Source organism: Oryza glaberrima, chromosome 3, assembly GCF_000147395.1.
Source record: "Oryza glaberrima chromosome 3, OglaRS2, whole genome shotgun sequence".
NCBI lineage: Eukaryota > Viridiplantae > Streptophyta > Magnoliopsida > Poales > Poaceae > Oryza > Oryza glaberrima.
The window spans coordinates 16,978,621-17,044,697 of record NC_068328.1 but is presented as its reverse complement, the minus strand read 5'-3'; the positions used below and the strand labels follow the sequence as shown (position 1 = coordinate 17,044,697).

At 44.0% G+C, this 66,077-nt stretch overlaps 1 protein-coding gene, 1 non-coding gene and 2 pseudogenes across 12 annotated transcripts; 1 reads left to right on the top strand and 3 right to left on the bottom strand.

Annotated features, from left to right (window-relative positions):
• The first annotated feature begins 9,459 nt into the window (after window positions 1–9,459).
• Window positions 9,460–9,566, top strand: LOC127769157 (small nucleolar RNA R71). The gene has a single exon (XR_008016723.1). It is a non-coding gene; the product is annotated as a small nucleolar RNA R71 (small nucleolar RNA).
• Window positions 9,567–14,840: 5,274 nt separating this feature from the next.
• Window positions 14,841–19,816, bottom strand: LOC127766288 (uncharacterized; annotated as a pseudogene).
• Window positions 19,817–28,677: 8,861 nt separating this feature from the next.
• On the bottom strand, window positions 28,678–37,487 carry LOC127766012 (mediator of RNA polymerase II transcription subunit 8). Of its 11 annotated transcripts, XM_052291006.1 has the most exons (17): window positions 37,060–37,487; window positions 36,812–36,936; window positions 35,910–36,034; window positions 35,621–35,804; window positions 35,378–35,485; window positions 35,097–35,164; window positions 34,516–34,776; window positions 34,254–34,307; window positions 33,948–34,154; window positions 33,670–33,796; window positions 31,268–32,892; window positions 30,880–31,005; window positions 30,687–30,734; window positions 30,364–30,588; window positions 29,621–30,183; window positions 29,309–29,425; window positions 28,678–29,176 (listed from the first exon to the last, which is right to left on the bottom strand). In XM_052291006.1, exons 1-11 carry the CDS (start codon window positions 37,281–37,283, stop codon window positions 32,726–32,728), a joined length of 1,650 nt encoding a protein of 549 aa, XP_052146966.1. In that variant the 5' UTR covers window positions 37,284–37,487; the 3' UTR covers window positions 28,678–29,176; window positions 29,309–29,425; window positions 29,621–30,183; window positions 30,364–30,588; window positions 30,687–30,734; window positions 30,880–31,005; window positions 31,268–32,725. The 11 variants fall into 11 exon arrangements, with proteins under 11 accessions (XP_052146966.1, XP_052146964.1, XP_052146963.1 ...); XM_052291004.1 differs by having other exon boundaries at window positions 30,687–31,005; XM_052291003.1 differs by having other exon boundaries at window positions 30,364–30,734.
• Window positions 37,488–38,850: 1,363 nt separating this feature from the next.
• Window positions 38,851–47,445, bottom strand: LOC127768925 (U-box domain-containing protein 57-like; annotated as a pseudogene).
• Between the last annotated feature and the right edge of the window lie 18,632 nt (window positions 47,446–66,077).

The following is a 66,077-nucleotide window of genomic DNA, read 5'->3' as shown; positions in this document are numbered from 1 at the left end:
AGCTGCTGGTCTAAAATCGCCAGCTTGGATTCTTGACAACAGAAGAGAGGGAGGCACGGGTGGAAGACACAACATTCACTACGAGGGACATTTTTCCACTGTTATTAAGGCCCGTTACATTCCAAACTAAGACTGATATACTGATATACTACAATATTGTGTGACATACTGATATACAATATTGGAACATCATACTGTGTTGATATTCATGTAAAGCAGAGGGAATATCTTTTTCCAAACACTGCAAATCGGTTTTCGCTGACGACCTCCGTCAAAATCCCAACCGGGCCGAGAGAGTCCCCGAAGGGTACATAGCCCACCTACGAACATATATCCGACAGAATACTTGATCATATTATGTGACATGCCAAACTTTTATGTAGATACCTGTGGAGTTGTTGACGAAAAAATCAAACCACTGGCCTGGGAGATCTGCTTAACTCATGTGCAGGTCCAAAGATTGATGAGATGCGGGCGTGCCAGTCAGTTTGATCTTGCAACTGACAAGATATGTAAACAACAGATAAAACAGCCGATCGGCTGACAAGCCGATGTAGTGATTCCAGCCGATGCTGATACCAGCCAATAGCAATAGGGTTTAAGCAATCGGCTATATGTCCAATGTAGATAATGATATAAAGGCAATCGGCTGTTGATGATGTAATAAAATAATAATATATTCGAGTAGAAACCAATCGGCTAGAAACAAGATGTAATAAGCACTGATCCGAAGGTTAAAGCATACATCGGCTAGAGGTCCGATGTCATTAAATCCATAGGATTAGATAAACAGTAAAATCTATGTTGCGATCGGCTAAATCCAATATGTATGCAATCCTTGTAAGCCGATGCAACGCTTAGATAACTCATCGGCTGAAACCCCGATGAAACCCTTATTGGCAGTCAAAAAGCATGCTAGAGATTATGGTTCTAAGCATGACTTAGTAGATCAAACTTAACTGATGCAGTACTAAGTATGAAAAGAAACACAATATCTAGATAATCAAGCTGTTGATTGATTTTCAAGGTGGTAGATGCCTAGGCTAATCTAATCTAGCAAGGCGATTTAGCCGATACCGGCAGAAACCCTAAAGCGAGAGACAGCCGATAGAGCTAAATTGAGATGCTAGGACTAGATTAACATAGACATATGATAAATAGCCATGCAAATATATTATCCAAACCAGAGTAATCCAAGAGGTCGAATGTACTAATGCGGCCTTGAACGACGCCGACGTAGACGATACAATTGCCTGGACCAGCGGAACATTGGACTTATCCCTTCGCCGGAGATCGAATATGATGCAGCCCTGCGTCGGGTGCCAAGTTCCGTCGGAATGTAAAAACAAAAGTAGAAGTAAAAAGGGTGGCGATGCGCCGAATTGTATTGATTGTAGCGATAGATTACAATGACCCCGGGTGTACATATTTATACCCATGGGTAGATACTAGTCCTTGTAGGACAAGAAAGAATCTTTCCTAAAGATAAAAGGAAAACATAAAGTCATAATCGAACACTAAACACACTTTCCTAAGGATAAAAAGGAAACTAACAAGCTATTCCTAATTAATAGATACAACTGCCTTCTTCGGACTCGATCTGTACGTGGCAATCATCATGAAGCACGTCAACTCAATCCGACAATGATTCCATTATCACCTTGCTGGAATTGGCTACATCGGCTTGCCTTGTCCGATTCGGTAACTGCTAATGCACACTATAGCCGATGCGGTTCCGAAGCCGATTCATACCCTGTTTCCATTATCGATTTCCTCCTAAATCCGCTTCGGCCTTAACTCCAAATCCAATGCATGATTTACCAAATTTCGTCATTAACATGAGTTCCTTACAATTTTGAATTCGTAAGTAAATTTGTCCACGCTACCTTCTTACTATAAAGAATTTGTAAGTAAAACATGTCAATTACTTTGTTCGAGCAGTGCACACAGAATGTACTTGTCTAAAGGATGGGCAATAAAGGATAAAAACCAAAGCTGCAAGTTAAAACAAGCTGGCCTGTAATGACATAACACATAAACACCTTAAATTCATGCATATATACACCAAATTTGATTCTAATTAGTGTTGTTATTTTTCTTTTGAAGTGTTTCGAGCAACCCCTAGGCTCCATAGTACGCGAATATTATGTGTGCGAGATGCTTATAGGTAATGGAAGGTACACAACAAACCCCAACAATGTAAGTTTAGAGATTGTTATTTATAGGAAAAAGCCCAAGTACCAACCCTAAACTTTAGATGGAAATCCATCAAGCACCCTGAACTTGAGAAGCAGACATTCAACCCCCCCCCCCCCCCATAAACTTTTTGATGAGGACACAACTAGCTCGGATATAACCATGACTACATTATGTATTAATCAACGAAACGTGCATATGTTCTACATTAGATTTACTTGTTATATATTTGAACAAACATTGCTACACAATAAGTTTTGTGTGTTTTCGTTTGCATATGTACTTGCTTGGGCGAAGGAAAAGGGACCAAGCGTAACAAATGCATGGATGATTAAAGAAGTTGATTGGGGACCAAACCAAGACCTTCTCTAAGTCTACTTCAACTTCACCACGTCACTTTTGATCCATAGAAGACAAGAAATAAAGTTCTACACGTTTAGGATTCAGATTCGGCCCTCCTGATAGCATCAACTTCAAACGGAATTGGCCGCTGATCTAGAAGGAATTTTGGGGCCCATGAGTATTTGTTGGAAAGCTTATGGAGTCTACTTTTAGATGGATTTGGTCCCACATCAAAATTCTTACCGAGCTGCCAGGAATTTGCAAAACAAGCCACGTATCTTATCCAGTCCGAATCTGATTTCGGTTTTGGGCCTTGTAATTGTGAAGTGGGCTTAGCCCAAGAGGGTGTGCACCCTAGGACAACCCTAGTACATCCCTAATCATTTTTATTCAGAGCCGTCATCGTTTAGAGTCGGGTTTTTCTTAGATTATTCTGTCAAGAACAGTTTCGCCGCTAGATCGGTTTGTGGAACGCCAAACTCGAGTGCTTAATCATTCATATGCAATTTTGTTGCAATCTATCTTGTTCTTGCTTGTGTTCTTCGATTCGCATGCAGGGATTAGCCTTCTCGGCGAGGTCAACTGGGTTTCGGCATGGATGATAACCAAAGGTGACGTGGTGCTGCAATTGCGGGGCTCAGTAGCATGTTCGTTCAGAAGCCAGATCGAGTTGTGTCACGACTCCGCCCAAATCGACTGTTTATCAATACCCTTCGGAAGATCGGGACCTAACACCCTCATTAGTTAGTATTAGAGTGCGGTTGCTCGTTAGGTAATTTACCTTCCCATAACTAGAAATTGCCACACAAAAATATTTATACGTTACCTAGACAATTTGAGCCGTTGCATTGTTCTATAAGATTTTGCGTTGTTGAATTCTAGGTTGCATCGTCATGTCGAGTGCTGGTTTAGTTTTAGATTTAATTTTTAGTTTTAAGTTTTGCATCTGTTCATCACTTTGGGTCTATGTTTTATCACGGTATGAGTTGTACATCAGTTTTGGGTTCAGTTTTTCATCTCGTCGGTTGTTGCCGGGACCTTGAAAAATTGAATCGTCTCGTCGTCGGGTTTCCGTTTGTGTAGTTTGGAGAACTTGCTGGTGTTAGTGCGCATGTGAGGGGAGAGGAGGATCGGATCTCTAACCGAGCCCCCCTTCCTTGTGTAGTTTCTCTCCACCAAGTATTGAAAGTGTTAAGTTCCAGTTTTGAGATATTTTTTATAAAAACGGAACCTACATGATATGAGCAATCCATTTTTGAGGTGATCCAATTTTAGTTTTTCACTTTGCGTTTGAGTCCATGTAATATTCATATTTACATTTGAGTCTCTGTTCGAGGTCAGTGGTAAGTTCTTGTTGAAAAAAATAGTAAAAAAACAAAGAAAGAATGAAAAGGCAGAAAGGTGCAAAGAAAAAAGAAAGATAAAGGCACACCTAAAAAAAGAAAATAAGGCAGAGACGTGCTTGAAAAAAAGCTGCACCAAGAAAGAAAAAAAATCATTCATCATTTGAGTATGTTATCAGAGTGCAGAGTTGTGCATTGATTCATATCTAGTCCTTAGTGTTGTCGGGTGCTTGCTTGAGTTAGAGTTGAGTTTAGGCTAGGCCAGAACATTGAATAATACTTTGAACTATTATTCAACTTTACATTTTCTGATTAGTACAAATGTGTTCCTTTGCTACTATATATTGTGCCTCCCAAGCTTCACATTTATACCTCTAGTCAGCACCACTTTGATCCTTGCACTCGCCACATCACGTCCTTCAAGGTGTCACGAACCAGCCACCGGTTATACCGTCCTTAGCATTGCGGGTAGGACACTTGTAAGAGCTTGGTAAGGTGCTCCATTTTGCTGAGTTGTTGAGAGGCACCACTACACCGTGTAGCAGATTATTAGGGATAACCTTCACTGTTTGTTGCTGTTTTTGTGTTTGCAATGATAGGTATGGGTGGCGCTCAAAATCAGCGATACTAACAAGGTAACAATAATCGTGTGCCCGATGATCCTTATGCTAAGGTTAAGTTTAAAATACCATCTTTTTCGGGTTATTATGATGTTGCGAAATATTTTGATTGGGAGATGATAGTAGAGCAAAAATTTAGTACCCACCTTGTGCCTGAGCAACATCGAGTTCAACAAGTTACTAGTGAGTTTAAAGATTTTGCTTATGTTTGGTTGGTTGGGTTAGTTGCAGAGGGAGCTTTACCTACTACTTGGGAAGAACTTAAGGTAGCTATGCGCGATAGATTTGTTCCACCATCTTATCTTAGAGAATTAAGCAAGAAACTGATTCGTTTAGAACAAGGGAATAAATCTGTACAGGATTACTATGGTGAGTTACAAAAGGGATTGATGCGATGTAGCATAGTGGAGGAACCGATGATTCTATTTGTTGTTTTTACTCGGGATTGAGGCGTGAAATTCAGGACATAGTTGATAATAAGGAATTTAACAATGTCAACCAGTCGTTTCAGTTTGCTATGCTTGCAGAGAAGGAATTGCAGGGGTGTGATCAACAGGTTAAGAACAAGGCGAGCACGTACAAGCCACGGGCAAAGCCATCTTCGAGGCTACCCAAGCCTATCTCTTTCTGGGCGCCTCCACCAGCGAGCAAGCGACCAGTTGCGTCCGGAGTTTCTACAGCGCCAAAACCACCTCCTCCACGACCTGCAGTTTCAGGTAAAGGTTCTTTGTAGGTATCCAACAAGAGTGCCTCATCCGTCGCTTCGATGGGACGAACGCCCAGGATTCAGGGCCACCACTGCCATAGATTTGGCCATGTGCAGAAAGTTTGCCCTAGTTAACGGGCATATGTTGCTACAGAAGATGGCTACATCAGATGTTGAAGATGATGAGGAGGAAGAGAAGAAAGACGGAGAGCAAAAAGACCTATCCATAGATCCGTGCATGCTTGAGGAATGTTTAATTGACCAAGCGCCTATAATTTCTGAAGATGAGAAAAAAGGTAATAATAATGGTGCTACAACTACTCAAGGTATGCATAGTTATTATATGCCAACTACGTCCACTACTTGTGCTACATTAGAGTAACCCATTGTGGAAACAATTATTGAAATACCTTTGTCACAAAACGACTTGCTTGATGTTTCTTGTGATAAAGAAGAGTTGTGCGATGCTTCACTTATATCGATGCCACAACTAGTGAATGAACATGTTAGTTCTATAGTAGAGCCACCATGTGTTCAGTTTAATCATGTTATTCACATTGCTAGCGAGAATGAGGAGTTTAAATTGCTGTCTTCTTCAAATACTTGGGGTTACATTCAATTTGATGATTTTTGTCCACTCAACTGTTTAGAGAAGAAATTATTTGCTAAATTTGAATTGCCATGCCATTCTGATGTGATTTTTCATGTTATTGGCAATTATGATAGTAAAGGAGAATATAATGTGCATCGAGTATATATTTGTTCGAATTTGACTATACCTCCTTTTCATGATGAGATGTATTGTCTAGAGGACTGCATGCGTATAATTAATTCTCTATCTAGTTCCTCTAGTTGTTTAAATGAGTTACATGTTGGTTTGCAAGAATGGGAGTGCTGTGGTTTTCGACTATAAAGATTGTAGGATCCAACCATATGGCCATCAAGAAATGTTCCTCACCAGATATTGCGATAGATAAAGATAAGTACAATACGCTCCATGACAAGGTGAAACCGAGGACGGTTTCCAATCAAGAAGGGGAGGATGATGAGGACACAACTAGCTCGGATATAACTATGACTACCTTATGTATTAATCAACCAAAGGTGCATATGTTCTACATTGAATTTACTTGTTATATATTTGAACAAACGTTGCTATACAATGAGTTTTATGTGTTTTCGTTTGTAGAGGTACTTGCTTGGGCGAAGGAAAAGAGACCGAGCGTAACAAATGCATGGATGATTAAAGAAGTTGATTGGTGACCAAACCAAGACCTTCTCTAAGTCTACTTATACTTCACCACGTCACTTTTGGTCCATAGAAGACAAGAGATAAAGTTCTACACGTTTAGGATTCAGATTCGGCCCTCCTGACAGCATCAACTTCAAACAGACCTAGCCGCTGATCTAGAAGGAATTTCGGGGCCCATGAGTACTTGTTGGAAAGCTTATGGAGTCTACTTTCAGATGGTTTTAGTCCCACATCAAAAGTTCTACCAAGCTGCCAGGAATCTGCAAAACAAGCAACGTATCTCATCCAGTCCGAATCTGATTTCGGTTTTGGGCCTTGTAATTGTGAAGTGGGCTTAGCCCAAGGGGGTGTGCGCCCTAGGGAAACTCTAGGATGTCCCTAATCATTTTTATTTAGCAGTCGTCATTGCTAGAGTCGGGTTTTGCTTAGATTATTCTGTCAAGAACAGTTTCGCCGCTAGATCGGTTTGTGGAACCCCAAACTCGAGTGCTTAATCATTCATATGCAATTTGGTTGCAATCTATCTTGTTTTTGCTTGTGTTCTTCGATTCGCATGCAGGGATTAGCCTTCTCGGCGAGGTCAACCGGGTTTCGGCATGGTTGATAATCAGAGGAGACGTGGTACTGCGATTGCGGGGCTCAGTAGCGTGTTCGTTCAGAAGCTGGATCGAGTTGTGTCACGGCTCCGCCCAAATTGACTGTTTATCAATACCTATCGAAAGATCGGGACCTAACACCCTAATCAGTTTTCAATACCATTTATATACCCCTCTAAGGTGGTTTTGCCTTAAAAGTGGAAAAGTCCATTTTACCCCCCCCGAACTCTTATGATTGTCCAAAATACACACCCTAACTACAAAACCGGTTATACTACACCTCTTAACTATAATACTGGATATTTCACCCCCTAAGGAGGTATTAAACTGGTTTTGGTACTGTTGAACGCCACGTTAACATGGGGTCCCACCAGTAAGACCATCTATCTCTTCTTCTTCCTTGCTCTTAGACTGATTTTATTTTGGTTTGCTCTGAAAAAATTATTTGAAAGAATTTCCTCAAAATTCAAAAATCCTAAATGTGAATTTTGAAAATCAAACATGTGTTGATGCAAAAATTCAAATTGTTGAAAATAAATATGTGGATACATACCAATTTACCTGTTGGTGAAGGTCGTGTCATTTTGGGTCCGACGTGCAAGACCGTACCTCCTTCTGTTTAGTTCGCGGATTTTCCACCCGTCTCCGGAGTTGATGGAGCGGACATCCTTGGCTTTTCCTTCCACACCTTCTTCAGTTTTGGTGCGGGAGATGGCTTCCTCTGAGTCGGCTGCTCTAGCTTCTTGGCTGTTATACTGGATTTTACCGGCGTCTTCCAATAACGGTTCCCGGGAAACGTTGTTTCCTTTTCCAGGAAATTCTGCATGAACTTCACCAGGCTGTCCGTCTTGGGTGGCTCCATTTCGACCACTTGGATGTTTTGCGGGTTTGGCCGGTACTTGATTCTGACCATGGAGCACTATTCAGTCCTTGGCTGAAACTCAAACTTCTCTTCCTTCCCGTTGATATGGAAACAGATACTTCCCGTTCCCACGTCAATGTTGTCTCCTTCTCTGTGTCCATATCTAGCACCACAAAGTTGACGTGATGAAGAAATCCTGAATCTTAACCGGCACATCCTCCGCTATCCCAGCTGGGTAACGGACTGATGAATCGGCCAGCTGCAAGCGCATCGGTGTTGGTGCCAACACTGTGAAGTTAAGCTTGTCAAAGACGTCCTTTGGCATGACGCTGACACTTGCTCCAAGATCACAAAGGGCTTGGTCGAACTGCTGTGTCCTGATCGAGCAGGTGATCGTTGGACACCACGGATCCTTCTTCTTTTCTGGGAGCTTGTGGAGTATGACGTTGCTGCATTGCTCCGTCAGCTTGACCACATCCATTGTTGGAAGCGGTCTCTTGTTGTTGAGGATATCCTTGAGATAACGTGCGTATATTGGTACTTGCATAGCATCCAACAATGGCACATTGATGTGGATCTTCTGGATTACTTCAACGAAACGAGCGAACTGCTCGTCCACTGACTGTTTCCTGTTCCTTTGAGGAAACGGCGGCAAACGTGTGTCGCAGTACTCCTACGGCACAGTCTTCTCTGGCTGAACCTCTTCATCAGCCGAATTACCCAATGGCGCTTCCTTAGTGATAACTGCTAGTCCCTGCAGAGTTAGGATATGACGGATCACGAGTGAACTTACCTCCCCTTGTTGTAATCGCCTTGACATTTTCAAGGGAGGATTTGGGCTGCCCCGGAATCCTCCCGGATTCAGTTGCAGGTACTAATGTAGCCAATTGAGCTAGCTGGGTTTCTATCATCTTATTAAAGCTCAGCTGGTTTTGAAATGCAGAAGCGAAGCCATCTAGCTTGACATTTATGTTCTCTAAGACCTTATCATTAGTAGCTAGCTTTTTGCTTAAAGCATCAGTAGTTTTAGCTTGCGTAAAGACGATATCTTTAAAGGAGGGCTGGTTAGAGAAATTACCATTGTTGTTACCTCCTTGATAGTATGGGTGTGGCTGGTTCGACCTCTGACCTCCTTGTGGATGATATCCGTTGTTGTTGTTATTGCCCATGTACATTGCCTCTTCATGGGTTTCTGGGCAGTCATTCCCGGAATGACCCGTACTATCGCAGACCTCACACGTGACGTGTGAGTCCAAGGCTTTGACGGTGCCTTGTGGCCTTTTGTCGTGGTCATCCAACCGCTTCATGAGGAGGTCCAGCTTGGCAGCAAGCATTTCTGTTTCCTTGACAGTGTGCATGCCTCGCTGACGGGTTTGGAGTCGTTCCTCTCTCCAACCCATATTAGAGACCATCTTCTCTATTAAATCAACGGCTCCTCGAACTGTCTTTGAGAAGAAGGCCCTTCCAGCTGCCGTGTCTAGGTGGTCACGAGACATGGGAGTGAGTCCAGTGTAGTAGTTTTGCAAGATAAGCCAGTCGTCCATCCCATGATGAGGATAGGCGGCTACATATTCCTGAAGCCGTTCCCACGCCTCAGGAATGGACTCATCCCTTGTATGCTGGAAACTCGAAATCCTCCCGCGAAGGGCATTGGTCTTGCCCATCGGGAAGAATTTTGATAGGAATGCCGTAGAGCATTTATCCCAGGTGTTGATCGTAGCACGTTTAGCATAGAACCACTGCTTCGCTTTCCCAAGGAGAGAAAATGGAAACAGCTGTAGCCTGACGACGTCTGGACTGACACCCTTCATGGTGTACGTGCTGCAGATCTCCAGGAACTATTGCAAGTGAGCGTTGGCATCCTCATTAGGCTTGCCGCAGAACGGGCTAGCCTGCGCCATCATGATGAGGCTGGACTTTAGATCGAAATCCACGTCTCCTATGTTGATTTGCGGCCCAATGGCCACGTTGTCAGCAGAGGAAGTAGCGAATTCACGGAGTGCCTTGTCAGCCATAGTCTTGAAGCTCGGTGGCACTGGTTTTCAAGAGCTGGTTGACAAAGCAATTCGACTGGAAGACAAGAAGAATAGGATGGACAACCATAAGAGAAGAATGATTGTTTTCCAGGTGGCACAGGGTAGTAGCCAGATGCAACGTATCAAGCCACCCCAGGTTGATGGATCAAGTCTAACATCTCAAGAACAGTCGCAACAGTTGAACATCGGTGGTGAGATCAATTCGGATACTAATGCAAGCAATGAACTTAACATCAAGCAAGCTACTCAATCTGTGCCAGTTGCGTCTTCAAGTGATACAGCTCAGCCAACAGTTTCAAAGCAGTAGTAGTTTTCTTTAAAGCCTTAGAATAATTATCGGAGTTATGGAATAATAAGATAGACTGCAGTTTACCTATGCCCTTTTTTCTTTCTAGCCGTTCCATATCTCGGGATGAGATTCTTTGTAAGGGGGGTAGATTTGTCACAGCCTGAATTTCCGTTTCAGGATTTATAAATTATTTAATAAATTATTAAGAGAATTTATATTAAATGTTCATTAATTTACAAGTGAAGTTAAATGTGGGAAATAAAATTTCCTAAATGTAAAGCATGGCTGGATTTAATTTGTATTAAATTCTCTATGATTAACTATACTCTCTGGAATTTTCTCGGATTTTTCAGAGCTCAATTATTAATTTTAATCATACAAAGAATATTTCAGTAATTATTCACATATTAAATTAATCGTTAAATGAGCTGGGTTCAATTGTGTTAAATACTTGTCCAATTATTTTCAGGATTTTTCTTGAAATTATTTGAGCACTGGAAGTATTTTTAACAATTCAAAGATCATTTCATTGATTAATTTAATTGGAAAAGTAATTAAAATTATTTCCTTACCTTTGGGCTTAATCTGGCCCATCTCTCTTCTTCAGCCCAGCCGATCCAGCAGCTCCTCTTCCTATCTCTGTCAAGTATGGTTGTTCAGGTTTGGTTGGTCCTGTGCAGCATGGGTGTGCTGTTCAGTGTTAATTAATATTGATGATTAATTATTATATTGTTTTACAATTCTCAAAATGTTTGCTAAATGCTGCTTTTGCAAATGAGCCCTATATTATGCCATTCTTTGGTATCCTTGTGCACTTGCATATTTGCTGTGTGGCTTGCGGAGTATTCCATGTACTCACCTTGCAATAATCAATCAAACCTCAGTCAAAGAAAAGTTGCGAAGGAGAAGATGTTTGGCTTATACCCCAGTTGAGCTGCCTGTGGGAGTGGAACTGGAGCTTCGCTAGATCGTTTTTCCGCTGCAGTTTTCTTTTCTTTCGTAAGTATGTAATGTTGTATTATTGATGATTCTGTATATTAAATTGTTAGTTTGTGTACCTCGGCTGATTCCTGGACGAGGGTTTTATGCACAAATTAGTTCGGAAATTACTAGTGAATTTCTGGGCGTGACATATACATAGTATACATACATTCTAGTTATATGATTAACTAGCTAATACCCTCTTTCCGATGCCCTCCTAGTACTTCGAGAAACCACCCCTGACTGTCGAGTTCCTTACGACAGCCCGTCATGACCATAGAACCGGGGCTAAATACGAAGGAGTACCCTCCCTAGGAAATTAACTTAGGACTATATACACACGCGGAGGAATACCCGTACTGAGCTGTCAACATCAGCGGCCCACCTCTCATCCGCAGCATATTACCCCAAACAATGATATCCTGTAATCTAGACACCACGCCTAAACTACCAGATACTATTCTAATTGCATAGAGTAATTGCATAAGCAAACATTATACCCGTACCTATGCATCTCCCAGATAAGCTAGCAGTATAATCAGCATAACATGAACATAATTTAAAGTTGGCATTCATATACTTGGAAAGTATTCCAATACCATAAATTTATAAAGAAGAGTATTCTAATAAAAGTACAAAACTTACAAAAGAGGAAAGGAAAGCTACTAGAGCCATACCTGAACTCTTCCGGACTCCGATTTCTATTCTATTCCTACTCCACTAGCTTAAGTACAATAAACTAAACTTGAGAGAATATGAGAGAACTTTGCTTGAGGTGTGTAAGTGAAGTGAGGATGAGTTCCTTTTATAGCTTGAGAATGACGGTTGGAAAGGTCGGTAATACCCACCAACCGTCATTGGGGAGTCATCTCAGCCGTCCAGGAGAACCCTGGATCGAATGGTGTCGTGGTGGGTTTGGCCGAACCATGGGCTGGGCCGGCCTAGCCCAAAATCGGCAGGTGGCCTCCTCCATTGCTCTCATACTGTTTAGGACAGAAAAATAAAATAATGTCCCTCTATGTTTAGAAAGAAAATAAATGCGGGCATGCCAGTGTACCTAGTACACAATGTAAAATAAACACAAAAGAAACACAGAAACACGTGATCTTTATTAATTGAATTAACAAGATACAGTGTCCATGTATAATATAAAATGTGTGCACCATTGCCTGTAGTTGGACAGATCTTGACATCGGTGATGTGGTCTTCTGGTTCCTGGGGCCTCGAGAAGCTCCCGGTTAATTACCTCCACAAGTCTAGGCCTGCAGAGCACCTCCGATTAAGCTGCTTGTGGTCGTCTCGTCATCTTCGCTTCACGTTCTCCATGCATGATGAATGTTGGTGAAAATGGTGGATATATATGTGGGCGCCGGCAACGCATCCTAGCCTCGTTGGTCCGTCCGCCGGTGTTGGTGACATAGCCTTCATATAGGCTTTGCCCGCCCTCGTCGCTCCGCCTCATCAGTCTTGAGCGACATGATGGTGTAGATAGATTGATCTTCAACATGCATGGATCTCGTGTAGCTTGGACGGTAGAGATGTCACAGCAGCAGTGTCGGGATGGTGTTAAAGGGAAGAGTTGGTGAAGTCAGTTGTACACAACAGCCGAATATACGTGGCTGGGCACCTCCTGGATAGATGAGATCAAAGTAGACAGTTGGTGTAGACGGCAGCCGGATTAAACATGGCTGGGCACCTCCTGACCCGTCATGTCCCTTATACAACAGGGACTTGTAACGAAGATGTTGCTGAAGAAGTTGGTGTAGACATCAGCAGGATAAACGTGGCTTAGCACCTCCTTTAGATGATGAATCTACTACTGATCCAGTTGATATGACAACGAGTCCATAAGGGGGCTCTATGAGGGCGCCGGTAGCAACGACGACCTTGGAAGAAGTAAATGCCTCGTAGGCAGAATGATCGAGGGCATTTATTGGTGTAGATTCAGCACGAACAGTTCCCTAGCATCACAGACAGCACCATTCTTCACAGACAGCACCATTCTTGCTTTATATTGATGTAGACGAGCGACGCTCCAATACACGAACAAGCGGCGACATCTCGATCCCAACGAAGAGGGAGAGAATCACGGATGGACAACATCGATCTTGATTAAGAGAGGAGAGCACCACAGATGGATGGCATCTCATCTTGGTGTGATGAAGTGAAAGCATTGTAGACAGATAGCGTCTCATCATGTGGTGTAGAGAGAAAGAGATGTCACTGACGGATGGCACGACAACTCCGGCTTGGCGAAGTGCAGACATCATGGAAGAACTTAATGACGATTCCGCCTAGACGAGGTGAAGTCTTCCCTAACGGACTTGATGATGGTGTGCGGGCACCAAGCAATGGCGCTCCAGCTTTCAACTCAAACAGCTTGGCGATGAGTGTGAGGAAAGTGGCAGGACCGTCGAAGATGATTGAGTAAACGTCGACGGTGACTGAAGAGACCGCGACGAGTGTGAAGACACCGGTGGAGTCTCAGTGAGACGTCCTCACACAATAGCGATCACAACGGCGGCATCTTTAGGGCTCGGCATTGGTGCGATGATGCCGGCACAACGGCAGGCTTTGACGGGGTGGCACTCGGTGGACAGTGCTACCGGTGGCTTGATGGGAACAGCGAGCGTCTGGGCGTCGCCGATACGGTGGACGAGATGACCTCCTGGTTGACGATGGCTCTGATCCATCAGGATGGCATGGGCGGCTCAGCGACTTGACGACGTCCGCGGATGCGAGCAGTTCGGCGACGTTCCGGCAGTTCGAATGAGACTTCTGTCGGGCACGGCTCAGTAGTCTTGCTCCGATGACACTCGGCGCGCTCCGGCGGGGCGGCATGATGTCGACCTCCTCCAAATTAGCATGCCCGACGAGGTGGTTGATGTAGACGGCAGCCGGCCATTTAATCACAGCTCAGCATCGAATTGAAAAAGCTTGAAATCAACAGGATTTGTTTAGCCATCGCATTGACAACTTCTTATGCATGGCACTGAAGCATGGTGATGATGTGTCACCCTCCGGTTGGTCGGCCACGTTGCCACACCATGTATTTGCTGAATGGAGTTGGCTCGGCATGCTGCTGCTTTGCTTCGGCTTGTGCTGCTGCCATGCGATGTGTGTACATGAGGCCGCCGATCGCCGATCTGATCTGTAGCCCGACGATATTTGTTGATGTAGATCGATAACCACCATCATCTGCACGCGGCGCCGCTGCCATCGTGAGGAAGATAGTATCGCCGTCGTGAGAACAGTAGCAGCGCCGAACATCGGCCGCGTCGGGGGTAAGGGGCTGCGGCCATGATTTGATACGCTGTGCGTGGTGGAAGCAGGAGTCTTGGCAGTCGATGGTGGCTCCGGCGATCCTGGCGTGCCCCAGCAGAGCAGCGTCACGACGACTCCGACATGGTCAGTCACTCAGTCCGCCGCGGTGAAACTTGCAGCCGACAAAGCGAGGACGCCCGACATCTCGGCATCTCGGCGACGTCGCAGTTTCAGGTAGATGCATCACCGGCGACTTGATTGGCGGTGTCGACTCCAGGGATAACCAGCATCTCGTCGACTCGGATGAGCAGTGGCGCCGATACGATTACTTCCCGGGGAGCACGTACAGAGGATGCAACTACTCCGGCAGCAACAGCACCCGCATATATACATCTCCTAAGCATGCATGCATGTTCTGCAACAAGAAAAGAAGGAACCAATCTAATTAGTTCTTTTTTGCCTTGAGCAGCCATTGATCTCAGCTTCTCCTTGTCGAACTCCTTCCCGTGCTTGCCGATGATCAGAGCGCCGCGTCTCCTGCCGGACGCCGGTGCTCCGGCCGAAGTCGCTCGCCGCCGCCGTGGATGGGTTGATCGTCAATGGATAGATGTGTGTTGAGTGTTCTCGGGATGGATGTGTGTTGATCTATCGATCTTGTTGATGCCAGGAGTTGATGGATGGATCCCCTCTCTTGCCGTGGTTCTACATCTGTGCCCCCTCGACTCCATGATCAATCTGCAAAAAAGAAAGAGAAACAAAGAGAAGGACGGAGCTATACTCGCCGCCTGGCGTGCTGGTGTAGATGACCGTGCACTGCCTCTCTCCTCGTCATTCTGTCCAGCCGCCGGCCGGCGTGCTGTACCTTCTCATCAGGAAGAGGGATGGCTGGACGAACGTCGATCGCCTGCCGCCGTCTCTTGGGTGACCGCCTGTACCCTCGCCGAGCGTAGGATGCGCCGGCCGGCAGCCACCGGCTTCTCTCGTGCCGTCGTGTTCTTCCTCCCTCCGTGTTCTGCCTTCTGCGCAGCCGCCGCCGATGGATGGATTGATGGGAGTTGAATGACTGTCCATGGCCTCCGCAGCAGGAGACGGTGGCTTTATATAGGCGTAATGGGAGCCCTAACAAGCAGCGCACATCTCTCGGCGCCGCCACGGCCGCGCGTCAGATCGATCCGAGGCCTCCGGGTTTAATTAGTTGCCGTAGATAAGACTGAGTTATCCAACGTTATCCCCGCATCAGTAGCGTGCTGCTGTTGGCGTGAGATATCCGGCCGCATGTACACGAGAAGCGCAACTACGGGTCGCCGACCCATATGCAGCCCAGGTGCTAGTTCTAGCTTGTCGCTGTTTTAAGCCCATGGAAAATCATCCTGTATACGCATACATATACGGTAGGTGTACGTGTACGAGCGCTCTGTATGAGCTGCTCACAGTCACTGATCGAGTCTTTGTTTGCCAGCTGGTTCATGCATGCGTGTATATTAAGCACACACATACATGGCCGGATATGCATATTGAGCCATATATATGGTTAGCCAGCTGATGGATACAAATACACTAGTACGTGCACATTTTTGCATGGTCCATGCATCTCGTGCAAATCAACATGCTAGCTTCTTAGCGAAATAGTAATCTTATTTGCTTGGTGTAAAATGACAAAATATCGTCAAACACATACGTAGACTTGTGAATTTTGGCCTAGTTCATCGTGTCAATTCTAAGTTCTTGGCCCATTCATACATAAGTCTGATTCTTGACATCGTCCGATTGATTTATCGTCTGGTTTGATGTTGATTCTCCTCCACTTTATAGTTATTCTCTGCAAAAGGTTAGTAAACCTAATACTAGTAGAATATTATTATTCTAACATAAATACACATTACAAGCATAACTAGTTTTCCTCTATTTTGGTAATATTGATGGTCGAAACTGATTGCTAACGACCATCAACAGCCGTGCCTGGACCGGGCCAAAATCTCGTGCCTTGGGCCAAGCTGTCGGGCCTCGGGCCTTATGGCCAACTATACTCCTCCCTTCCTCGCTCTACCCTTGTTGAGCTCTCTCCCACCGCAGATCGGCCCTCCTCCACGGCATCTGGCATAACTACTGCAGGTGTTGGGTCGATGGGGTCGACGAACTAGCGACGTTGGCATTGAGGGCTCTCACGTCGGGAAATACAATGTAAAATATATATTTTTTTCCCGAAAGGGGATATGGTATGAAACTTGGGTGAAATGAGGTTCACCTGTCGAACCGACGGGCTAGGCGATTGAACCGTGATTCACATGGCACATTTATGTTCTATATTTTCTTCCAATAACAAGCTAGGTGATAGTCTGATGGCTAAGAGTTGGTGTCTTCAACACGCAGCCATCAGGAACAAGTGGCCCATTGCCAAAACTGTCTGATCCGACCGGTGGCGGTTTAATGAATGATTCGTTTCAAAACCGTTTAGTTTAGCCGATGTAAAGGTGGATTGAATTCGTATCTGATCTTCGGAAGAAACCAAATGGTGCCATCAGAAACAATTGGGCCTTAGTGAAGTGAGCATATGAAGCATCTAAGCCCTCTAGTTGATTTTGGTAATTAATGACAAGCTAATTGTGGACTAACTATTATGTTGAGCTATACATTTTGAGATAGGACCACATGATGTGTATGCCATGGATGATCACCGACGATTAAAATCGATGGCGCAAAGCAAAAGGAACGAAGACGGTAAAACTAACGGTTTTATTTTAGTTGATCGAGGCATTGGGCGATCCAAATTTTGCTAGATTTATTTATAGCTTTGCTGTACCATCAATAGGGGTAATTACCTAAGCAAAGAGATGATCAAAATGCCACATTAGGTCATATGCATTGAAACTTGGTTCGATTTCTTATACTCTTGCAGCTTGTCTGCCTTGGCCGATTTGACTGTAGGGAGTGCACCGGTCTGACCAGTGTCGGTCTGACCGGGCCAGGTTCGGTCTGATCGGTGGGTTGTGAGCCAGTTGGACGGCCCCTCAGCTGGCGATACAGAGCCGCCAGAGCTACGGCTGGTTTGATTGGCCGGTCTACTCTGGTCAGACCAGACTACTCGTTACCAGTGCATTTAATGCACTGTAACAGCTAGTTACACTATTGGCCGGTCTAACCGGCCATCCTATGACGGTCTGACCGGTAGGCAACAGAGGTTGGGCTTTTCGACCCCAACGGCTAGTTTTTGTAGTTTGGGGGTATAAATACACCCCCACCAGCAGTAAGGGGGCTCTCTTGGTACTTGCTTCATTTGCATATACTCTTTGCAACTACTTTCACACTCTCTTGTGTTCATTCATTTGGTATGTTTGAGAGTTAATTGAGCCAAGATTCAAGTGCATTGCTTCAATGTAGAGTTGGCGTGACACTGATCATCTCCGAGCTGGGTCATTGCTTGTACTCCTGGAGATTGCCGCCTCCTAGATGGCTTGTGGATGTGTTGCCCGGTGACCTCTCCAAGGAGATTGTGCAGAAGGCCTGGTGCCATTTTGTGTGTGGTTTGGAGTTTATCACCTTTGGAGGGAAGGAAGAACTATCCTAGTGATCGAGGCTTGGGTAGTCCACTTCGTGGCCCGGCTCCCACCTTGCCTATCCCTTGACGGAGGGGGCTTTTGGAGGTTTCGTAGTTTTGAGCGGTGAAGTGGGTTTGCCTCAATGAGGATTAAGCAAACCAGTGAGTTTCTGAGCCTCGAGTGAAAAACTCCTTGTCTCTTGTCTCATTTACTTTTGTGCAATTTACTTTTATAGAGACATATTTGAGCCCTTATCACCCTACGATTGCACAACTTAACTTAGTTGCTTAGTTAGACTTATCCTTCACCAAGGCTAGCAATTTAGGTTAGTTTTGATTAGGTGTAATTTATTTTTATATTTCCTATTCACCCCACCTCTAGTCGACATCTCGATCCTACAGCGTAGCTAAACTAGTTAGGTTTATTGTAGTGGAACCAACCCACTCGGGTCCAAGTCTTAGATTTGGCACGGGTGCTCACATTTACAGCTAATTATTCTTTCAGTGGTAAACAATGTACCCGTCAACAGCGAGGCGCTCGAGTCTTCTGGATGTGCTCATAGGGGTAGGGTGTGCATGTGTGCTTTCATAAGGGTGAGTGTATACACGTTGTGAGAGCCTGCGTTTGTACTGTATTTCTCAAAAAAAAAGGAAGAAAAATTTGGGCCTTATAGTGGTCCAATCATGTTCCATTAGTATCAAAGTTGTCTGTCTCAGCGCAAAATTGTCCGGTTCAACCAGTCTAAGGTGGGTTGAATGCAAGTATGTTTTTTTTCTTAACCATGACTTCGAGGTGAAATTTAGTGGAAAATTATCTGGTTCAACCGGTCTCAAGGTGATTTGAATGCAGGTATGTTTTTTTCTTAACCATGACTCGGAGGTGAAATTTAGTGGGGAAAGAGGATTTATCGATTTGGGGAGGGTGGAAGAGAATGTTTCAACTTCAATTTCTTAAGGTGGTGTTGGTGGATTTTGGATTTGGTCTGTCATTAAGAGAAAAATCTGTCAAACTAGTCTGGTCCCCATGCGTTGCAATGGGGAAAATATAACTCTTTGAGAAATTTTATGACTCATCACGGACAAACACTTCTATAATTTGACGTTGGCATAAATGAGTTTTCGGAGGGGAAAATATTTCCCACAAGATGGCATAAACTAATTTGTTATCTCAAGAAATAAATTCAACATATGAATTCACCCTGTAGCTATTTCTAAACTCAGATACATATTTATGAAAATGAATAGGGCCAGGCATTGCAGATTTGAATGGGATAAAGATGGAGATGGAAGAGTACGGAATTTTCACCAGAGTTAGATGATACCTTCAGGGCTCTGGATTTATCATCTTAGAAAGGAGTTAAAATTCAAAATTCATGTTTATAATTCACTTCTTTCCATCTTTTACTTTTCGATTTGATCATGGTTTCAGCACAAACAGCCAGAACCTACACAAGGAGTATGGAATTAATTTCGTGATCTTGACTTTCTTAAAATCATTATGCATACCTAAAATGTGGCATAGTACAAAAAAATAATTGGATGGCAGCTGCATAACATACTATTCTTCTACAGAAAAACTATAGAACGGCGTCCCGTGCAGCTATGGGATAAATATACAACCCAACCGTTTTCTATTTTCTCAGATCCGTTTTCTCCCTCGTCTTCCTCAGAATCAGTCGCCATCCACCTTCTCCCTCCCTTCCTCGATGACTCCACCCCACATTCACCGTCCTCCTCCCTCGACTCCTCTGCCCCAAGGTCACCATCCTCCTCCCTCTCTTCCTGCGATCCCATCTCCGATTGTGGGAGAACCAATCGACGCCGTCCCCAGTGCCAATTGCATCCTCCATCTTCTTCCCCTTCCTACACCAGATTGGAGGGCATCAGTGAGAGTGTGAAGGCCGATGACATCATGGGCCTGCCGGAATTGGTGAGGTCATCAGAGAGGAAGGCAACTAGGGTAGCAAGATTGACGTTGTCATCATTGAGGAGGGAGAAGAGAAAAGAAGCGAGGAAGAGAAGGACGAGGCTTGGGGGCACCGGCGACAAAGTGGAGGCAGTCGTTCCCCGCCGTGGAGGGTGATCTTGGAGTTGACAAAGTGGAGGGTGCGGTCGCAAGGTGTTTCCTGTAGGTCTCGAGGTTATCGCATCGTGTTCCTCGCTAGCTCTTCGCTGCTCGTCTACGTTGTCTACAAGTATGTCATCCGTGTCATCCTCAATTGATATCAGGTATCAAGCCTGATACCTCGGGTATCATCCATAATACCCCATGGTATCAGGCATGATGATACCCCTTGGTATTAGGCATGATATCTCGGGTATCATCCATGATACCCCATGGTATCAGGCATGATTATACCTCGGGTAACATCCATGATACCTCGGGTATCGTCCATGATACCCCGTGGTATAAGGGTTGGTACCTAGGTACCAGCCGATACCCATAGATACCAGGTTACCAAGTACCAGGTATCAGGTATAATGCTGTGAGGAGGGAGCTCGGGCTGTTACCCGCTTGGCCGGTAGGCGAGCCATTTATTTTTGACTCCTATTTTCTTCCTTCTTTCTCCCCTCGACACACTACATCCTTTTCCTATTGTTGATATGATCCACGAGGGAAGGAGTCAATGAGCATAGCTACAATACCGAGCAGGCTCCTGGCTAGGAAAGCGTCGCCGGTGCAGTTCTGCTCGGAGCGCCGCTGCCGGCGAGGTATCGGACTCGAAGGCGCGCGATACCGAGTAGGCTCCTAGCTAGGGAAGACGCCACTGGCGAGGTTTCTATGCAGAGGCAGCGAGTGGGGGCAATCACGTGGATAGCGTGGTGCTCAGTCCGAGAAGAGACCTATTAAATCTTGTTTAGTTATCTCGTGACTTCCTATTGAAACGGAATCCCATGCTGTAGCTGCCCTCATTCTTCTAAGGCCATCCATCATTTATGGTTCAGAACTCTTATATGATTATATGGTTGTGAAACTTTCTAACTTATTATATTTGCATAGAAAAGATGCCTAATTTTCAGAGGACAGGGGGGTGTCGAAAATACATACGCATAAATGGAGCTGCAAGAAGCATGGATGAACTAAAAGTAAAACAATAGGTACATTGTGTATATGGATGGCAATGGGGCGTGACGAGGCCGGGTTGGGCTGGAACAGCCCCCGCCCTGACCCCCGACTTCACACCCCCCCTGCCCCAGCTCCGACTGGAGATGCGGGGCCAAATCAGGCCCCGTCCTCGACCCCTTTGGGGCCCCGCATTGGATAAAATATCCATCCCATCAGCACAAAAAAAAATACAAGACAATCATCGATTTGGCGAGAACAAATATTGTACATAATTCACACACCATCAAAAATAGCATAATTGTACATAATTGACTCTCAGTGCGTGAAGCCGGCCCGTGAATCGCCGCTGCCACGCCTGTGCCTTCATCGGCCACCGCGCCTGTGCGCCACGCCGACCGCCGCGCGGCTCACCGACAGACGCGCATGTGCCCTCGTCGTGCCTGTGCGCCCTGCGCGCCACCCATGCGACGTGCGTTGTCGGCACTCGGCAGACCAGAGGGAGAGCCGGAGAGGGGAGAGGAGGGGAGCTGGGGATGGGAGAGGCCGAGAGGGGGACCGGCGACCGCCGCGCCTTGGCGCCCTGCGCTGCGCCGCGCCACCGCCGCCTGTGTGGGACGGGAGGGGAGATGGGGATTGGGGAGAGACTGGAGAGAGAGCTAGGATTTGATTTATATATGTCACTATTTTGTTGGGTTGGGCTCTTTTGGGCCTTCTATGGGCTACATTTTAAGAGTTTACTATACACCCCGGGGACCCGCGGGTGAAATGTCTCCCCCATCCCCTCCCCGCCCAAATACAAGGCCCTGGCCCTGACTCTCCCGCGGGTCACAAATTGAACCCGCCCCCACCCCCATAGGGGCGGGTCTGGGGGAAATTGCCATTCCTAAGAGCATCTCCAACAGCCTCTCCAAATGACTCTCTAAGCCAAATTTTAGCCATTCCAGCGAAAAAAGTGCTCTAACAGCCTCTCCAACCAAATGGCTAAGCCATCTGGCTGGCTAAAACCCTCCCTCCACTAGCCAAATTTGGCCAGCCAAAAATCACTGGCCAACTGTGGGCCCCATACACATTCCAGTTTTCTCTCTCCCATAGCCTCCAATGCCGATGTCATTGCACGCGACCGCCACCGCCATCTACACCCTCGCCGGCCGCGACTGCCGCCGCCGTGCGCCCTCGCCGTCCGTGACCTTCACTGCCGTCGGCGCCGTCGCCCGTCACGACCGCCGCTGCCGTCCGTGGCCTCACCGGCTACGACCTCCGCCGTCGTCCGCGATGTCGCCGGCCGCGACCGCCGCCATCGGCCACGCTGTCGCCTCCCTTTCCCCACAGCTAGCGGCTCCTTCTCGTCCCGATCTGCACGCCCACGCCGCCATCCTCGTTCCGCCTACACAGCGCCGCCGTCGTCGGCTTCCTAGTGCGGCGAGGAAGGGAGGGAGCGGCGGCGGGACGGCTCGATGCCTTCGCCACCGCCTCCGCAGCGTCGCCGCCGCTGACCCCGCTGGCACGAGCAAGAGTACGACTCGTACGAGCAAAGGATTGGAGAGAGGGGGAGGAAGAAAAAAGAGGAGGAGAATGACATGCATGGTCCATTGGTTAATAGAGAGTAGAATATGGAGAGTCTGTTGGAATAGAAGACAAATTTGACTCTCTAAATTTTTATCAGGCTGGCCAAATAGATATTTGGAGAGTCAAAAATAGCCACTCTGTTGGAGATGCTGTAACATCCAATCCCAATCCCAGTGCATCCAAACATGGGAATGACGTTAGAAATTTCAATCCAAAACCCACCTCCCATCACATACTATTCCCATTTCTAACGCGCATCCCCCACCCGACCTCATCCCGTGCAAAACCCCACCACCATTGCCACCGCCACCGCCACCACCGCCGCGCAAAACCCTCCATCTCTGCCATGCTGCCGCTGCCGCTGCCGCCGCACCACCGGATTATCAAGGTGCATCCCGCGGTTGCCGCGATCTTCTCTGTTCCCCTCATCCCCGTCTTCTTGGCACTGACCGATTGGATTCTCTCCTGCACAAGCACACAAATCCGTGAAGCAGGGGTGGTTTGGTTTGGATTATGATGCTTCTTTCTTGGGTTTCTTGCTCTGCTTTGCTCTGCTTAGAGCAAGTTTAATAGTATAGCCAACTACTAGCTCTAATTCATCTATAGCCAATCTAATAGCTCATTTGTACAATAGTTACAAACTACACTATTAATACTTGGTCCCACCTATCATACACACACTGTGTCTTGGAGTCCGTGCTATAGCTGGCTATAAATCTGTAGCCCGCTGCTCTTCTCTCTCCTTATTTATCTTCTTAAAATATGTTTGCAGCTGGCTTTTGCTATTGTACCTGCTCTTGTAGGTGGCAAGGGACGAGGATTTCCGCTCGCGTATCGGGAACGATGGCCGCTACTTCGATCTCGTCGACTTCAGCGCAATCGACGTATTCTACGTTCCGGATAGCTTGACCATCTACGAGTTCAAGGTAGTACCACCATATATTTCCTTGAATCCCGGATGATGCATATGCCTCTTTTTCGATGGTTTCTTTCTTTTCTTTTTTTTCTTTCTTTGGCGAGGTTCTATGGTTTCCTTTTAGTCAGTGACATTTCGTGCACTGTTGTTATTCGGAAAATTATGTCAGAAGATGGATATTGCGTCATCCTGTTTAGGATTAGAGGCTAATTAAGTTTGATAGTTCAGAAAATATGATGAGCATTAATTAGGGAAATGAGTTGCATGGCATGACATCTGCTGTTTTGAAGGAAATATGATGAGCCTAGGAATGTTCCTAGTCATTGTCATGGGAAGTATTGTGCTGGAGAACATGTAAACCAACCATTGCATTTGGTCCTTGTGAAGTTGTACTATATATACCACTCCAAAATAGTGAATTGGTAAATTAAAGTACAGCTCCAAAGTATGGTCTCTTTTAAATGTGCTACTTTAGGACACTTCTACTCTAATAATAACAGTGTGATTATTTGCCACATGTAAGCTGACAACCCTGTATGACTATTTATTGTGCAGCTCGTCAAGTCTTTAAGATATGCTCTGTTGTGTGAAACCTTCGAACATAAAAACCTTAGGATCCGGGATTCTCCACAACTTTGACCATAACACTTTTGGTTCTTAAACCTTTTAAATTTGAATTCATGACTTAATATTGTATAAGTATTACATGGCCAGAAGTGTCCAGATGTGCTGGGAACGTTTGCTGGCAATTCAGAAGTGGTACGATTTTTGGAACTATATTCAGACCTCATTGTTTCAGTTATGCTTATGATTATAAGCTAAAATTTGAATTTTTAAATTTTAATTTTGAAGTTGATTTTGTTGTTTTTCTTGTTGTAGTTTATTTTGCAGAATTTGCTTTTGAATCGCTATGGACATATATTAAAAGTTTTACCCACAAATTACTTTTTTGGTTGCTAATAAACGGGCGGATAAGCATATAAATAAACGATGAGGCCTGAAAGTATCAAAGAGTAGTAGGCTCTTAACTAGCTCTGGATGTTGTTATGATTCTGATATCCATACTTAACTAGTAATTTCTTAGGCATAATAACAAGAATGTAATTGCGCGTGTGGGAATATTGGAATAGTATTATATGCGATTCTTAATCGAGAACATCACTTCTCCACTCAGAGATGTTTTTCTTTCCATATCTGATGAGAGAAATTGGACATTCTGCCACTGCTAAGAGTGGGTTTCGCCACAATGCCATTCCGCGGAATGGCGTCGTTAAAATGCCACTTCCAACCGATACCAAACCGTTGCTTTGCCATATTGGCCATTTCACAATATTTTCACCATTTTTCCCACTTCAATGGACTAAAATACCCCCCTCTCTCCTTCTCCTCCGGCGAACAAAAGAGGCGGCGCTGTGCGAGGAGAAGCACGCTGCGCCGCCCCTCCCTGGTTCCCCTCCGTGCCGCCGCCTCTCCCTGCCAGCCGCGCCGCCGCCTCTCCACGCCAGTTGCGCCGCCTACTAGCCCTCGCCCCCGACGCCTCCCCCCTTGCGCAGCGATGCCGCTGTCGCCCTCACCATCGGACCGGGAGGCCGTGAGGCGTACGTGGTGGGTGGGGCGGCGGGGGAGCAGGAGAAGAGGAGGCGTTGGTGGGTGGGGCGGCGGGGGAGACGACCGGGAGGAGGAGGAAGGCCGTGGATGTGACGGCCATGGCCGGCACGGCTGGCGGCGGCTGGCCACCTACCAGCCCCACTACCAACTCCTCCTCCATCGTGCCGACTCCTCTCCCACCAGTTGTGCCGCCGCCTCCTCCTGGCCCCGCGACGCCGCCATCACCTCGCCATCGGACAGGGAAGCGGCGAAGGAAGTAGGAGAAGAAGAGGCGTGGGTGGGTGGGGTGGCGGGGGAGATGACCGGGAGGAGTAGGAAGGCCGCCTGGCCGGCGCGGTGGAGTGGAAGCGGAAGTGGCGCATGGAGCTCGAGCCACGGTGAGCTCCTCTTTCTCCTTGGCCTCCGCCATGGTGAGCTCGGCGTCGCCATTGGTGGCAGACCGAAGGGTATTTTGGGTAGCCCAGGTGGGAAATTAGGTGGAAATGAAATGAAATGGTCCGAATGGCAAAATAAATGTAAGCCCAGTCTTGACAGTGGCATTTTAACGACGCCGTTCCGCGGAATGGCGTTGTGGCAAAACCCACTCTTGGCAGTGGCAGAATGTGCAATTTCTCGATGAGAGAAATTGCACATTCTGATTAACATTAACATTAAATTGCGAGATGACACTGAAACATTAACCAACCCACCAACCAACACGCTTGTCCCTTTTCGGTCATTATTAATGTGCAATTTCTCATCTGATGACCGGACTATTACTGTTGTTCTTTACTTTGCGATGAATTAGAATGTCTTATGCGGTATCAGCTATTTATCTATGTATACATATAATTTTATTGGAGACATTATTTTTTCCTAAACTGTAGGTTACTAGGCATCGAAGAGACAAGGAAAGCTAGAGGCAATGGTGACTTCGCTGCAGGTGGCTGTGGAAACTTTTGAGGCCTTCCTGAACTGTAGGCTGATGTTCAGTGTAGTTTTAGTTAGTTTAGTTGGTAATTGAGATAGAATTGATAGAGAGCTCATTAGTTTAGTTCCCGCGTGACCGGTGAAACTGCTGTTTTGGTGGTATCCTCTGCTTGTAATCAATGGTGCAGTAGTAGGGCTGTTAACAAGTCGTGTTATGCTTTTGTTTAGTGTTGCACTTAGCATGTAATTAAGCTGGTGTCCCTTGCATGAACTTTACCTCCCATCATTTGCTTTTCAGCTTAATTATTATAAGCCGTTGCCGAGATTTGGATTTTAAAACTTGGTGATGATTTTAGTTTTTCTTTTATCATAGTTTATTTTTTTACATTAGCTTTTAAGTCGCTAATAACACGTATACAAACATTTAATCTATAAATTATTAGTTTTCGGCTCATAAGCTGTTATTCTTGGCTGCTTTATTCAAAGCAGGGTCCTCGCACCTATGGTCTAAACTCTAAAATGATGGCCGTTCCAGCATAAAAATGATTGCAAACTCATCAATTACTCTCTAATCTGGATGCTTTTTAGTGCAAAGCTCCATATTTGTACCGTGGACAAAAATTAATCAACATGCTTCTAGAGCTACTGTCGATTAAGAAAAGCAAAGGCAAATTATGCATATGTTGTTTACTTGATCATTGATTACACGGGATTTATTCACTCGTACATGTATACTCCAGACGGAAAGGGAGGAAGAGAAGAAGAAGAGAAAATAAGAAGGAAGAAGAAGAAGAAATACAGAAGAATAGGAAGAAGCATGGAAGAAGTAGAAAAGCTAGCTACGCTAGTAAGTCTATCCATCTGCATATTGGAGGCCGATATTGTGGCTTGATGCGATTTCCCCATAAGTGTAGACATTCTCTGATTTGATGTGTCACATTTGCCGTGGTAAGATCTCGCTGCTGGAATGTTCTATGGTTGCATGCTTTCCATAAGTTGTGTGCGCAGGCGCCAAAGCATATTGGCCATCCAGGTTTGAGATGCGGGGGCGTAATTGTCAGGACTTGCTCAACGAAGTGAAGAACGTCTGTGCTTTGAGTTGCCTGTTCAGAGATGTTGAGTTTCTTCCAAACCTCAGAAGCTAGCCGGCAGCGCAATATGATATGATATGTTGTTTCAATGTTAGGGCAGATAGCACAATGTGGATCAGATGCCCAGCATTTCTTTACCCTACTATCATTTGTGTTCAGTCTTCCTCGAAAGGCCAGCCAAAGAAAAATTTTACAAGTGTTTGGTATTTGCTTTAATCCATATGAAAGGAGCTGGGCGCTAGAGAATACCATGATATGTTATAAGCCTGTAATATTAGTCGTGTGATATCGATGAGTGTAAGTAGATTGGGTAATATAACTTATTTCTTTTGTTCCAAAATATAACAATTTTTAGAATTAGGAATTTATCGCGAAATATAATAACTTCTCCACTAAAATTCTCGCTCTAAACAATCACAACCCTTCGTCTTTCAATTTTCCAAAGTACATTCACTTCTCATCCAATCGTAATCCAAACTGAGCTAAGTTAAAACTTGCTAGTATATATGTTTATAGTGCAAACTTAATATCAGAACTAATGTAAAATAAAGTGATATACATAAAGCCATAGCAACCTCGTGCATTCACACGTGTCGACGACTGGTCGATTCTGGTTGGATATGCTCTGTTGCTAGCAAGCGACGATCGATTAGTCCAACCGCTTTACCTCTACACTTGGACATTGGAGTTTTAAGGACTACGAATTCATGCATTGGAGTTTTAAAGAGTACGAATTCATGTGGTACGAAGAAACGGAGTAATGGGGTTTCGCACCGCACGTGCGAAGAAAGTAGAAATCCCACTTGTACACAAAAGAAGAGAACAGCGCTAGTGTAGCAACTTGGTGTGGTGACAAAGATTGAAAAATGACAGCTTCGTTCGCATGCCGCCACCGACGGGGGATGAGCTCGACCCGTGCCACCATAATGTCCAGGGGTGAGCAGCCATCCCCTGTGCAGATGTAAAACATCCAGGAAATATTTTACCATAACATCCAGGAAAGTAATTTGTCAGACCTGTGTGTGATGTTTCAGTTGAAAGTTATCGTGCACGTGCAAGGCACGTTTTGGTATTATATATATAAAAGATAGAATAATAAATATAACTTATCTATGTAGTGCACTTTTCAAGAAGAAAAAGTAAATGTTTTATAGATCATGAAAATCATCATTTGAACTCTAGCCTGATTTCTGAGTAGCATGCTCTTTTGTATTCATGTCCACGTAGAACACAACATCACTATAGAATACATAATGTTGCCCTCAAATTATAGCATTATCTACCGTCATTAGCTAATGAGACCACTTGGAGTCCTGGACAAAACAACTCCAACATGCCAATCTGAGTGATAGAAATTGGTCAGCAAGTTCAGAAATTGAACTCAGAAATAAACCAATATGTCACAATATAAACTTCAGGCACATCACCGGTTAAAATTAGTCAGCAAGTTCAGCAAATGAACTCAGAAATTAACTGGCATGTCAGAATATTAAGTTCAGGTACAACCCAGGATAAGATCATAAAATAATATAGCAAATGTTCCCAATTATGTTTCTGAATTGTCCTTCCAATAAAAATTTCAAGTGTTGCAGTCCTTCCCAAATCAAATAAGTTTACAAGATCCCAATCAGAGACGTATTTTCATATACATCAGTCATGTTTGCACAAAATTATTTCACCCCATGTAACTAAACAGTGGCAATTAGCAGATCATCGAGACCTCTCTTACAAGCAGCAACTCATCTATTATTTGTCAAGACAAAGCCAAGCTCATAATCCACATCAGGTTATCCTCCAGATATCATCGAACATTTGGTGTAAACAATATGATCCTCCAGATATCATCGAACACTTGGTGTAAACAATATGATACTCCAGCCATGCTCCGTAGTCCTCCAGAAACAACCAGGTTCAATAGTCCAGTGAAAAAAAAAATATAAAGAACAGGGCCAGCAGAAGAATCTGAACATGGTACTCTCAATGCAACCACATTCTACCTGCACAAATAATATTAAGTACTCAATCAGAAAATAATATTTGGCAAGATTATTTGAAATACTCTTGTGCATCAGTACATCAGGTTTTCCTCCATATCAATGAACACTTGGTGTAAACAATATGATACTCACCATCCATGCAACCTGGTCCTCCAGAAACAACCAAGCTCAATAGTCCAATGAATAATATAAAGAACTGGGCCTTCAGAAGAATCTGAACATGGTACTCTCTAATCAACCTTAGACAATCTGCAGATATAATATTAATTACTCAATCAAAATGTAATATTTGGCAAAATTAATTGAAATACCATTAAGTGACAGGAGCAAGTTTTAAAACATTAATAGCAAGTGACAGGTGCACAATTAAATCATTAGATGAGTGAACCTTCAATTTCAGGAAAGTAGAAAGTCATGTTGACATGAATATAAAGAATCTCATACCTGTTCAGAATAAAACATCTCGATATACAATGTTCTTTGTGCTTTTTCCAGTGGGGTCAATGTCTATCCTTGGCTTGGCCAAAATTCTGGTTGTCCCCCTCGAGACACCCCTAGAGAGTGCAACGTAGAGTTGACCATGAGAGAAAACAGGTTCAGGGAGATAGATTGCCACATTTGGGATTGTCTGTCCTTGAGCTTTGTTGATAGTCATTGCAAAACTAAGACGGATGGGAAACTGCTTCCGCTTGAACTTAAAAGGCAATTGAAGATCCTCCGAGGGGTGCAATGGAATCCGTGGTATGAAGACCCTCTTCCCAGCATGTGCACCACCGACAATCTCAGCACTAATGGAATAATTCTGAAATGCTCTAATCATAAGCCTAGTTCCATTGCACAACCCGTTGTGCAGGTCGAGATTGCGCAGCAATATGACAAGACAATAACTTTGTCCTTTAAAAGATGTGGCAATCCATTTGGTGTGAGTGAATTCAGGTACTCAAATTTGTAGAAATTGGGCAAAACGTGGAATATTTTGTTCCATTAACCTAATTTACAAATCGCTCCTGAAAATGAAGAACAACATTACCTAGTGCATTTTGCATAAGTGACCATTAACATTTAAAGCTTATACATATTATATTTGAAGGTTGATTTTTGTTTATAGCGTTTGCTCATTCTGACAATGTTATTTAGTATACACACATCAACTTCACTATAGAACAAATAATGGTTTTAAGCTGTACCTTTCTCAGCTCTTCTGAAGATCGATTGCAAGACCTTCTTTCCTTGAAATGATAACGGTATGAAGTTAAAACTTAAAACCAGCAATGGATTCTTCACAGGGTACACAATTTTCGGTCATCAAATCTATTCCATATGCGCCAACTACCATTCTGAATTCCTGATACTTCCATTACACATGTTTAATTCTTAGCCTTGCTTTAGCTTTATCCACCTGAAAACTTATACTACCATATATACAAAATTGAAATGTTAGTTCTCACAGCCATCCCTGATACTTCCATTACACATGTTTAATTCTTAGCCTTGCTTTAGCTTTATCCACCTGAAAACTTATACTATCTTGTTCTGCTACCAACCACCCGAGGAAGCTCTACCATATATACAAAATTGAAATGTTAGTTCTCACAGCCATCCATTAATGGAACCCATCTACAGTCACACAAAAATATATAGCTCTAAAGTAGTAGGACCAGTGAAGTAGTGAGCCACACAGAAGTATCATGTTTACTGCATACCTTATTCTTGTCTATTCGCGTTTCTTAAGTGCAAAAGCCTTCAGAAATGATGTCCAAGACTAAATCATGTTTTCCTGTTTATTGGATTTTTCTTTTGTGCTCCAATTGGCTAAGAAGCAAGGTCACCTGAAATGACAAACACTAAATCAGACTATATATGGCCCAATAGAAGTACAGAATAAATATATTTAGATAAAAGAAAATGTGAAAAAGAAATTAGTCAACAACAATTGGCAGTAAATGAGTGAACTCATCAACCGTGCAGTGAATCAAATGAAAGACCATAAGGGACGACAATCTAGTAATTGTTGATGATCACAGAAATAAAGAAGAAAAATAAGAGGCAGGCAGCCCAACAGCAACAAACGGGCTTGATATGGCTATTTACCCTGTCATTGCAGAAAATTGCAGTGTAGGGTTTCATGTATTTTCCATTTCAGTAAGAAAGGAACTGTTATTTTTCGCCTGAATAAAAAAGATAAGAGACCAGGCATGGTTGAATTTGCTCTCTGTAAGATAATCTGCAAGATATTCAACATGACAACTATAATGTTAGTATGTATGAAACTGCAGCACCAATCACGTAATATATAGCCTGCAATTATCCACAAAGGTAAAGAAGAACCGAATAACATAACTAAAAGGAGATGCATACCATCAAGCTTGAATAAGAAAATTCAGCTAGAGAACTAATGGGGAAAATTCACAAAGAGGAAAAAAGGGGATTGAAAAGAGTCGATTTGAGTTGAATCAGGTATCACCAACATAAGAGAGGGAGGCGCACGGCTGGGAGGCCTAGCTGCTGAGTCTATCCTCTTCCAACGGTGGCAACACTGGAGGACTCACAGAGCAGCGACAAAGATGGAGGCTCAGTGTCGGCGGAAGGCTTGACCACCGTGGCTCGACGGGGTGGCGTCGCCAGCGGAGCCCTGGACCACTGAGGCACCGATTGCAGGGCGATGGCGGAGCTGCGACGCTGGTGGGAGGATGCACAACCAGGGCGAGACGGGGCAGCGGCACTGGTGGAAACCCTGGACCACCAGGATACTGATTGCGGTGACGACGGCGGCGGAAGTGCGGATGATGACGGATGGCGCAACAACGTTCAAAGGCGCGGCGGCGGCGTTATCGTGATTAGGGGAGCCACCGCGGGATTAGCGCGATGGAGCCTTGGTGGTCCACGCGTGGGGAATTTTGTGAGTTGCCATGGCGCGATTTGTGTGGCCGATGGGGAAGACCGCGGCTCCGGCTGTGGAAGGGGACGAGGAGGACCGAGGCGGAGTGGAGGAGGCAACGACGACGATTGGGAGAGCGCGTCGGATTTGAGGATTTGTCGTTGCGGCGATGGATTGAATGCGGCGGAGGCGGGGTGCGCGGCAGAGATGGCACAGGCGGAGTAATCGCGCGTGGACGGTGGAGAGGATAAGGTCGCTATAATCATTGGAATCGGTGGAGCGAGGAGGATAGCGAAACGAATTGACGGTGGAGATGAGATGAGATAGTAGATGGACGGATGAGATGGGAGGAGGTGATTTCCCTCTAGGATTGCTAGGCACAACTCCTTTTTATATTAGTATAGATGAGGCAGATTTACCATGAAACCCTTAAATCAATAGAGGACCGCAAGACATAAGACATAAGCATCCATCATTATAAGATAGATACAGCCAGCTGATATCACCAAACTAATGTGTCCATTGGTGATGCCCTGTAACAAGGAAGAAAGCAGCAGTTGCTGCTGTGCTATTTGGCCAGCCACACGACGTTTTGCCCTCTGCTGACGGCATGCATGGACTTCAGATATGGAAAATTCTTCCTCGGCCTAGCAAAACACTACTTGTTTGAATCATTGCTGGTTTTGCTGCCTCTGCTGGGGAAAGTTGGGATTTTGTGTCTGGTTCTGGAGGCCTGTCATGCCTTGTTGCAGATTCTGAGCATTTGCTTGCATGTTAAATTGCTGCTGCTGCTGCATTCCCATCATGCTGGTAGAATTTGCGCCTCCCATACCAAACACTGTAATGGAGAGAATCGCTCGGTAAATATAAATATAACATCTGAAATAGTGAGGATTGAGGATAACTTCCTCACAAATTATTAGTACGGGAAAAGAATAGATGAATGGACAGTTCTAAATCATGAGCATTTAAAGACTTTCAACTAGTACTATTTCCAATACCACAAAGCTAGTGACTTGCCTGGACAAGACATAAATCTAGGAGATATAAAACATATATAGAATAACAGCATGCTAAAAATTTTACCAGAAATGCCCATGACTGTTTGTAGGTACAAATGTAACTACAAATATTGTACCTACAAGCTGAATCCTGCCTAACCTCACAATAGGATAAATAATCAGGAGCAATATATTTTGTTCCTCTGAGCTATGATCAGCATGTGGATAAATGCAATACCCAGTAATAATTAGCACATATATCTTCTGAGTTTACTAGTACCAAGTATGACAGTAACAGAACCAGCATAGCAGATAGTTGTATATAATCTCTCTAACAACTACTGTAGCTGAATGCCCATGCTTTGCTACGGCTAAAAGAAAATGTATTAATGTGTTACCAATTTTTTTGCTATAGGGAATATTCATCTTAATCTACTCTTTTATGTGGCTATCCATTTAGATTTGATCTTTAATATTAAGAAGTTCAAGGGGTAACCGCAAAATTTACAATGAGAGTAGATGGGGGGTGGCAGATTCACTGCCACCACCACTACCTTCTTTTAAAGGAGTATAGATAGTAAACAAAATTAAAAAGAATATAACACGGCACATACTTTGGTCAGTCAGCATTTGGGATGGATGGCTCCTTTGAGGATGCCCACCAGTCAAACTGTACTGATTAAGGCCTTGCATTTGTGGCAAAAGTGATTGTGATTGCATCGACCCAGGTATATTTGCCATCTAAATTCAAAAACAAAAATAAACAAGTTATACAAACATCAGGGGATTATTAAAAAGAAATCTAGAAGATAGATGACACTGAACAAACTAAAATATGTAGCAACTGACGTTTTTTTGCACTAAATTACTAAAAAGGAGGATGCTATCTAACCATCTGTGAGTTCGAAGATGCCTGTGCAGCAGTAAACATTGCACTGTTTGCAGCTCCAGTGAACTGGCTAATATGACTTCTTAGCTGATTTCCTTGGTTCAGTTGACTCTGGGACATGCCAGGTTGCATGCGCCCAGCTTGCATCTGCCTATTCTGATACTGTTGTGACAAGGCTTGATTGTACTGCATCTGCTGTTGGCCAGGGACCTATAAGGTTTTACAACAAGTTAAAAGGTTTGTAAGAAATTGTTACTGTTACAGCAAGTAGAATACATAGAAAAGGAAAACAATCAGTGGTAGAATTACCTGTAATTTTTGTTGGGATTGGCCCTGCAGATCTTGTAGCTGAGGAATTGCGCTCTACAGGAAAAGTATGGAGAATCAAGCACTAGAAAAGGAAGGAACAATGCTTTGAAGTAAATGAAATGGAATAATTTTAAGACAGCAGCATAGAAAATGAAAAGAAATGTGCTTTTAATAGCTACATAACCTTTGGGTGCTGTGACAACTGAGATGATAAACCGTAACCCAGACAACAAAAAAGCCTCCGAAATAAAAATTACCTTACCTGTGCTAGCATCCCAGCAGCCGATGGTCTTAGTTGCTGTTGAGTATGTAGCTGCTGTTGCTGAGATGTTTGCATCAGTTTTTGCCTATGTTGTTGTGCCGTCAAATGCTGCTGGGGTGAAGGGGTGTTCATCATATTGGTCCCTGACCTAGGGGAGTTTGCATATGGCATTGGAGGAGTAGATACATTTTCAAAATTAGGCGTTCCTGTAGCTCCAGGTGATGGAGCAGGTCTGCCAAGTAACTGTCCTCCAGACACCTGCTATTAGAATGAAGGCCCAAATTTGAACATCAAGATAGAAACATCAAAGGCCTGCATGAGGTCAGGTTGGTGATTGCTCTTATGAAATGCAATTGTCTTAATAATAGTTCAAGGGAAAGCATTCTAACCAACACTTAATACAGTTGATCATAGAAAGGAATACCAATACACCATTACAAATTATATGGCAAATTGATACACGGGAAACAAAACATCTGCCTTTTGTAACTTTTTTTGCTTTCAGCCCAACTAGCAATAATATGGACATATTCTATTAATTTCGTAATGGTCAAAGCTGTTATTACTGGCACTAGACAAACCTGCATTGGATTTCCCTGGGCGTTGACAACATTAGGTACAAATGTTGAGGTATTTTTGGGGTACACACCTGCAAGTATAGACTCTAGTTATATGCTTTTGTTGAAGCATTGTGTGACATACAGACTGCACAAATGGCAACACTAAGGGTAGCAGCAAGTTATTGATTATTTTTATATAAAAAAACATCTAGAGCAGATGAACAACTCATTGATGCTATAGTTCCAATGCTCAAAACAAGGAGTGAACCATGGAGAATTGTAGGTATGTCACAGAAACAGACCAGAATTATCACCAAAATTATGTGCCCCATCTCCAAAAGGAAGTACGTCCACTAAATGGCTAGGAAGAGATGAATACATCTGCCTTTGGTCTCCCGGTACACGCAATCCTGGATAATCAGACTAAATCATCATGGACAATAAACAATGAAATTGTTACATAAAAGGAGAAGCTTATGCTAAAATTAAATTCAAAGTAATTTTTAAACTGATAGCTATATTAATACACCATTAATGCTTATCACCTTCACCATAATTTACCGCTGCTCTAAGTAGGCCTTCCTGCTCCTGTATCTTTGCAGCCTGTGCCTTGTCCAATGTAGGACCAAGATTTGCCCCCTGACGGGCTCCTAGACCATAATTCTTGCGACTTTCAGCAATTACTTTCTCAGCTGTTTCACATGCACTTCCAATCATATCTATCCTAGTCTGAAAGGAATAGCAGCAAGTCCCATTAAAATTAACAGATAATGAAAAGATCACGCAGGTATAATAAGCTACATAGGTTTGCATTTTCCAGACAGAAATAATCACCTTTAACTTTTCAATTTGTCCAGAAACTGTTAGATTCGTTATTCCAGACAACAAGTTGTCCCTCTTTGTAGCTTCTTCAGCTTCCATCTCAGGTAACAGCTTTGACGACAGCATTACAGGCAGTACTGCAGTACTCACGAATATCAAACAGGACTAACGATGTGGTAAAACTAGAAGCAAATGAACATGGGAACACAAATTGCGATGCATCCCAACCATATACAGCAACCGTGACCAATTAGCATCTTGTTAGGTCATTTTTAGATTCCTATCACACTTATCCCAGAAATAGGAAAGTGTTGACAAAAATGGCTACCCATGCTACATTAGGAATATCTTTACCAATTTACCCTAGGATAAAATTCGTTTAACTAAAGCCAATTAGCCATATCAGCCTGAAGTTTAATCTCAATATTTAGACCAAAGGAATAACTATTGCTAGGAAGTGAGAAAGGTCAACAATTGGTTCTTCATGTGTAAAACAACTCGTAAAAGAAATGACATGTATATATATGAACTACTCATTACCAAATGCAGCATAACCATAATATCTCATATATCCTTGTTGCTCATAACAGAAATCACATAGTATATTTCTTGGTTCTCATAACAGGTGACCTGTCTTCTCATCTGGCTTTGGGCACCATTGAACATGAGAAGACTCTGTTTGGTAAGGTCATGGAATCAAAAGTGGTCTGCTTAGCTGGGTAGCGTGTAACAGCTGCCCAAGGCAATATTTTGTGGAGGTTTGAACTACGCAGAGCAATTCCATTCTACATTATGTTCATGTATTCTTCTTCCCACAAACTTTATGCTTGTGGATCTACCTAACTAGTGTGGTTATTACTGATATAGCGATCGATTGGTGACACAAGAGAAGAGAAGTGGAACAGCAAGCATACTGGCAGCGTTTTCGGCATTAACGTTTCGGGGGTAGACCACAAACACCTTGGACACCTTCTTGATGTCCTCCACGATATTGAAGAGCTCCATGCTCACCATCGAGAATTGCCCAAGCACATCCTGCCTGCCATACACGCACCACGGCACGAATCAGCATTGCATAAACCCTAGAAAGGGGAAGCTGAATCCTCTACAGAGTCCAGCGGGCGATCGGGGGATGGGGGAATGGAGGTGAGGCAAGTACTACCACTTGGGGGAGGCGTTGGGGTTGGCGCGGGCGATGGCGTCGAAGTCCTCGAGGATGCGGGAGATGGCCTTGTACAGGCCCACGGCGCGCGCCCGCATCCCCTCCAGGTTCAGCTGCTGCTGCACCCCGGCGCTGAGCCGCTCCGTCCGTGGCTGCTGGTCCCCTCCTACGGGCGCCGCCGGGTTCGGCGCCCCGGCGGCCGCCCCTAGCGCCGCCGCGTCCATCCGAGCTCGCCGGATCTGCTGCGTGGAGGAGCTCGCGGGAGTTGGGGGGCTTCACAGGAGGCGGAGATGGCTTCACGCCGGCGGCGGAGGCGGCGGAGATGGGCCGTCGGAGTTGGTAGGGCGGCGCCGGAGAATTTGAGTGTTGGAGAGAGGGAGACCGCGAGATGAGGACGGGAGGGGGAGGTGGTTTTTCCCCGTTTTCACGAAAACCGGTAAAATCGGCTCAAACTTTGTTAAAGAAAAAAAGAAAAGGTCCGCTTTGAATATTTTTTTTCAATAAAAACTTACCAAAGAAAACCGAGCAATTTGTGTTGTACTGTAAACCATGGGATACGAGTGAAATAAACAACAAGCCTTGTTTAGTATCCGGAATTATTTCATAGTAATAGGATATGTTCCATTTCATGTTATGTTGCTTTATATTGAGACGAATGAAGTAGATTAATTTATATATTTCATGAGGAAATTTTTTGATTTTTTAACCGTTAGATTCGGTCCAATATTCATGTAACTGGGGATGGGAAAAATGAATTTTCTTGGAAGAAACACTTCTGATGCTATGATAGCATGGTTTTTTAATGTAGTTACATATAGTTAATATAATTTTATTATAAGTAGTGAAGTCGTATAAGTTGTAATGGGAAGTACTAAATTTATGACAAACATTACATGATTAGAGTTCATTTTATGACATGTTCTATTTTTTGTCAATTAACTCCAACATAAACTCATGTTTTGAGCAAACCCCAAACATCAATATTTTGGTCCCATCTTATCTCCTTCTACTATTGCATAGGCCAATTTCATACTACCCCTTATAAGGTTTTAATCCAACCCAGACATAGCGTTGTATGTACTACAAACAACAATAAATTATAGTAGAGTATTCTTGCTTGTGAACACTGAAATCATATCATTTAACTCCTTATATCTTAAATCTCAAGTTTTGTTGCTTTCCATAAAATTGAGGACAATGCTAACAGTAGGAGCTAAGATCATGGTACTATTTGTTACTTTTTTTTAAGTAAAATATATGGCCGGTCTCTAAACTTGTGTTGTGCTGTTACTTAGGTTCATGAACTTGAAAATTACACGTTTAGATCTGTGAACTTGGTTTAGGCTGTGTTTAGATCCAAAGTTTGTATCCAAACTTCAGTCCTTTTCCATCACATCAACTTGTTATACACACACAACTTTTCAGTCACATCATCTCCAATTTCAACCAAAATCCAAACTTTGCGCTGAACTAAACACAGCCTTAATGTATCACCTTGGTCCAAACGTCCTTTGACTGTGTTTGATTGCTAACGTGGCATGCCACGTAGGCAACACTTTCGCTCTCAGCTCCCTCCGCATCACAACACGTCGCATATATCTCCTTGTAGCTATATAGTGACACCAGAGTCCCAAAAAAGAAATCCTCAAATCGCTTTTCCCTCTCTTTCTTCTCCCTACATGTACAGAAAATACTCATAATACCACAGGATTTCTACACTTTGACTATTATAAATACGGGATGTTGTGGCATTCACTATAAATTTAAATTTTGTTAATTGAATTTACAGTGCAAGGTTACCATCTAAAAGGAAGTTTTGTCTAGTAACTTCTTCCCTGTATTAGTAGTCCTCTTGCCATTTGTTCTTCACTGTTTCCTACTTAACTGAAATCACAACAGCCGTCAGGCAACTACTTTCAAACGAAAATTTGTCCCCTTCATCAGAAATTAGGTGACTGAACCCTCCTCCTGCTGCTGCTGTTGTTTCTGCTGCCGAAGATACTCATGGATGGAAGAACGGAGGACACGATTAGGGATGAGTTTGAGATCGGGAAGGACCAAGTTCGTCATCGGAGACCTATTATTCCCGCTATCAAACCACCTCCTTAAGGCCTCTCCTTCATAGGTGAACCCATCAGATGCGACTTGAGGATCTTTCATGATCTCCTGAAAATATCAACACGAGTCGTCACAAATGCACACTAGAAAATTTTTCATCATTGAACATTTTCGACAAGAACATTATAAAAAACGGATAAGCGAAAAAATCATCCGAGTTTAAATTTATTTATTTACCATGAGGATCGGACAGATGAAAGGAGCAGGGACACAAACTTCTGGTGATGCCGGTGGGAAGTACGGGCAAGAAGAGGGCTTCCTCATCAGGAGCCTGACGACTCTCCACACATCGTTCAAGAGATCGGGCCGTTTCTCCCTTGCCATTTCAGCGCATCTAACACCAAGGACAGCCAGCTGTTTGGCCTCCTTGTAAGGCCAGTCTCCAGCAGATTTATCGATCAGCCTGTGCAGGTTATCACTCTCCAATTCCGCTGCAACTTTCTTGGACAGATTCAACGGTGCCATCCCGGTCAATAGCCGTAGGATGATCACACCAAATGAATACACATCGGAGAGTGTTGTGAGCTCCCCGGTGGTGATGAACTCAGGGTCCATGTATGGCAGCCTCTCCATCAGGTTGGGTGGGCAGGTCCCGGGCTGCAAGAACAGGCTCGATAGGCCGACGTTGCAGAGCCTGCTTCTGTAGCTGGCGTCGTTGCTGATGAGGATGTTGCAAGGCCTGAGATCGCCATGGATCAAAGCAGCAGTAGGAGGATTCTTGTTGTTCGAGTGGAGGAAGAGCAGCGCGCAGCAGATCTCCCCGATGATCTGCGTGCGGTTTTGCCATGGTAGAGGTGTTGAATTGTTCGCGCAAACAATGTGGTCCTCGAGGTTTCTTCCATTTGGTAACCATTCGTACACTAGGGCGGAGATTTTCGAGCATACTCCGATAAATGTGATGATATTTGGATGCCGACATTGACCAAGAACAGTAACCTGCAAATTATCTCACGTTACTGAGTATAGAATCAACTGATACTTCCTCTGTTTTCATATTATATGACATTTTACTTTTTACCTAGTCAAACTTTATTGTGTTTGACTAAATTTATAGAAAATTTAACATCTAAAATATGAATCTAGTAACATTAAATCTAACATTGAACATATTTTCATAATATGTTTGTTTTGTGTTGAAAATACTACTATATTTTTCTATAAAATTGGTCATTTTTTAAAAGTCAAACAACTTATAATATAAAATGGATGGACTATCTATTAGGGTCTGTTTGGCACAGCTCGGCTCAGCCAAACAGTTTCAGCTCCACCAAAACTGGGAGTGGAGCTGGGTGGAGCTCTCTCACAAAATGAACTAGAGTTGTGGAGCTGGGTTTAGGCTCCACAACTCTACTTCAGACTCAACTCCTGAAGTTAAATTTAGGAGTTAGAGCTGTACCAAACATGCCCACTAGTAACGTAATAACTTGACCAGGTTAATTTATTTAATTACCTCTTGTTGAAATAAGCTCTCGGTGCTGGACAGCTTGATCGCCACCTCGGTACCGTGCATGATGGCTTTGTATGTGCGGCCATATTCAGTATCACCAACCTTACAGGCATCGGTGAAATGATCCGTCGCTTGTTCCAGGTCACAACGGGAGAATTTGAGAATGGCGTGTGTGCTCTGATCGCGCAGCTCGTTCACTTGTCGCACAGCATTGTCTCGTTCATGTTTCATCTGATCATACGCTTCATCACAAAGACAATGGTTTATATGTTTGCTATGCTGATTTATCTTTTAAATTCACAAGAAAAGAAAAAGAATAATTGTCCTGGTGATGTACCTATCAGTGTCTCTACTTTCTCAAGACGATCTGCTGATGCCTGGTGTTCTAACCCAGCAATCTTCTCTTCTAAAATTTGTCTCTTCATTTCTTCTTCCTACAATTTTTTTTAATATAATTGGCAAAGTGTAAAAGAAACAATAAAAAAACCTAGACAGCGCAAGGCTTAGTACAGTAGAAGCCATTAACTAAAGAATCAGCATTAACAAATCATATGGGAGCATAAATCATCAAACTAAACCCTTCTAAAAACATACATCACCAAACTAAACATTAAAAGAAGTACAGGTATTTATAATTTTACCCGGGACACATGAAAGAAGAAACATGAATATATATTGGACCCCAAAACTGTAATATATTTTTTTTCCAAATGGTGTTTTATTACACCTTTCTTCCAAAAAAAATTATAGAAAATAAAAGGGAAAGCATAACATATAAAATGGAAAATGATTAAAGCAGAAAATAGTCTACACCTCCACAAAAGTTTTTTTTTTCAATTAAACGCAGTATGCCCCTACAGTATGTATATTAATATCTATTATTATAAAAATTGAAGATGTTTTTGTCGGTACTTTGGTACGTCATCCGTGTATAAATCGGTTTTTAAGTTCATTCGTTTTTGGAAATACAGAAACGTAGTTGAGTCGGGTTTTAAATTTGTTCGATTTTGAAAATATAGAATGAGTCGTATAAGAAATCTTTTTAAAAAAAACTCGCATGCTAACTTGAGATGATTGGACCTAATTGCAGCTCATGATTTTCTAGAAAAATATATATCCAAGTAAATTTTTATAGTGAATTTTACCTTAACTAAATCGTATAAAAGATTAAAATAGTTTTCACCCGTTGCAACGCACGTGCATTTTTTCTAGTTACATAAAAAGAAGAAAAATGTTGATGTTTAAAGAAGGAAAAACTAAAATACAACCCCGCAGGGGAGAACATAATCTAATAGAGTCTAACCAATCAAAGATCTTGTGTTGATTGGTGTTAGCTTTTTCTTTGGGCGTGGAAAAAGGTTTTCCATTACTCATTACTTGAACAATCGTCACAGATCAGTTATGATAGTCTATTGGCATTATTGTTATTGGTAAACCGTGTTTATCCACATAATTAAGTATATGAATTAAAGAAAAACATGAAGTGGAACTCCTTACATGTTCACAAGCTGAAATTTATAAGAAGATTTAATAATATGAAAATAATTTTGTACAAAACATGTTAAAATATGATAACACATTTTTTTCTTAAAAAATAAAAGCAAAGTGTTAAAAGAATTATAAACATTTCATAGAAATATTGAAAACATGAAAACACCTGTGCTATAAGTCACTAACTTCCGGAAGCAAGCTTAACTTATATCTGTGCAGCTATTGTTTTTCAGACCAAAAGGACGAAATGCATTCATAGACAGTCTGCTGCACAGACCCAAAACCAACCCAAAAAGAACTAAGGGGCTGTTCAGATTGGTGCCATTTTAAACTATACTATTTTTTATAATATTATCAAAGATGTACATACATTTAGTTTTTTTTTTTTACCAAACTTTGGTAATATTGTCAACTTACCAAAATTTTAGCATGATCAAAATTTGGTAAGGTTTATTTTAGCTATAATCTGAATAACCCCTAAATTAAAGTGTGGCAGAAATACAAAATTTATTGGACAGGTTGACGAAACTATCTTGATATCAGACCTTTACCCTAAAATATATAAAAACTTCAAAAGCCTTTATGTTACTTACTTCCTCCGTTTCACAATTTAACTCATTCACTATCTAGATTCATTAACATCAATATGAATGTGGGAAATGCTAGAATGACTTACATTGTGAAATGGAGGGAGTAACTTACAACTCGTAAACTAAGTGTGTGTTTAGTTCGTGAAAAGAAATTTTTTTGTGTCACATCGGACGTTTGACCGAATGTCGAAGGGGTTTTTGGACACAAATGAAAAAACTAATTTCATAACTCATTTGGAAACCGTGAGACGAATTTATTAAGCCTAATTTATCAGTCATTAGTACATGTGGGTTACTGTAATACTTATGGCTAATCACGAACTAATTAGAGTAGGTGAAATAGCAGGCTATAAGCCAGCTGCAAACATATTTTAAGGAGATAAATGAGGAGAGAGAAGAGCAGCGGGCTACAGATTTGTAGCCAGCTGTAACACGGATTCCAAGACACAGTGTGTGTATGGCAGGTGGAACCAAGTATTAATAGTATAGTATGTAACTATTGTACAAATGAGCTATTAGATTGGCTATGATGAATTGGAGCTAGTAGTTGGCTATAGGATTAAACTTGCTCTTAGGCTCAAAAGATTCGTCTCGCGATTTTATACAAACTGTGTAATTAGTTTTTTTATCTATATTTAATGCTCCATGTATATGTTCAAAGATTAAGATTCTATGTGACGTTTTTAGGCAAAAATTTTTGGAACTAAATAAGGCCAAACCATAAAGATACTGTTAGGGATGCCAAAGAAAGCATACAAGGAATCGAGGAGGAACAGTAAAAAAAAGTTGACTGCAAAATACGAGAAAGTCACCTACAGCATGCAAGAAGATAACAAAGCAGAATGGCTACCTTCTGATCACAAATATGCTGGAGAAAAGATGCAACAGAATGATATTTTGGCAAGTCCTGTGTCTTCAAGATTTTCTGGTAGCAAATAATGTCCTCAGTTACAATCTGCAGAAAGAAAGTAACGAATTTAAATCTTGATTAAGGGAGAGTGAGGAAAGCGCAGAAGCGAGGAGAAGTGTACTCATAAACATACCTCATTTTCTGAAAAGGTACGATGAAGGTCAATGGCTTCGCACAACACCCATGGGTCAAATTTTATTTCCTGCATGCCAGAAAGTGAGAGAACATCTTCTTAATACAAATGATACATAATTCTCTTGCGTATTCGATAAAAAGAAGTTGAGAAAACACTACAGACGAGATAAATCTGTTCAATTGAAAATCAGAGAAGCTAGCTTGCATCAGTACAAAAGCCTGACCTTATACAATTCTATTCTGCCACTTCCACGGAAACCAGCTAGATTTCTTAGTGTTTGAAGAACATGTGAAACTGTCCATGAATCTTTCACATACATCGTGCCAACATACCTATCTCCTTGTACAGAATAACAAATTAAATCATAATGAACAAATAAATAAGACCCAAAAAAAGAAGTTGCAACAAAGAAGTATACTGACCGAAGCCGTGCTTTTTCTGGGTCATAAAGCTTTAGAAACACCAGGTAATCATCTCTGTTGAGCCATTTTGGTATGGCAAGAGTGTGAACCACCTACAGTGCGCCAATATTTTTTATACTTCAACAGAATGACAAATCGATGGATGAAATCAGAAGGGTTCATTTCCCCAAAAGAAATAGTAAAACATTATCTGAAGTCCAAGCTCAACCTCCAGAAAAAGCTCTAGATGACCGCTAGTACTGCACCGTGGTAGCGTTGATACCTACAAGAGTGTGCATTCACAATATTAATTTTCTAAAATAAAGGCTGTATGAACTCGGAAGATCAAAAGGCAGCATTCTTCTTGACAGAATGAAAGGGATGCATAACCATAAAACTATGAAGGGTTAAACATAGCTCAGCAAAGAATTACTCTCTCCGTCCTCTAATATAAAGATTTTGATATTTTACTTGCACTGTTTGATCATTCGTCTTATTCAAAAAATTTTAGAATTATTATTTTTTTGACTTATTTTATTATCTAAAGTACTTTAAGCATAACTTTTTGTTTTTTATATTTGCACAACTTTTTTGAATAAAACGATTGGTCAAACAGTGCAAGCAAATATCAAAATCCCTTATATTATGGGACGGAGGGAGTATAAGGGTAATAATGGCACACCTCATTCAATTCTTCGTTAAGATGTTATATGATCAAGGTAGTGCGCCTATAAATATACCAAGCTCCGAAAGTGCATTGTGCTAAAATAAAATAGCGATCAATTAATTGATTGAGTAAAATTTTGCTTCTGAGAACTTTATCTGCTCTCTTCAGCACAACTTTTAGGGAAATGACATGGAAAATGATGGAGGGCAAAATTCATGTGAAGTTTTCAACCACTAGAAAAATGAGTCATTATATACTATATTCTTAGTATATAATGCCTCATTTTTACTGCATAGAACAAAACAGTATGAAGAGCCAGTCAGGTGATCACAATGTTTACTTACAGGTATTTTCTCCTCTTCGGTTGTCAATGGCCTGTCAACTGTTGAGATTATAGGCATATAATGATTTAATCTATTCCATAAACAAATCATGACATTACAGATGAAAACTAGCATGAACGCATCATTAGATCTACACATGTAAACTACACAGTATAACATGAACAGATAAAATATGCGCAACATATTGAACACGTACCGAGTTGACGGAAAGACCGGCTGCTTGGTCGAAACTTTTCGCAGGCGTCTACGAAGGCACGAAACACGCGAGCGAAGAGGAAGACGAGCCGTCGCGAACGAACAGGGAGCAGTCGCGCGAAGCGCTTCCCAAAAACCTTATTGCCGCCTTCTCCCTGTGCAGGACGTCGAAGGCAGAAGTTCCGGAGACCTGCTCTCCCGATCGCCGGTGCACGCCGGCGAGCGAGATGGAGTAGTCTACGAGCGACGGCGCAGTACAGAGTAGGAGGCAAACCCTAGATTGATTTCGCGTGTGTTGCGTGAAGACGGCGGGTCGATTTATATAGAGAAGGGTCACTTGATCAGGGCGCCCGCACGATCTCTACTGCGCGTAACCGAACCGGATAAGTCGCGCGTAACTTATCCGGACTCCATGAACGTTTCCAAAACAAAAACGAATCCGAATTTGCAGCAAAACAAAACTGCAAAAGGAGGCTGCATCTGCGCAAGGATGAGGAGCCAAATTTTTCGGACCATTCGACGCGTACGTCGTGCACGCGCGCCGCCTGCCCGGCGAGGCGAGCGAGCGCGCGCGTGTGTTTCCCCTCTTCTCTCCACCACACATGCTTCAAATGGCTAGGAGTGCATCCTCCCTTTTAAGGAGGTCCCCCTTTCCTAGAATAAGCAAGGTGGTACTAAACTCCACATGCATGCCATCCCATGAGGTGGGCTTTTGTGATTTTCCAAAGAATTAATCTTCGAGTGGGCTAAGGCCCATTTATTAATTCCAACATCAACACGGTATGTGTTGTTCTGCCGTCTAGTCCACCCCCACAGGCGTTGACATTGCACAGGGGTTCCAAATTCCTCTGTGAGCCTGTCCTGTGACAAGTTGAATCTATCAGTACTGGAGTAGGAAACATTACAATGACAGGCTGATAAACAGTCAGGCAGGGTTGTTAGTCTACATGTGTAAAGCATATACATTTGGCAAATACTCTCATTATATTAGGGCAGAAGTATCCTAAACTAGCATATTTCTGTACTCGATCCTTTAAGAAAAGTGGTGGCAGTGGTAGTAAATCAGTCACCTCGGTCAAAGGTACCCTACTTTTTAATATTGAAAATAATTGAATCTAAATGGGTAACAACATAAAAAAATAAAATAAGATGAATATTCCTACAATAAAATGATAGGTAACATATTTCATAGAATATTTATTTATTTATTTAGTTAATATTACAATATATTTATTTTTATTCTTAGCAAAGCATTATCATTCAGCTAGTATAAATTAGTATAAATTTCACAAGCTAGGATGCCTAACGACATATAAGCGGATGCAGACATAGGGCAACTAAAAATTGAGCCCTCTAAAATCATGTTTAAATTTTGTTAAATCATCATATAAATTTTTTACAAAATCAACACTCTATTAATTTAAGTCCTATTTTAACTATAGTCTTCAGTAATTTCTAACTCCGCCACTGCCTAATGCAATGGTTGGTTGGTTTCCAGGACAATACTCGCTACAACAGTGACAATGGCTAGTTCAAAATATCAGATGTCAGGTCATGCAATTCATTCATTTACCCCATGCTCGATCATTAGCGTTTCTTTTTCCCTGAACCATCAAAATAAACTAGAGTCAAGTGTCCAAGTAATGCTGACCAATTAATACAAAGAAAGAAAATATCTTCCCGTGATTTAAGAAGGATTTTTTTTCTTAGGATAATGGAATATAATTATTATTATTTTACTACCTTGAAACTGCAGATGGTCATGTCCGCCGGGACTTTGAACCCCTCGATGACGCTGAAGTCGACGAGATCGAAGTAGCGGCCATGTTTCCCAATACTCGAGAAATCCTCTGTCCTTGCCACCTGGAGTATATATATATATTCAAGCAGCAGACCAACATATTAATAATAATTATATTAACCCAAGAACAACTAACCACACCCTCCATATATATGCATGATCGGATTAATTTTGCGCGGAATCAATCTAATCTCACTATAATCTCAGCGAATGCAAGGAGAAGATGGGGAGCTAGCGCGTGGAGAGAGAGTCGCATCACCTTGATAATCTGGTGTGTCGGCGGCATGGTGGCGGCACGGCAGAGAGGAAGGTTTACGTTTTGCAGCAAAACGGCAATGGACCTAATAATCGAATCAGATGCTCGATCGATCGGTAGAAGCACAACGAACTCGTGGACTTCCTTCCCTTCTAGTACTAGTAGTAACAATCAATATAACTATCTATAACTGACCGTCCTCTAGCAAGGTAATGCTCTTTCCCCCGGGAAATTAAAGACACTCTGATCTGAACAAGGTAATACTCTATCAGATGATATACTACTTCCTTTTTACTACTTTTTACGGTTATTGTTATCCCTTTTTGGCTGTTTCGTTTCCGGTCATGTTTCCTCGATCGGTTTCGCCGCCGTATATGTCTTTCGTTAGGATGTACTGCCAGACACCAACGGCCATAAGGGAGGCTGGCTAATGGGCGATCGATCTCCATCCACCCCTATACACTCTCCCTCTTTCCTCCTCCCCTTCTTCTCTTCCTACTACACCATAAATTTAAAAAATAATAAAAAAATAAAGTTAAAAAAATTTATGTATAGAAATACTATATATAAAAAATATTTGAATTCAAATTTATATTTGAATCGGGTATGTAAATTTTAGACATATAAACTTTAGTTCTATAAACTTTAGAGGTATAGAAATACTATATATAAAAATATTTGAATTTAAATTCAAATTGAATCGGATATAATTCAAATTCAAATTTAAATCGGGTATGTAAACTTTTGACTTATAAACTTTGGGTTTATAAACTTTAGATGTATAGAAATACTATATATAAAAAGTATTTGACTTCAAATTCAAATTTAAATCGGATATATAAACTTTTGATTTATAAACTTTAGATTTCTAAATTTTAGAGGTGTAAACTTGAGGTGTATAAATTTTAGGTGCATAAATTTATTAAAATAGAAAAGTAATACGGTGCCAAAAAAATGAAACCATGTGAGAGAGTGGGATAGAATCTGATCGCTGATCGCTAGGGGCAATCGATTGCCCCTTAGCAATCTCGATAAGTGAGAGCCGAGCTTCTTCGACCACGCAAAATATTATGACGGTGTCATGCACGTGGGCCTGGCGGGCCGCTGTACAAAACTACGGGAACAAAAATCATGATTTATACTAATAAAATGAAGTTTAAATTTCACGACGAAGTATAATTTTGTCGTCACAAAACACCAGGCAAAGAAGTTTAAATTTCACGACGACCATCGTTTCAGGCCCATACAACCTCCACAGTATTATGGTCTGGACGTACAGGTTTCCCGTTGGGCCATGAAATATATAAAAGAGAGGGCTTTTTTTTTTTAAAAAAATTTTTACAGAGGCGAGGCAGTCGCACGGGAGGCCGCGAAATCCAGCCTCTCTTCAGCGCACGTTGACGTGTCGTGATGCGGCAATGTCCACGCCAGCGCAAAACGCTGAGGGACGAGCATTTTGGGGTAGGTTTGAAGTCTTTAGATATGTTGAATTTTAAATATATATCTATAGTCAAGATTTATTAAAATTGAGTGTAATTACATTGTAATATATAAAATTACACGTGTATGTAGTGTTAGGACATATTTAGATTCCAACTTTTTTCTTCAAACTTTCAACTTTTCCGTCACATCGAACTTTTCTACACACATAAACTTTCAACTTTTCCGTCACATCGAACTTTCCTACACACATAAACTTTTAACTTTTCCGTCACATCGTTCCAATTTCTTCAAGTCAATGGCGTCAAATATTTAGGGACGGAGAGAGTATTATATAAAATTACACGTGCAATTAGCGGTATTTTTATATTGCTAGTATATGGGAGTAACTCTTTTCGGGTTTGGGCGACATAATTTTCACCGGATTACAATCGATATTTTTTTTTGGCTCTTTTGATTTTCATCTTGATTTGGGACGCTAAAGTAGTTCTCCCGTGCGCCATGCCTACTGACGTTGCCCAACTACTACGAGAAAAATATTTTCCTGTACGAGTACTCTTATAGGTTGTAGGCGGACCATAACTAGTTACGCTTGCAAAAATCGATCTTCATTTGTCACATACTACTTTTCAATAGGTCCATATAAAAAAAATCTATTATCGCATACGGGCCACTTAAGGAGCTGCACACAAAAATGAGCTTATTTTCTCATGCGGTTCTCTTAAGGGGCCGCATGCAAAAATAGATTTTCGCATGCGGGCCTCTTAAGTGGCTCGTATGCGAAAATACCCTCCTCTTTTCCTTTCAACACTTCGGATTTTTTTTCATCACCTCTCCTCTCTCTCTTCCTCTTTTCTCCTTATGTCTCTTCCTCTCCTTTCCCCCCTCTCTCTCTTTCTCTCCTCTCCTCTTCTCACCGAGCAGGAGTGGGCGGCGCCACCGCCGACAAGGCGGCCGAGAACGGCGCCGCCCCGCGTGGATCCGGTGGCCCTCAATCTCACTGCCGCCTACTCCTCTCCCCTCTCTTTCCTCCGACGGCGGGCTCTAGCGACAGCGGTGGTGGTGGCAGGCGAGGGTGGCGGCAGAGGGCGAGGGCTTGGGCAACAGCAGTGGAGGGCGAGGGTGGCGGGCGCGGACTCCGACGGCGGCGGCAGACGAGTGGGACGGCAGCGGCAGACAAGTGAGGGTCGCGACGGGGCTAGGCATGAGTGACGGCGGCAGCCCTCTCTTGCCCGGATCCGGCGGTGGCCCTTCCCTTGTGGATCCATCGGCAACAATGATGGGGAGGAGGACAACAATGTCAGCAGCGGCAATAGGACGACGAAGCCGACAACGGCAGCAGCGACTGGAGGACGAGGATGGCCACGGCGGCGACGACGAGAGGATTCTAGGGTTAGGGTTTTGGTGTATTTTTTGTTTTTTTAAAAAAATCGTGATTTTTTCTTTTTGCATGCGGTTGGCTTAAGCACCCGCATGCGAAAATCAGATTTTTGTATATGGTTGCGCTGGCCGCGTGCATAAATCCGATATTCGCAGACCTTTGGGTGCGTGCGGGTTGCCCATCCGTATGAAAAAATCGACATGGAAAAATCAAATCGTAGTAGTGAACACGCGGTCAGCATATTCATATTGTTTAGACAAACAGCGGTATGTCACTATAACGGGATTGGTCATCTCTAACGGGCTTAAAGTATCATCTCTTTCGGGCAGGGCTCCCGTCACTAAGCAAAGGTCAGTGATGTGAGAAAATATCTCAATCGGGCATCCGGCCGTTACGGATGACACATCTCAATCGGGCCAACACAAAAGCCCATCATGGATGACCCTCATCTCTAACGGGCCTAGATTATACCACGTCACGGATGACTCTCATCTCTAACGGGCATAGATTATAGCCCGTCACGGATGACTCTCATCTCTAACGGGCCTAGATTCCGGACTGTCACCCATCCAAAAATTGCTCTAGGCCAAGCATACTTAACGTCTTAACCTTATAGTTCTTTGGAGATTGGCTTTTAAGAGAGAAATTGTAGTTTGTTAGTATAAGTATTCTATTAATCCTATTAAGCCCTGCGCCATGATGTCACACCCTAGCATCCACTATTCATATACATTTATTCACATAACACAACCACATTCACATAACATCTATTTTGATCACATATTTCACTAGTAAATCCGAGTTAATTGGATCAAATATATATTTAGCAAGTATTATCATCAGTAGGAGGCAAATCAGACTTCTAGGAAAAAATAAATTTCGAATTAAATTTTACGATACTAAATGAACTCATATGAAAAAGCTATCAAAAAAAAAGTTGTAGAACTCATTGAGATCTACCATTTTTATTTTGGTCATTTCTCCATCCGGATTTGATTGAGCTATATAAAATTTTTATTTTTAAATATAAGAAATTCAAATATTGTTTTGGGTAGTAAATGATTTCAAATGGAAAAATCATCAACAACAAAGTTGTATAACTCATCAAGATCTATAACTTTTACTTTGGTCTTTTTTCTATATAACATTTTTTGAACAGTTTGAATTTGAATTTAAAAATATGACAACATCAAGCAACATTTTCAAATACTAAATGATTTCAACTGAAAAAGTCATCAACAACAAAGTTGTATAACTCATCAATATCTATAACTTTTATTTTGTTCATTTATCTATACAATATTTTTTTTGAACAGTTTGAATTTGAATTTGAAAATATGACAACTTCAAACAACATTTTCAAATACTAAATGATTTCAACTGAAAAAGTCATCAACAACAAAGTTGTATAACTCATCAAGATCTATAACTTTTATTTGGTCATTTCTTCATCCGATAAAGTGATAGTAACATTGTTCACAAAATTCACATATCTCTCATCTAGTTTTATAAACTATAACACATATGTAAATTTTGTGAACAATGTTACTAGCACTTTGTCGGATGAAGAAATGACAAACATAAAAGTTATAGATCTTGGTGAGTTATACAACTTTGTTGTTGATGACTTTTTTAGTTGAAATCATTTAGTATATGAAAATATTGTTTGAAGTTGTCATATTTTCAAATTCAAATTCAAACTGTTCAAGAAAACATTATATAGAAAAATGACAAAAATAAAACTTATAGACCTTGATGAGTTATACAACTTTGTTGTTGATGACTTTTTTAGTTGAAATCATTTAGTATATGAAAATATTATTTGAAGTTGTCATATTTTCAAATTCAAATTCAAACTGTTCAAAAAAAACGTTATATAGAAAAATGACCAAAATAAAAGTTACAGATCTTCATGAGTTATACAACTTTGTTGTTGATGACTTTTTTAGTTCAAATCATTTCGTATTTGAAAATGTTGTTTTGAAGTTGTCATATTTTCAAATTCAAATTCAAACTGTTCAAAAAAATGTTATATAGAAAAATACCAAAATAAAAATAAGTTGTAAATATTGGTATGTTATACAACTTTGTTGTTGATAGTTCTTTCATTTGAAATCATTTAGTATTTAAAAAATTGTTTGAAGTTGTCATATTTTCAAATTCAAACTCAAACTTGTCAGGGTTATGGGTAAGGTATACCCTCTACCCTTCGATATACGTCACATATCGATATGGTATACTTGCGCGTATACGGACGTTTTCGGCATACTTTAAGGAAATTCGTTGCGGAGTTTACAGATGGAAGGAGTCCTACTCGGACAGAACTGGGTTGTCCTTGTATCGTGCGGGGTCCGATGTCTCCAAGTCCTACTTGGAGACCAGTTAATCTGCGATATAAAAGGGACCCCCCAGGAGGACCTAAGGCATCGAATCTCATAGCCAACACATCGAACAGCCTACAGAGTTGAAGTCTACAAGAGCCAAGTCGCCGGGAGATCTAAGCGAACCTGTTCGATTACGATCTCGTCGGTATCATCGAGTTCCGCTATTCCCTTTGTAATCTGTGGTTTCCATCATATAATCCCATATCAATTGGATTAGGGCTATTACCCATCAAGGGGCCTGAACCAGTATAATCTTTGTTTTCTGTCTACTTGATGTCGTATTACGTAGATCCTCGTACCAGCGTACCCTAGTGCCCTCTATATCCGGTCTACGGGTATCCCCCGTCGACAGTGGCGCGCCAGGTAGGGGAACTTGGTGCTCAAGGTTCTACTACTATGTCATCCAGCTTCGTCGACAACAGCGTCAACACCAACCTCAACCAAGGAGTTCTTGCTTCAACAATGCTGGTGTTGACTCAAGTTGGCGAAATCGTCTTCCCGGTTTACACCACGGTGCCGATCTCGGCTGGTCCATCAACAACCCAGGACGACTCCATATCGAAGGATCCTCCCGCTGAAGCAGAGAACGGAACGTCAACAACATCTGAGCCCGAGAAGGATCCTAGTGCGGCCAAATCTTGTCTTTTCGACAAGAATCACGAGCCGACGAGGATGACTTCCGAGGTGACAAGGTCCTGGTGTCCTATCCACAACCAGAAAACATACCTTGCAAGCCTGCTGGGTTTTTCTCAACGTCCACGCTGAAATTTGTGCCTGCAAAGAGCGTGGAATTCAGCGTACTTCTCCAACTCGTGATGTCTATTGTCCTATTCACAAGACAAAGAATCACGACCTCTCAAGCTGCAAGGTCTTTCTCAATGCCATGAAGACGTCACCTCCTAAGGTCCACCAGTCACGTATCCCCCTTAGGGATGAGGACAAGGAACAAGGAGCGACGCTGATCTCAGATCGATTCGTTGGGGTAATCGACATCGATCCCCACGAACCGTCAGTCCTGCACCTGCTCGAAGACTATGGCTCATCGTCAACGAGTACGCCACGCGAGGTATTGGCTATCGACGGGACCAGCACGTCAGTGCGCGCTAATGCGGAAGCGGAAAATCAAGTGACTACACCGGCCCAGCACATCAGGGCCGTCAACGCAATACTGAGGGAAACCCCCTACGATCCCGTTCTGAACGATGATCTCGCACGATGGACAGAACGGCTACAGGAATCAGTGACCAACCTCAGCAACGCGTTCGAAGAGGCCGCTGCTGCAGCGCACCCGGAACAGCCACCAACTGGCGGTGCTAATGGCGAAAACCCTGAACAGCGGGAATCGCCTCATCGAGCCACCCCTTCACCTCGCGGCACCGGCGATCTCCGCGATCACTTGAATGGCCGCCGAGAGGCGCGATGCGCACGAGATAGCGAGAACCGTTCCCGACATCGCGTCTCTTCACGACGTCACGATAACGAAGAACGAGGAGGCCGTTCGAGCAAAGACCGAGACCGTGATAACCGCCACAACCGCCACGATCACGACGATCACGAACGGCGGGTGCTGGGCGATACTGGTTGAGGACGCCGCCATAATGACGACGACGATGGAGATCGGCACCGGGACAACAACGGGAGACGACGACAGGATTCTCGAGAACTCGGCTAACACCCTCGTAATCGTACAGCGGAACCAAGTAACCCATCGTCATCTTCCTCATCCTCATCATCAGATAGACATCCACGAAGGACGTACGATCGCCGACAACCCACCGCCCCCAGCGCTGGGTGTAGAGCTTTCAGTCGTTCGCTGCGTGATGTCCGATGGCCTGAGAAATTCCGACCCAGAGCAATAGAGAAGTACGATGGGAGTACCGACCCAGAAGAATTCCTTCAGGTTTACTCCACGGTACTCTACGCCGCCGGAGCGGACAACAACGCATTGGCAAATTATTTGCCAACTGCATTGAATGGCTCTGCACGTTCATGGCTGATGCATCTCCCGCCCTACTCGGTTTCTTCGTGGGTAGACCTGTGGCAGCAGTTCGTCGCCAACTTCTAGGGAACTTACAAGCGTCACGCGATCGAGGACGACCTACGTGCGTTGACACAGAACCCGGGTGAATCCTTGAGGGATTATGTTCGACGCTTTGATGAGTGCAGAAATACAATCCCCGAAATCACCGACGCTTCTATAATCCGTGCGTTCAAGTCCGGTGTCAGAGATCGCTATACTACCCAGGAGTTGGCAACGAGGCGCGTCACGACTACTCGGAGATTATTCGAAATTATCGATCGATGTGCTCACGCGGACGACGCACTGAGACGCAAGAACGACAAACCAAAGACCGGAGGAGAGAAGAAACCAGCCAAGGACGCACCTGAGTCAAGCAAGAAGAAAAATCGCAAGAGTAGGAAAAGGAAAGCTCAAGCGGAAGTTCTCGCAACAGAATATGCGGACCCTCCCAAGCGCCCAGACCCACAAGGCAGCGACACGAAGAAAACATGGTGCCCTATACACAAGTCGGACAGACACTCTCTAGAAGATTGCCTCGTCTTCAAAAAGTCGCTCGCAAAACACATGGCATTGGAAAAAGGCAAGCGAGTACATGTGGTCGAGAAGGACGCTGAGGCAGCTACTCAGGAATCGGACTCAGCATACCCAGACTCCGATCTACATGTCTCGCACATCTTCGGAGGTTCCACGGCATACTCCTCAAAGCGAGAATACAAGAAAGTGGAACGTGAAGTCTGTTCGACGTGACAGGGAGCTGTGCCCAAGATGAAGTGGTCTGAACAGAAGATAGAATTCTCAGAAGAGGACAACCCCAAGACCGCTGTCATCCCAGGGCGATATCCGATCGTGGTCGAACCCACTATTCGGAATATCAAGGTCGCGCGAGTTCTGATCGACGGCGGCAGCTCAATCAACCTTCTCTTCGCCAGCACCTTGGACGCGATGGGGATCCCACGAAGCGAGTTGACACCCACCGATCAACCCTTCCATGGAATCACTCCTCAATCATCGTCCAAACCATTGGGCAAAATTACGTTGCCTGTGACATTCGGCCAAGCAAATAACTTCCGAACGGAGCAGATCACCTTTGATGTCGCTAAATTCGATACAGCATACAATGCCATCATTGGGAGAACTGCACTCGCGAGGTTCATGGCCGCATCTCACTACGCGTATCAAGTGCTCAAGATGCCAAGACCGAAGGGAACAATCACTATTCAAGGGAATGTTAAGCTAGCAGTACAATGCGACAAGCGGAGCCTCGACATGGTCGAGCACATGCCCAGCCCACCCGCCATAGCTGAGCCACCCAAGAAAGTGAGCAAAACAAACAAGACGCCGAAACCGGACGGCGCAATCAAGATCGTTCCACTCTCCGGTGCCAACCCCGACAAGACCGTCAAGATCGGGGCATCACTAGGCGAGAAATAGGAACTCGCGCTCATCACCTTCTTCCGCGACAATGCTGACGTGTTCGCTTGGTAGTCGTCCGACATGCCGGGGGTACCCAGGGAGGTGATTGAGCACAAACTCATGGTGCGACTCGACGCCAAGCCAGTAAAGCAAAAACTGCGGAGATTTGCACCAGATCGAAAACAAGCCATACGAGAAGAGCTTGACAAGCTTCTCAAAGCTGGTTTCATTGGAGAGGTACTCCATCCAGAGTGGCTAGCCAACCCAGTCATGGTGTGGAAGGCCAACGGGAAATGGAGAATGTGTGTCGATTTCACCGACCTCAACAAGGCGTATCCCAAGGATCACTTCCCTCTTCCTCGAATAGACCAACTGGTGGACTCAACAGCCGGTTGTGAGTTGTTGAGCTTTCTTGACGCTTACTCCGGCTACCACCAAATCAGCATGGCTAAAGAGGATGAGGAGAAGACATCATTCATCACGCCGTTTGGGGTATTCTGCTACGTTAAGATGCCGTTCGGACTAATAACCGCAGGAAACACTTTCCAGCGCACGGTCCAGGGCGCACTTAGTGACCAACTCGGAAACAATGTCGAGGCCTACGTCGATGACATTGTTGTCAAGACCAAGACAAGCGACTCATTGATTGACAATCTGCGGGAAACGTTCGACAACCTCCGACAATATCGCATCATGCTCAATCCATAGAAGTGCACATTCGGAGTACCATCGGGCAAGCTGCTCGGTTTCCTCATCTCTGGCAGAGGAATAGAAGCAAATCCCGAGAAGATCAAGGCAATCGAGAACATGAAGTCGCCTACAAGACTCAAGGAAGTACAGAAGCTAACCGGATGCATGGCGGCACTAAGCAGGTTCGTCGCTAGGATGGGAGAGCGCGGACAACCTTTCTTCGCTCTACTGAAGAAGCAAGACAAATTTGTATGGACACAGGAAGCCAAAGAGGCATTCATTGCACTCAAGCGCTATCTATCAAATCCCCCTGTACTTGTTGCCCCCCAACCTAATGAAGAATTATTTCTCTATATTGCCGCCACGCCATATTCCGTTAGCACCGTCATTGTTGTCGAGAGAGAGAAGGTGCAACGACCAGTCTACTACGTCAGCGAAGCTCTCCACGACGCAAAGACAAGATATCCACAGATCCAAAAACTGCTCTACGCGGTAATCATGACATCAAGAAAGCTACGCCACTACTTCCAAGCCCACAGGGTCACAGTTGTATCCTCCTTCCCTCTCGGTGAAGTCGTGAGAAACAAAGACGTTGTCGGCCGCATTGTGAAATGGGTACTCGAGCTAAGCCAATTTGATGTCCACTTTGTGCCACGAACAACCATCAAGTCCCAGGTACTCGCCGACTTCGTAGCCGATTGGACTATGCCTGATAACAGGTCAGACAACAAAATCGACAGCGAAACGTGGACAATGGCATTCGACGGCGCGCTCGACAGCCAAGGAGCAGGGGCAGGATTCATCTTGACATCACCTTCGGGAGAACAATTCAAGCATGCAATTTACCTCAACTTCAGGGCGACCAATAACACAGCTGAGTACGAAGGACTAATCGCCAGGATAAGAGCTGCAGCTGCACTCGGAGTCAAGCGACTGGTCATGAAAGGGGATTCCGAACTAGTCGCGAACCAGGTGCATAAAGATTACATGTGCTCTAGCCCCGAGTTATCCAAGTATCTCGCAGAAGTCAGGAAGCTGGAAAAAAGGTTCGATGGGATCGAGGTCCGACATGTATACCGCAAGGACAACATCGAACCGGATGATCTAGCACGGCGTGCGTCTAGACGAGAGCCACTCAAACCTGGAACCTTTCTAGACGTCCTGACAAGACCATCAGTGAAAGAGGCAAGCGGCGAAGATAGCCCGGTCGCCCTCAACAACAGCTCGGGGGCTGCAGAGGCAGAGCGCGCCGTTGCCGATATCGCACCCCACTCATTAAATTCATAGGCAGGGAAGAGTTGCCCGAGGACAACGCAGAAGCCGAGAAAATAACCCGTAAAGCAAAAATCTACTGTATGATCGGCAACGATCTATACAAGAAGGCGCCAAACGGGCTACTTCTAAAATGCGTCTCGTCTGACGATGGCAGACATCTCCTCCTCGACATAAATGAAGGGATCTGCGGGTCACATGCCGCCGGTCGGACATTAGTCGGAAAAGCTTTTCAACAAGGGTTTTTCTGGCCAACCGCCCTCAAAGACGCCTGCGACATGGTTCAGCGGTGTGAAGCCTGTCAATTCCACAGTAAACACACAAGGCTACCAGCACAAGCACTCTAGACTATGGGCCGTGCGTACCACACCGACAACGTCTAACAAGGAGACACCCTTCTTCCTCGTGTACGGCTCAGAGGCCATACTCCCCACCGAGCTACGACATCAAAGTACACAAGTACAGAAGTATTCCGATGAGGATCAGGAGGAGCAGCGAAACGACGATGTGAATCTACTCGAGAAACATCACGAACGAGTTGTCGTTCGAGCAGCCAGCTACCAACAGGCCCTTCGCCCTTGTCACGAGAAGCGCATCCGAGCACGCACGCTTTCGATCGGCGACTACGTCCTCCGACGGGTTCAAAGCCAAGCAGCGCGAAACAAGCTCTCACCCAAATGGGAAGGACCGTACACGATCACACAAGTCTTGCAGCCAGGCGCATTCAAGATTGCAGACAGCGATGGGCGCGAGTTGGCAAATTCCTGGAACATTGATCAATTACGTAAATTCTATGTATAAGTCAATAGTATCGATACTTGTAAGACATCTTACAGCTCCAATAAAGCCTATTTTCAGGTACAGATTACAATCAAAGTGTTCCTTCTTGATGATCCCTTACCCAGATGACACCTAGCGTCGAAACCTATCCTCATGTCCCTTTACGCCGTCTTGACAAGGCCTCCGAGGAACCTAAGGGAACTTCGGCTGGGGACGCCCAGAGCCGATAAGGCCTTGTCGGATCCTGTAGAGATGAAAGACCATGTAAGATCTGGTCGTGTAAGAGTTCTCGCCGTGCGTATTAACCAAGCCGTGTAATCGGAAATTAATTTTCAAACTTCATGGCTGGGGGCTAGGGTCAGTGCTTGTTCAACCGAGGCAGGTCAAAGGTTCAAGAGCCTTATCTTCCGAGAAGAATTCTCCGATGACAAGGCTGGGGGCTAGCGAGAGTGTATAACTCAAACGACTGATCGAAGTCGCGATGTGAGAAGACACTCTTACACACTACGTCCAGAGTAAGAAAGCTTAGTTAGATAGATTTCTTTTCTATTTCACAAAGTACTTCTTACAATTCCGTAAAAATCCAAAATTATATTACACTTTTCCCTAAGACATTTGTCACAGGATACGGAGACTACCAGGAAGGCCAACACCAGTCCATGGAATGGAAGACCTTCTCCGCCAGCGGCGCCATCGACTTCGCCAAGTGATCTATCTCCGTTCTCCGAGAACGAGAAAACCCTTCGTGGAGGAACTCGAGGTGCAGCTGCGGACGATGATCTCGTATGCAAGCCAATACATGCCCCCCGACATATCGGCTCGATTGACGGCACTCCTGCATCAGGACCTCGTCGATACGCCTGCCGATGCCTTCGAGCTGGGCGCAGGCACCGTTCAGCCACGAGATGTATCCGGCCGCCGATTCCTCGGGATCCCCACGGGGTACTCGGAGCTTTCTACAGACTCTTGTCATGGACGTGCAGCAACTCTTCAGGTACGAGCTGAACCACACCTCGCGACCTCGGAGTGTTTCCACGGCCTGGTCCTTCTTCACTTCCAGCATAGTCCTCTCGAGTTCCGCTACCTCAACGTTCGTCCTTTAATATTGGATGCGACGATCTTGGTCAGCAAGCGCACTCTCGAGGTCTGCTCAGCATGGAAACGACTAAGGCAAACTACTCTTCTCTCCCGAGAACACAGCAAAGCAAGCCGATCCAGACGGAAGAGTAAAGGAGATGAAAACAAAAATAACCAACCTAAGGAAGTCGTCCCATGCCTGTTTCCACAGGCGAATTTTGGTCTACATCGCCCTACGGCACATATGGCTCGAACGCAAGTGCCGGAACGATCACCGGCAACTCGGGCTGCCCGTGCTGCTGGACATCCTCGACATCAGCGAGAACTCGTCAGGATTCGCCAGGATGGTGGTCTTGATGCCACACTCCCCGGCGAGCTGGTGCAGACCAGTGTAGGTGACCCGCAGCGAGCCACGGATTTCCGACAAGTTGTTCTCGAGCTCTGACATATGATGCTCGAGCCCTTGCCGTTGTCGCTCATTGCCGGCCACTAGCTCCCTCATCTTTTAGAGGTCCTCACGAACCTCCGCCAAATCACGCATCAGCCGGTCGGCGCGCTCATTCGCCGACGCCGCCGCCGCTGCCCTCGCCTTCGCGATCTCGCGGCTAATGCCGCGAGCACCAGCCTCAAGAAGGCGCCCCATCTTGACCTGGAGCTCCTCCCAGGTGATGACAGCAACCGGCGGACCCTGACCAGCCGCGAGATCACTGGCTGGGCTGCTAGGCATCGCCTCGCGGCTCCTGGGCACGACCACGACATCCGTCGAGGCCACGGCAGGAGACGCACTGGAGGTCCCTCTAGATCCGTCTTGCGCTGCCTGCGCCCCCGCCGCCCTGTGAAAGGCTGCAATTGAGACAGGCTGCATGAGTTTGACGAAATGACAAAACCTCAAATTCATCCACTTACTTCTCGCCAAGCGTCACAAGCCGCTACCGTCGCGGAGGTGGGGGAGACGCATCCGAGGCCTGGAGTATAACGGGCATGATGTGAGGTGGAAGTTTTCCAACTACGCGATGAAGGACCAGGAGAGCTTACCGAGGGGGTGGGCCTCTTTCGACGATTTCCGATCACGGAGGAGAATTTCCTCCCCCTTTTCGGAACGTTGCCGCCACTCGTTGTGGCAGCAGCGGCAGCAATATCAAACGCCTCCTTGGCGATGTTCTCCTTCAGTGACGCCGCCGCCTGATGGTCCACGAGCGGCCCGAAGATATCAGTCAGAGGGAGAGCCTACACTTCATGAAGTCACAATGCGATCCCGGAAGAAAAATGCAAAAGGAGAGAGATGGCCGCCGGAAATTTCTGGGTCTGTCACGCGCGGCAGTTTTTCGGACTTCAATTTAAATTCACTCGTGACTGTTGAGCTTCGCTTGGTGTTGTCGATTACTCCTTGTCTCTCGGTCCTCACACCGAGAACGACAACAACCTCGACATCAGAAGTCATGATCGGTTACACGAGTTCATTTAAGCACAAGTCGAGGGCTACTGTCAGGGTTATGGGTAAGGTATACCCTCTACCCTTCGATATACGTCACATATCGATATGGTATACTTGCGCGTATACGGACGTTTTTGGCATACGTTAAGGAAATTCATCGCGGAGTTTACAGATGGAAGGAGTCCTATTCGGACAGAACTGGGTCGTCATTGTATCGTGCCGGGTCCGATGTCTCCAAGTCCTACTTGGAGACCAGTTGACCTGCGATATAAAAGGGACCCCCCAGGAGGACCTAAGGCATCGAATCTCATAGCCAACACATCGACCACAGCCTACGGAGTTGAAGTCTACAGGAGCCAAGTCGCTGGGAGATCTAAGCGAACCTGTTCGATTACGATCTCGTCGGTATCATCGAGTTCCGCTATTCCCTTTGTAATCTATGGTTTCCATCATATAATCCCATATCAATTGGATTAGGGCTATTACCCATCAAGGGGCCTAAACCAGTATAATCTTTGTTTTCTGTCTGCTTGATGTCGTATTACGTAGATCCTCGTACCAGCGTACCCAGTACCCTCTATATCCGGTCTACGGGTATCCCCCATTGACAAAACTGTTCAAAAAAAAGTTATATAGAAAAATGACCTAAGTAAAAGTTATCTCTAACGGGCATCAACAAAAGCCCGACACCGATATGAGTCATCGGTGACGGGCTTTAAAGTGGCCCGATTGGGATGACTTTAAAGCCCGTCACCGATGACCCTCATCTTTGACGGGCTCGGTGTCTAGGCCCGATTGAGATATGCGAGGTCATCTCAATTGGGCCTAAATCTTTGCCCATCACAGATGAGTGTTATCGGTGACAGGCTATATGTACTTGGGCCTAGAGTGAGTACATCTACAACGGTGCAAATTTAAGCCTGATTGAGATGACTTCGTTCTGATGGCCCATGTAGTACAGGTATAATTGAGCCCGTCACAGATGATAGGATCTGTACTAGTGTGTATGACCATTTAATTACCCTCGTATTAGGCTCAAGTAAAGGCTTAAAATATTATAAATCTAACACCTCGTCAACTTATGAGCATCGCCATCGGAAAAACATCTTCCTTTATAGACAAATTCTACGGTTTAATTGGTAGCCTCTTATGTCTTTTCCACCGCTGCTAGCTTAGTCCACATGAGCCCAACTAACTAAGACAAGTGATTGGCTCGCGGAATAAGTTCGCTTTGGGTCTCTCATGTTGACGTGTTTCAATTACATCCCTAAATCACAAAGTACAATGCATCCCTAAGACAATATAGCATGTGGTTTTGAATGACATGACGCTAACGTACCTTGTGCCTTGGCCTCCGGTCACCACTGCACCTGCCCTGCTTGCTGTACACCACCATTGCTAATAATTTCATCCACCTCTACTCCCCGTCCATCGGCGCCCACTTCCGCGTGCCCCTCCTCACAGAGAAGGCGATCAGTAGCATCGATAGGAAGACCAACCCTTACCTACTCAACCCGCTCACAGGCGCATGTGTCGCGCTCCTACCAGCCATGAAGCTTGAGTTTGTTACGAGGTTCGTTTTCTCCCCCAGTGACGGTGGCTGCCAAGGTGTCACATGCATCATCGACTTTCATAGGTTGGGCACCCCCGACGACAAGCAGGTCATGGCATGAAGAGCGAGGCTGTGGATGTACCGTCATGTCGCGATATCGGCGAGCCCATCCGCCACCACTGCCAGCAACTACGTCATCCTCCTCCTACACATGCCAGACTAGGAGCTCTTCTTCACCAAGTTGGGCGACGAGCGTTGCACCCCGCTCTTCGGTACTTGGGATAGCTATGGGCTATGGTAGTGTCCGGGAGGAGTTGCAGGTCTAGGAGCAGGACTTGGGGACCATAATCATCCTCCTCCTCTCCATCCTCCATTGCCATCATCCTCCTGTTCCTCGCCCCCTCCTCCTCTGACCCTCTTCGGCCGGCTCAGCCCGCTATCATCACCAGATGTGGCCGATGACACTCCTTCCCTTCCCTCTTCCAACAACTACCGCCAGCAATGGCCATCGGTCGTTGCCCGCCTGCCCGTCCATTGGTCACCCCTTCTTCCTGCCACCCACCACCTGCCCACCCGTCCACCCTTCTCATCCGTCGACCACCCCTTCTCCCCGCCACCCGTCGACTATGAGAAAGAGATGAGGGAGAGAGAAGAGGGAATGAGATTGTGGATGATATGTGGGCCTATTTTTGTTTTTGCCACGTAAGCACCTAGTCAACACAAGTGGATTGGGTCAACTTGTCATGTCAGTGAAACCAGCCAGCTATCCTACTGGAGGATCAAATTTAACCCGATTTTATAAGTTGAAGGGTCCCGCTGGTAGTGAGGTTTAGGGATATGATTCAAACTCAGTGTTAACATGAGGGATTTAAAGTGAGCTTTATTCCTTGGTTGGCATATTAGGCAGGTCCAGCCCATTTGCATTGCATAAGCTAGCTAAAGAATCCCTCTATACTGCCACGTAAGATAAAATAACCCTCTATACTATCATGAGATCTACTTTACACGGTTTTGAGCAGTTAAGAGGTGAATATTTCTGGTGTCAAGGATTGAGGATATTATGTAGACTCGACGTAAATGGACGGCAGATGAATTTATTCCCCAGATAACCTCATGGACTACCCAACAGTGGAGGTGCCTACTGCATGAATGCATGTTCTATCGGAACACAATAATTGCATACAAGGCACAATTAAAGATACTACTACTATATCGATCATATTTAGAGCAAGTTTAATAGTATAGCCAACTATTGACTCTAAATTATTTATAGTCAATTTAATAGCCAGTTTATATAATATTACCTATAAACATATACTACACAATTAATATCTGGCTCCACCTGTCATGCACACATACATCCTGGAGGCCGTTTTGTAGCTGACTACAAAACCGTAGTCTGTTGCTCTTATATATCTCTCTTATTTTATCTTCTCGAAATGTGTTTGTAGGGTATGCTATTGTACCTGCTCCTCTTATTGATCATATCTCACGACCTGTTTAGCTATCAACGGTTTGACGGTTAATTTAGGTGTACGTCAAACCATCATTAATATATTCGGGTAGTAACTATAAAAAATGAGCCATGCACGGATGGCAGCCAGATACACATAACATGGGGCGGATAGTAGACGGATGGTTAATTTGCCCCAAAAGTACGTAAGAGTAGTTATACTGCTGGTCGATATTCTCTAGCTTGTCACATGGATGCTACTGCAATAATACAGCCAAGCTACTAGATTTCAGTATTTGTACATACACCCTATTAGAATCAATATCTTTGCTAGCTGGGCCAGTTATGAGTGGGCAGGAAACCGAATCGAACCGTACGTTTCTTGTTCTTGCTTCTTGGTGTTCGGTTTCTGTTTCATTTTGTTGTCGGTCTATTTTACGATTTTTAATTGCCCGAAATAGATGGGCCACTCCAATTCTATTGTCACATGAAAGACTCAAGTCCCGCTACTGTCTCTACTACTTTATCCCCCCTCCTTCCCTTCGGGAGAATTTACTATTTGTCACTCTACCAAAATACCAGTGTTCAGATGCAACTCTCCTAAATTTTCATTCCCAAATACCACCCAGGCCTACATGTCAATCTCATCTAGCACCGGGTCCTGCACCACTTTTGTTTGAATGCCCCTTTTGTTTTCTAGCTAGCTATCAATTGTATATCCTATAACATGATGAAGAACTGATGTTTCATCATTTTGTACCCGTGGGCACGGTTTTAAGCCACAATCCATGTCCGATGGAAAATAAATACATGTGTGAAATCAAAAGAGAGGCCACTGTAACGCAGGCCGGTGCCCGAGTGATGAAATGTGAAGATAGAAGGTGACTATATAATGCAATGGTTGCACTGTCAATACTGTTGGGCCGACGGCGAGGCTCTAGTATAGGGTGGTGCTGGGGGCAACGAAGCCGTCGAGGCCGAGTTTAGTTCCAAATTATTTATTTAAACTTCTAACTTTTTTATTACATCAAAACTTTCCTACACATAAACTTTTAACTTTTCCGTCACATCGTTCCAATTTCAACCAAACTTCTAATTTTAACGTGAACTAAACATACCCCAAATGTGGAATTATAGGATGCTAGTGAAGTGGCTCGTGAGTGTCAGGGGCACCGGCCTCTCGACGCATCATCAACCATGGTGGCTAGGTTGCTATAGCTGTCAGGAGATCGGTGCCAAACTTCTTGATATAGACACATTCTACATCGATGACAATGGCTACCATGCCGATCCAGGGGCTATTTTTGGAATATGTTTCGCTAAGAAGTCTGTTTGCTTAATGCTACCTCCATTCCATTTCAAATGCACTTGTGAATTTTTTTTGTCAAATGTTTGACCGTCTGTCTTATTTAAAAAATTTAAAGGGATTTTCTAAAAATTAGTCACACATAAAGTACTATTTATGTTTTATCATCTAACAACAACAAAAATACTAATCATAATTTTTTTTAAAATAAAACGGATAGTCAAACGTTAGACATAAACAATGCAAAAGTACGGTCTTTTTGTGATTGAGGTAGTAACTTCTACAAAATGACCAGGATGCAATGTAAAATAATGTAAGGCTTTGCTTGTGAATATTTATCAACTTTTTCTTATTTGTGCGTATAACTAATTAATAAATATACTCTCATGCATCATCAGGGCATCTCCCTAGCGATCTTCTCAGCTATTTCCAAAGTATTTACTATAGGTAACATGGGCA

What these genes read in the sequence shown, in the direction of transcription:
- LOC127766012 (XM_052291000.1), bottom strand. Translation starts at nt 37,283, where the DNA reads ATGGACGCGGCGGCGCTAGGGGCGGCCGCCGGGGCGCCGAACCCGGCG. An exon ending in CTGCTGGGATGCTAGCACAG is followed by an intron (nt 34,308 to 34,515) that starts GTAAGGTAATTT and finishes CTTTTCCTGTAG; the next exon opens with AGCGCAATTCCTCAGCTACA. An exon ending in CCAAATGCTGACTGACCAAA is followed by an intron (nt 32,893 to 33,669) that starts GTATGTGCCGTG and finishes TCTCCATTACAG; the next exon opens with TGTTTGGTATGGGAGGCGCA.